The 72089-nt window shown below is 40.1% G+C and overlaps 1 protein-coding gene across 1 annotated transcript; it reads left to right on the top strand.

The window, feature by feature from the left end:
• Window positions 1-15391: 15391 nt before the first annotated feature.
• On the top strand, window positions 15392-59080 carry ASB7 (ankyrin repeat and SOCS box containing 7; the record flags this gene model as incomplete). The annotated part of the gene is made up of 3 exons (XM_079701393.1): window positions 15392-15602; window positions 43549-44154; window positions 58941-59080. The coding sequence occupies 3 exons, from the start codon at window positions 15392-15394 to the stop codon at window positions 59078-59080; spliced, it is 957 nt and encodes a 318-aa protein (XP_079557519.1).
• Between the last annotated feature and the right edge of the window lie 13009 nt (window positions 59081-72089).

Raw genomic sequence — 72089 nt, 5'->3', positions numbered from 1 at the left:
TTATTGAATATGTTCATGGCTGAATATTCTGCTTCAGTCAAGTTCTCAGGGATTTATTAACTTCATTCATTTAGTGTCCATGAGTAGTGTGTATATCCAAAACAATCCTAAAATCAGTTTCAAAGTTCATTTTAGTACTGTTTTGATCTCAAAAAAATTTTTAACTGCTGTATAATTTTTAACTTATGAATTTTAAAATACAATAAAAATTTCATGTCAAAAAATTATAAATGCAGTACTATCTATAGCAGGGCTTGAGTTGTGAGCTCATTCAGTCTTTACTGTGTTACACACCTAACAATGTGCTCGAGCTGCACACACTGAAGTCACAATAAAGTGCAAATTAAAACTACCCTTGAGGGAAAAAAATCCCTTAAATTAGCAGAATCAGGGCTACAAGAAGCTCAAGAGCCAGTAGTTAGCATCCTTTCTTTCAGCATTTTTTTGCTGGGACCGTGAGGTCAAAATGGAATTTCTCTATCCATCCCCATCCTCCTTTCCTGCCAGGTACTGCTGAACAAAGTTAGGCTAAAAGGCAGATGATGTGACTGCGTGTCTGGTGGCCCTATTTACAACACACAGGTCCCGATCTCCCTGCAGTCCCAAGAATGGTGTCTGCTGTCATCAGGGCATAACCTGCTTACTCTCTCCACCAACACTGCGTGCTTTAAGACACAGCCTTCTGGGCAGTAATTCTTGACTTCAGTCACACACTGAACTCTCTGGGGCACTAGGAAAAATGCCTGAGCCCTAGGCACCAACTGAATCAGAGTTGCCGCAGTGGGGTTTGAGCATTTTTCCAACAATCAAGTCCGCTTCCATGCAGGGTATAAACTTAATTCAGGTTGAGTCAGGGTTTTATGAACTAAAACATCATAAGCGTTGATCCTGAATTATCTCATTTATATGTTGTAAAATTAGTGTTTCCATTTGTGTGAATTTGATATCACCTAACTGAATGGAAAATGAAGTATGTCTGGTGAAATCTAATCAATTTTCACTTGTTAAAAAATATTATGCAATCTAAACTTTTAAATCAATGAAAAGTTATAATTTAAGAATTACCAAATTTGAGAGCACCAATACAGTAAAGCAACTTAGAATTATCTAGAAGCACATTCTGTGAAAGTGTGGTAATACCATGTTCCCTGGTTGTGATATAATTGTACCTGTTAGTAATCTTAAAAATTATTGCAACCTGAACAAAGGATTTCAAGTGAAAAATAAATGACCAGAGAAGTGGAAAAGCTAGGAAAAATTAGGACTCAACTCAGATACCAGCTTCTGTTAAGAAGCTCACAGACCTTCATGTCTTGGTTGAAGCGGCATTTTGCAAACACACTATCCAAATTGCGTGGGTGCTGAGGATGCTGTAAGACTGAATGTGTTCTCCATAACTATTCACATATTTATTCATTCTTTCATTCCTTTTGGAATTCAAAACTGCCTGATTCTATAATCAGTAAACATTGTAAAACTGAACTTATAACTTACATTCATACTAGTAAAATACCACTTTTAATAGACTTTTTTACAATGGAGTCCCACTGCTACGAAAATTTGAAAATCCCTGGACCAGAAGATTCCTAAAGCCTCTACACAATTCAAGAAACCAAGAGTACTAGGGATGTCAGGTGGCAATCCAGGTTGCCAAGAAGGAAGCAGTAATTATTTAGGCAGAATGCACAGATAAAGTCTAGAAATTCATGGCATGAGGTTTATTTTTTTTTTTTGGCCACGCCATGTGGCTTGTGGAATTTTAGTTTCTCAACCAGGGATCGAACCTGGGCCCTCAGCAGTGACAGTGTGGGAGTCCCAACCAATGGACTGCCAGGGAATTCCCCATAGCACAAGTACTGTTGGAACTGTGTGAAATGTCTGAAGACAAAAAGAGTATGCAAAAATACAGTTGGGGGCTTCCCTGGTGGCGCAGTGGTTGAGAGTCCGCCTGCCGATGCAGGGGACACGGGTTCGTGCCCCGGTCCAGGAAGACCCCATATGCCGCGGAGCGGCTGGGCCCGTGAGCCATGGCCGCTGAGCCTGCGCGTCCGGAGCCTGTGCTCCGCAACGGGAGAGGCCACAACAGTGAGAGGCCCACATACCGCAAAAAAAAAAAAAAAAAGAAAAAGAAAAAAAGAAAATGCAGTTGGTGGTGGTACTGAAGTTGAGGTATTGTAAGTTGGTTTCCAAACTTTTTGTGATGTTATTTTGTTTTTATAATAAACCAGTAAGAAATCATGGCAGAATTGAAAGGTCAGAAGTTGCTAATATGTAATATCATTTAACATGTCTGAATATAACTGGTTTCTAATTATAATTCAGCTACGTACTTCAAGGAGGAAGGGAAATTTAGAAATTCAAAGTTATGAAATATTGCTGAGAAGTATAAAGATATAAAAAATAGCTGATTTTTTAAAAATTGGGAATTATACATCCAAAAATATGTAGTAGCCTTCAATGTAGTTTTTTTATTTAGAGTTACCTCCAAATAGAGTACCTTTGTTCCAGGCTCTTGTTGAAACCCCTTTGGAAACTGCTTGCAGAGTTTTGCACTGTATATTCTTTTGAATATACAGTTAGATATGATACTTTCTGGGTGGATTTGGTTTAAAGAAACAGCCAGAAGTGATTAAAAACTTCTCTTGTATAATTTGCAGCCTGGCTTTTAATACACAACTTTAATTTTTTCTAATCTAAGCAAATGTTTAGCAAGAATGTTCTTTTAAGAATTTGTATTTTCTGAAAAGCCTTACACAGAACAAGGGAAAGAAGTCTTTAGGGCTCACCAGATGTGAATATTAATTTAATCATCAATCCATAGAATTTCAGTGCCTTCTCTTATCATGCATGAGGGTTCACACTTTATAATACATCTTTTCATTCCCCTCTCCCTGCAAGTCTTCAAGTTTTCTTCTTAAAAGGGGCTTCTGCTTACAATTTCATCAGTAGACTTGCTGGCCAAAGGGGTATATTCTTTAAAGGAAAAATGGGCACATGTTCACACAGATAATAATTGTGTAGCCCTTCCATTAAAAATATTTTTGCCTTTTTCTAAACACATACTAATCCTTGACAAGTCAATTTCTCTTGGAGTTCCTTCTTCCTCTCTGGAGATTCCTTCTCAGATAGGCTTGCTGGACCCCTTTCCTTCTACAGTCATTTCTGGGTATGAGATTGGTTCTGGACCCCTCGGGGATACCAAAATCAGTGGATGCTCAAGTCCCTTACATAAAATGGCGTTGTATTTGCATATAACCTATGCACATCCTCCCCTATACTTTAAATCATCTCTTACTTACAATACCTAATACAATGTAAATGGTATGTAAATAGTTGCTAAGCTGGTGGCAAGTTCACGTTTTGCTTTTTGGAACTTTCTGGAATGTTTTTCTTTTTATAAATATTTTTGAGCTGAGGTTGGTTGAATGTGTAACCTGTGAATACAGAGGGTTGACTGTAGTCCCTTAAATGTTTCATGGACTTTCAATGTCTTCAATTAATATCTACATGCTAACAACTCAGAACCCCCAGTTAGGTCTAGCTCTCTTCTGGGCTCCACACTCATGTATCTAAATGCCAGTGGAGAGCTGCACTTGGAGTTTCCACAGCACCTTCAATACAAACTCAACTCAGTCTATGGCCTCTCAAACTTGCCATCTCAGTGTACGGCACCTGTATCTCATAGTCACCCAAGTGAGAAACCTGGCTATGTTCCTGGACCCTTCCTAACCTCACTTCTCTCTATCCTCACTGCCACTGTTACAGTACACCACTCCTACCCTGGACAACCACAACAGAGTCCGTGCTAAGCGGCTGTTTCTTGGCCCACCCTACACCCACTTCCTTCTGAAAAACATCTCAACTTTCATTCAGATAAAGTCCAAATCCTTGAACATGGCTTAGCATGTCCTTTGAGATCTGGCTCTTGGGGTCTTCTCACCTCTGTACCCCACAAACTTAGCTCCAGGCTTTCTCTGAGGGCCTCAAAAACTCTGTGCACTTTAAAGATTCCCAAGCTTTGCTTGGCCCATTCTTTCTAAATCACACTCAACCCCATTTCCCTCCCACTCTCAACCTTCAACTAGGAAACCTCCAGTCTTGGGGAGCCCTCCACATATCCAAGTCAGGATTAGAGGGCCCTGCCAAGTGCTCCCTCAGCCTATACACAGTATTTCTCTCACTGAATTGTCCATAACTATTTTCTAGTTTGGTTCCCCTACGCTTGACTATGAGCTTCCCTGGGCAGGCCTGAACCCAGTTTGCCCACCTAAGCCAATAAGTAGCTCATGTAGAAGGCACCAAAACTAGTATTCTTGATAAATGAATGATAATGTACAATAATATACCAGGATATAAATTTAAAGTGTTTGCAGTGACCCCCATCTGCCACAAAACATCTTAAGATATTTTATTAAACAAAACAGCTGATATGTTGAAATGCATACTTCCTTTATACAGTTAGGCCTTTCTTTGAGGACATCGGTGGTAGTCAAACGTCTGGTGTACTGGGTGACTTAGTTTAAGATAATGTCTACTACTGCCTGGACTACTACAACAGTCTTTCACATTTGCCTTAACCTCACTCCCAGCTACAGTCTTCTCCACTGAGCAGCCAGTGATCTTTTCAAAACATAAACAGATACGATAACTTTCCGACCACCCGCTACAAGGTCTTGCAAGATCCGCAGCCTGTCGCACCCCCCTCCCCCACCCTCAACTTCATTACTAACCACGCTCCCTCTTACGCTGCTTGACTACCTGGCCTTCTTTCTTGCAGTTCCTGCCAACAGCAAAGATTATTCCAGAGTCAGAAGCTCTGCCCTTTTGATGTCTCTGCCTGAAAAATTCTTCCCTCAGATCTTGGCATGGCTGGCTCTTCCTCACTCAGATCGATACTCAAATGTCACTTCCTCAGAGACCTTTCCTGTCTAACATAGTCATCGCGCCCTAGCCAATCTCGATCCCATTATTCTGCTTTTCTTTACATAACCTATCCCTATCTGATAAGTAATTTTGTGTTTGTCGGTCTCTCTGTAAAAGTGACGAGGGCAAATGATTGCATCTATCCTATCTTGTTCAACGTTGTCTCCCTAACGGCTAGAACAGTGCCCGGAGGGTAAATACCGGCTAAACGAAAAAATGCACTTAATAAACACGTCCTCCTCCCATATTTTCCACTCTTTTCCCTTTCATTCACAGGAATTCGTGAGTCGCTGTTCTTGCAGGAAAGCCCTTGAAGCGTCACCGTCACCCCACAGAGATTCCTCTTTTCCACGCTAGGCGAGGCACGCCCAGCCTGGGAGCTAGCGGAGCCTCAGGGACCGAGAGAGGAGCCCAGGACCCGGCACTCGCGTCTAAAAAGCTCTGAGGAGAGCGGCGGGACAAGACGCCCCTCTCCTGGCTTCCTGGGGACTGACGCCTCCGCAATCCTAAGCCCTGGAACAGCCTCTTAGTCGGCCGCACACACGCCTCCCCCGCCGCCGAGGTTAGCGGCTGCGCCCAGTTACCTGCCAGGGAGCTGACTCAAGGGACTCTGCGTTCGCACCGCCATTCGAGGGAGCCCCGGCCCCTTCCGAGACACCGTAGTTCACGGAAAGTACAAGGCGTTTCCTCTTCCGCATGAGCAGAGGACCTGTTCGGCCTACAATGTTTCTTAGCAACCGCTTCGAGTCCCTCCGCCCCCTGGCGGAGGGGGAAGTGAGTGAGGCCAATCGGAGACGAGTCCTAACCTCGATCGGCACGCCTCCTCTTACTGTCGCGAATGCACAGGCGGCTTTACGGCAGGCAAGGGGTGGGTACTGCTGGGGTAAGGAGGAGGGAAGGAAGCAACCAACCAACCAAGTCGCCTCCAACCCCCACCCCCACCCACCCCGGACCTGGCTCAGGCTCCAGTGCGGCCGGTGATTGGCCGCTAAAGGCTTGGTCCCATCCCAGTGACCCCAAAGTGTTGGAGGGAGGGGGCGGGGGTGGATCAGTGCAAAGTGCATCCCGAAAGCCCCCTGCCTGGAGCCCCCGTGGCTGGCACTTCGGACCCTGAATGACCTGGGACCTCGCTGCCCCGAGACCTCCCGTGTCCCCTCGTAGCTGGGAGCCTCCGGCCCGGAGCGCGGCAGCCCCCTGCTCCGAGCCCTCAGACGGGGACTGCCCCCCCACCCGAGCCGGGACTTCCTCCCTGCACCCCTGCCCCGAGGCTGCCCGGCGGCCAGGACCGCCGCCTCCAGTCTGCTCGGCAGTCTGGATGCTCGCCGGGCTGGGGCCGTGAGGCATCGAAGGAGGATCAAGAACACCCGTGTCCGGCCCTGCCTGGGCTGTTTCTTCAATGGAGAAGTTGGTGAGTGTGGAGGAGGCTGAAAGAAAGAAGAGAAGCAGCAGCTGAGGAGACAGGTAAAGTCAGTTACCTCTCCTGAGGGGAAGGGGGCTGGCCTGGGAGGGAGGAGAATCACTGCTTCTTCCTGCTTGCCTTTTACCAGTCTCTTCCTCTGCTCCCCCTTCTTCAGAGCCCCCTCCTCCTCGCCCCCGGGGTACTGCATCACTCACAGGTTTCTGATTTCCAGGTTTGAGCTGGCTAGGGGAGGCGAGAGAGCAGGAACGGGGCTGCCCACCCACCAGAGAAGCAGCAGCGAGCCTCTGACCAGCATCCTCCATAAAGGTAATAAGCCAGCCCTCCCCTCCCCCACTGTTTATTCCTCGCCCCTACTCATTAAGCAGTGCTTTATTTTCAGGATGGTTACCTGGGAATGCAACCCTTTCCTGGCTCCAAGTTTCCCAGCAAAAACAAAAACACTGCCCATGCCCCAATCCTTAACATTTTAATAACTTCTCTTTCCCAGGAACATGTTTTTCCCCTTCCTCTCTGTACAGTGTGTTTCCGTGTTTTGCATTATCTTTTGGTGCACTGTACCATTTACCCAGCTCAGAGACTTTGAGACCTTTTTGTAGCTCCCCCTGCCCCTCTTACTCTCATAGGAATTCCTCAGTTCCTTGTTAATGGCTTGTTAGTTCTGAATGACTCTGCTTTTCAGTTAAACCACAATTTTCTGTTTTCCCCTGTTCTTTCCTATCATCTTTCCTCTACCTCCATCAGAAAATCTTTTGAGTTACCTAACTGACAGGGGTTTGGTAGAGGATGGTACAGTAATAGCTTGAAATTTGTGAGTTTCAGAAAATAATGTGACTTTTTTTTCTCTAGTAAAAAGTGAATCTGTGTACCTTAGTAGTATGAATGATATGAAAGCAATACTCCCTTCCGAAGCACTTATGTATAATTAACTCTTTGGGCTTTTGTGTGTTTCTGTGTGACAGATGTGGCTGGGCTCTGAAACTCTTATAAAAAGATAAATCGTATTTGTTATACCTCATTTTCTAATACTTATAAAACTTTACAGAATATCTTGTTAATCATTTGACAGTCAGGAATTTTAAAACAAAATAATGTTTTGGTGTGTTTAGAATCTAGGGTTTTATTTTGGCACTCTTCATAAGATTTCTCATTTCAAAACCCTTACAGAGAATTTGTTAAATTGAAATTTAAGCATCTAGTTCATGTGATCACATTTCTGCTGCTGTATTTCGTTGCTGCCTCTGAAAATGCACTAAAGGTAGGTTTAGGACATTCATGTAAGTCCTAAAGAGGGGATGTGAACAGAGAAATTATGTAAGAGTTAATTCAGAAATTAGCCAAATGAATAGCTTCTCTAACATCCAGTAGCAGGAGTATAAAGTGACTTGTTAATCTCAGAGTTATTTTAATATCTCAGATTGTTTAGGGAATTTTAGGTACAAAGAAGTACTTAAAATAGCAGAAGTTGTTAGGAAATCTTTTACTTACTCTGTTTTACTGGACTTTCTGCCTTCCAGAAAAGGAAATTAATGTCTTTCCTGATTCTTCTAATTGTCAAGGTGTAGCTAAAGAGACTTTTAAGGCGCTCTGAGGGTTTGCATATTCTTGAGATCTGGAACTGGACACCAAAATGAGAGTGTATGCTACTGAATGGGATTTAAAATCAGTATCTACCGATGACTATTACACAGTGAACATTTAGGGCACCCTTTGTATGTATATGTAGGGTCCACTTCATTTCAGTAAAAGCTAGGTAGAATGCGGTTTTCATTATTTAAATATGTGAATCACTAGAGAAATGCCTAATGATTCCTTTAGAACTTTGAAAAAAATGATAAAATACTTGAAATATGTTTTTAAGGTAAAAATGAATTATGTATTTTCTATTCAGGCCTTCTCAGTTAAATATATTTATACTTCAGATTGAACTCTAGCATGTTTTCATTTCTGAGGGATATTACCACCTGTGCTGAGTCAAGTATGTAAGGTAAAGAGAGAACACTGCTTTCCTCTGGTTTCCAGTCAGTTCATTCTCATTGCTTAAATAATGTTTCATTGATCCTCTCAGCTTTTAATGATTTTTCTAAGATTACAGAATATATATAAATTGTCAGCATCTTTTCCTAATATTAGCATGATTGAGAGTATTTGGTCTAGGTTATGCCAGTCATGTAAAATATTTAATTTAGTACTTCGTTACCAACATGGCCAGTTAGGTAGTTTATCTTTTTCAGTCTGGTAGTTAACTTTGTGTTAATTCTGTTGTCATTCGCATGGTTTTGAAAGGGAAAAAAAATTTAAAACACCCAATTTTTTTGGTAATCAAGTAAGATTTATGATCACATAGGAAGAATCACTGATTTTAATTGAAGTGTTGCATTTTGAGTATGCTATAGCCAGTACTTATTTTCTTCATACCTAAAGTGATGCCATTCACAATTATGACACATACAATATCTCTTTATTTGATAAAACAGAAGTACATACTGTTCCTAAAAAGTCTGAAGTCAGGTAGTTTCTATAAGCATATCTAATACGTGACTTTCAGCCTTTCATTTCATTCTCAACAGAAGGCATGCCTTATGTGGAGTGCTTGTCTCATTTCTTACAAACTTAGGTACCGACATGAGGTTGCTAAGGTGGTAATGCCAGACATGGGTTAATGAGATAAGACTGACAAGACTTCATCACTTACAGTGCTTGTGATTTATGCTTTGAATTGGGTCTGGGGAAGTGAATTACGAAATTTCCTCTGTTACCTTGTCCACATTTCATGAAATTTCTTGGTCTTTCTGTTAGAACTTAGGAGACTTATAGATAAGTCTTGCATGATAATAAATCCTTATGTTATATGGAGGCCCAGTAATTTGAAGGGAATAGGAATACCCTCACTTGTTTTGGAACATAAACACTATGGTGCTTTGTTGAGTGATACTAAAATAACACTTCTACTTCATTTTGGGTTCCAGGCTCTTAGTTATACGAGTAGACCTCGTTAACATCCATCTCACCCATGTTGCACACTTCGGGCATTGTAGTGTTTCTGCATCCATCTTCCTTCTTAGGACTTGTAAACTATTGGTTTTTTTTGTTTTTTGTTTTTTTTTCTCTCCTCAGAGCCAGTATCCTTGGAGTTGCTGATTTTATTTCCTTTCCAGCCTGTATCTCTGTTTACTCTGCAAAGAAATGCTTATTTCTTTTTTTGCGTAGCAAGCTGTTATCTTGTTTCTAGTTCGTGTGAAATCTGAAAGCACAGTTCTAATGTGTGTCACTTAACCAAAAAAATGTGTGGCCTTTTAGTGAAAATAATATGTAAAAAGCCATTAATGACTAATCATTTATGCCAAAGGAAACTGGGGACATGTGGGCAAATTTGGTGGAAGTTATATAATTTTAGACAGATCTTAAATATATTTTGTTTTATAGCTATTCTTTATTTTGTGAATATAGGTTTCTTTTAATTATATGAAGCAAGAAACTTTGGTTTTAACTTAATGAGGTTCACTTGGCATCTATATAGAAATTAGATGGCAACATTTTAATTCCTAAATTTATAGTTTCTAATATTGTCAACAGTATAAAAGCTTGGATGCCTAGATTGTTTTCTTTTGTAAGAAAAGTGTAGAGTAGAAAAGATAAATTCATACAATTTAAACACACCATTAACATTGGGCAGTAAAATCTTATATAAAAGTGATATACATTGGGAAGCAGCTCATTTTGATATATAATTCTGAAGTCTTCCTTGTTAGTATGTTTTTTTTTCTTTTTCTGACTGTGAAACCTAGAATGGGATTTCTAAAGATTGCACCCTTAGAGTTTTAGTCATTCTGAGTCAACTTACATTGTACATATGTTTATTAGAAAATTGCCTCCGCCATATTTTTTAATTTTATAGGTCACTACCATGAGCTATCAGACTTTCAAACTTGCACTTTTTGAGGGGGAATAGACTTTTTTCCATTCTCATCTCTGGGCTTCCTTTTTAGTTTTTAATAGGTAACTTTACCACTGGATATTATATTTACTAAGTTCAATAGTCTTTTTCTCCTGTACTTATACATACATGGATGGCTCTACTCTAGTAAATGCAAACTCTCATAAAATTACACCAGGATGAAATTAACTCATCTGATGCTTTGAACTATTAGGATATTTTGGTAATAAGTCATTGGCCTTCATAATTTAACATATGCAGTTGACAGGGGTCATGTGTGCATGTTATGTGTGTCTATGTTGTTTTTTCCCATAAAGACTGAAGCGCTTTTTTGGTTTAAACCCATGGTTATTATTTATAGAGCTTGGTATTGTCAGAAAAGAGAAAAAGGATCTTAACCATTCTAGGTGTATTTGATTCATTTGAAGTATGCAAAACTCTCTATTAAAGTTCTACCCAGGGATGATACGAGTGGCCAAAGCCTAGTAGTATGCCAGGCATGTGTCAGGCACTCAGTAGACTTTAATTTGTCTAATTGAAGCAGACCACGTGGGATTATCACAAGTTACTATTGTTTGTGCGTCTTTTCTTATAAGAGAGAAATAGTTGAGTCACTTTGACTTTTAACAAAGCCTTTCTTGATATTATTAATAAATTAATACCATTTCATATTCTCCTCAACCCCCACCTCACATGTCCTCCCCACCACTCCGCTGCATTCATGGAAGTGGTGACGGCTATATGGAAAGCAACAACAACAAGAACAAGGACTCTTAAAGGCTCAAGAACATAGAGGGTCATCTCCACTTTTCTTGGGAGGCAGGGAGTACTGAGGACACACTTAGAAGTAAGGCATTCAGTGGTGTTCATTCTTGCACTGTAGGTGTAGCTCACATGTGAAGTAATCACATGTTCCTTTGTGGAAATGCTGCAGGCTCATCATTGGAGACATTGGTTTGCATTTTTTATTTTAGTACAGTTCTAGATTTATGGAAAAATAGCGAAGGTAATACAGAATTCCCATATACTGCACACTCACCTTCCCCTAATTAACATCTTATATTAATAGATACGTTTGCCACAATTAATATACCAGTAATGAACATTCTTATTAACTAAAACCCATACTGTATTGAGATTTCTTTAGCTTTTACCTAATATCTTTTTTCTGTTCTAGGATCCCATCTAGGATATCACATTCCATTTAGTCGTCTGTCTAGGCTCCTCTTGGCTATGACTGTTTCTCAGACTTCTTTGTTTCCTTGCTTTTGATGACCTTGACATTTTGAAGAGTACTGGTCAGGTATTTTGTAGAATGCCCCTCAATTGGAATTAGTCTGATATTTTCCTCATGATTAGGCTAGGTCTGTGGGTTTTGGGGAGAAAGAGCACAGAGGTAAATTGCCATTCTCATCATATCATACTAACAACATGACTTGGCACTCTTGATTTTGACCATGATCACCTGGCTGAGGCAGTGTTTTTCAGGTTTCCCACTGTAAAGTTTCTTCCCCCCTCCCCCATACTATCCTCTTTGAAAGGAAGTCACACTTAAGGAGAGAGGAGTTGTGCTCCACCTCCTTGAGGGGAGAGAATTTACACAAGTTATTTGGAATTTTGCACAGGAGATTTATTTCTTCTCCCCCTTTTAAAATTTAATTAGTTATTTATATCAATACAGACTTATTGATATTTATTCTGTACTTTGGGTTAGACTCTAATAGTACTTTGATTATCTTCTTGTTCGAATTGTTCCATCTTGGCTATTGAGACCTCTTTTGGTTGGCTCCTGTGTCCCTTTGACATACCCCCATCATTGCATTTTTCTTGGAGCACTTCCTTGCTTTTTGGCACTGTGAGATGCTCTAGGCTCATCTTCTATATTTCTTGCCCAGTCTTAGAATCAGCCATTTCTGTAAGGATAACTGCATTTTTTTACAGCTTGCCATGTAGGAGTTGTTCTGATCATGCCTAGTTCAGTTAGAAGTGTTAAACAGAGTTTTAAACCAAATATTATTTATTTCCAAGTGCATGTTTGCAAAGTCTTTGGCCTTCCTTGAAGAAGTTTGACAAGAAAAAATAAAGTGTGAAAAGAGGAAAGGTTCAAAGTAGACCATACTAATTTGGATTGGTTGAAAATCCTGGTCTTTAGCCACCACCACCTATGACTGTCACTTTTCTCCATAGCTCATCAGGTTGCCAGGCAGCTTGACCATTCCTTGTTTAAGTGATGGAGGGCTTATTAGCACACCCACCCCACTGATATGGGGCGGCAGTTCTCCCAGTGAGTAATTCCCAGAGGGATTCTGGTGTAATGCATGGACGTCACTTTGCCTGTGTTCTTAACCTTAATGGAATTCACAGATCTAGGATTTATTTGACGTGGAGAAAGATCCCTATTCTTTTAGTTGTAGAGAATTTTTTCAGAATCCATATGGAGAAGCTGGCAAGACTGTTAATCTTTTACCTAGTTTGGTGTATGCATAAAGGAATAAAAGTTTCAAAATTATTAACGTGATGCCTTTTGTGTGTACGAAGAACCAGCATTTAAAGAAAATCTCCTTTTAGTTGTCATAGATTCCATTTTGACCCTAGCCACCTATTGTATTGAATGCAGATATATTCTCATTTTAATTGTTTAGAAAGAGTAAGAAACTTGCGATGCCAATTAAAAAGTAATTCAGTACTGAAAATATATTTTGAATAGAGCAAAAAGAAGAATTTGTGTTTGCATCCAAATTCCAAGTGTGTGATTTATTATTTTCCTTATTCATTAAAAAAAAAACACACCTGCCTTTCTAGAAAAAAAAAATTCCTGAAAATAAGTCATATCCTATACCACCTTGCAGGTTAATGTAGATTTGAGATAATTTTTTCTAAGAATTGATTTAAGTTCTTTCTTTGCTCTGTAAGTTTGTTGTAAAGTGCTAAAATATAAGCTCATCAAAAGGTAGGCTACTCAGGCAGCTATGTTTCTTTATTTTTTTTTTAGAAAATTTCCTGTGATTGTTATTTCATTCATTTTTAGGTTAAAAAAGAGCTCATTGACACCGGAATCTGGACACACTCTGAGCCCCCTACTCACGATGCTGTATGTGCACAATGGTTATTAGGCAATCCACGTATCAGGAAAAGGGGCATTCTTCCCGTAAGGTAAGTGACTGAGGGTCATAAGTCATCTGTGCTGTTCTGGGGTAAAATCCATTTAGCTTTTATTTCTCCTTCAGATCACCTAATTCATACTAAACACAGCACTTGCTAAAAGAAAATTCAGGTTTCTTTTGATATTGTTTGAATCTTTTTCCTTGCATAGTATGCCTTAAGTGCCAAGGTGATCATCCCAATTAAAAAAGAAAAATCTGTTAAAGATGATTGTTTTGAGTATATGGTAGTAGTTTCTATTAACTCCTTCTAACGGTCTTCATCTTTCCTTATAATGCTAAAAATAAGCAAAAACCTATTACAAAAGGATTCTTGGTTTTAAAATTTCTAAGACAAGAGACTTAATTTTAGTGTCAGTTGAAAAAGTAATTAAGTGAAGAGATGGGGGAAATCACGTTTATTAAGAAAACAAATTGTCAGGAAATTTCTCATTTCCCAATTTTCCTTGAGGAGATAGCCTGATATTTTTAAATTACATTACTTAGTAGTGATACTTAGGAGTTTTGTAATAACCATTTTCTATGTATGGAACCAGGTAGGATATGTGATTATACTATTAAGCTGTGATAATATGACCTAAGTTATGACCTAAGTTAGGCTTAAGTTGACCTTTGTACAGTCTATAAGGAGAAGTTTTACAAGGTAAACTATTATTGGTAACAAGATTATCCCAAGATGTCTAACCTCCATATGAGACCAGAATGTCTTTAAAGGACTTTCACATAATTTTTTTATTTTTAGAAATGGAAGCTACTAATTAGGAGGTGAGTTTAATCTATACCCTAAAGTTAGCCCAGATGGAATGGCTTCCTAGAATTATGTAGTTTAAGTTTCTGTATGTGTTTAAAAGCTAAAAAATGCACTAAAAAAGTTTTTATATACACACATATAAGATGTAACTTTTCACCAATTCAGTTTGGACTTTCCTGTTTGCATGAAGGAGATCTCATTTTACATTGGGTTTGAGTACACACCTCTTTTGTGACCTATTAGAGAGTGTTGGAATTCTATATACTGCTTTTACTTTTTTCATGTGGTTAATCAACAGATTGTTTAGATTCCTTTAGTTTTTAAATATTTTGTATGATCTTGCTACTTTGAGTATTTGTAGAATAAAACTTCTGGAAAATGGAAATTAGAAAAGTGCAAAAGAAATGTGGCAGAAAAAGAGGAGTAGTAATTCGTGCCTCAGAGGACATAAAGTGGGGAGGATAGAAAGAGAGACAGAAACAAAAGGAAAGTAAATATAATCTACACATTTCCCTCTAATTTACTTAAACCCCGCCCACTGCCCCTTCCCCCCAACTTTCCACTCTTTGGGGCTAAAAATAAAATATTGTTGAAATACTTTAGGGGACCAGCCTAAAGGTGTTTGCTTTTTTTAAATTTTAAACTACTTCTCATAGCTGGAAGTCTTTAGTCCCAGTCTATGAATTGTCCATTTGATACTCGATATGTACTCGCTGATCTGTGATAGAATCCTTGAATGGTTTATAACTTAAATTTTCCATGTGCATCAGGTAAATGCAAACTCCTAAGACAAGTACTCATTTGCTTCCTCTGTTGTCTCCATCTTCAGCTGCCCAGCATCACTTTCCTTTTTACCTAAAATAAACGTGTTCATTGATATTTGCTTTGAGTTTACAAAAGGCTGCAGAGGAAATTTCCTGTTTTGGCATCTTAGGGCTTTATGCCTCACTTTCTTTTTGAAATCTTTTATAATCTCAGGGAAATAACTGAAAGTTTTGGTCAAAACTGATACATGTTAATTTGTTGTAGTAGTATGAACTGTCATCACTAAAGTTTACATGATTTAGCAATGGAAACTTCTGTGCTATTTAATGAACACACTGTCAGGTGTCAAGTATTCTAAATTTTATGTATTCTACCTACCCTTCAAGGTTGATCCCTGTGACCTAATGAATCCTTTGTAAAAAGTGGACTCAGCTAGGATGTTACACCACCATTGTCGAAGGAACCCTGAACTCCAGGAAGAGTTGCAGATTCAAGCTGCAGTAGCTGCCGGGGATGTTCACACGGTACGAAAGATGTTAGAACAAGGCTATTCTCCAAATGGCCGGGATGCTAATGGCTGGACCCTGCTTCATTTCTCTGCAGCAAGAGGAAAGGAAAGATGTGTTCGCGTATTTCTAGAACATGGAGGTGAGTTTATTAGGAGCAAACCCTTTTTTCCCAAGGAGAAACTTAAAATGAAATTCTATTTAGTTTAAAATATGTGAGTGCTTGTGTATATAATTTCTAATGCTTCTTTTTGCTAATACTAGACTTCTTATTGTCTCCTTTGTGAAGATGTGTTAAAATTATGCTGAGTCTTGTTTACAACCAGATTGTCTAAAAAATCAGTTTGTTGAATGTGCTTTTTTTCCCCTGGTAACTCTAGTTTCTATATAGCCAGATTTCCCCAGATTATTTCAACTAAAAGCAGCCCTTCCTCAGGTTTTCCAGTTGCTTTGTTTCAGAAGCAGAAGTGGCTGTGGTCCCAACAACTGAGAGTTGCTCAAGCTCCCCCTTTTGAGACTTGCTCAAGCTAACTGAGCTAGCACAGGCCCCCTGTCAATACCATGGCCTTCAGGATACCCTATCTTTTGAATTTGCCTCTTCATAAAAAAATTTTAGTTGCTTTTATGACTGTTTTAGAGCACTTGCCTTTTCTAGAATTGTACATAGTTTCTAGGTATCCTACAAGATTGGTTAGCTGAGGTCTAATTTTGTGTAAACATATGCAGTTGGAAACTACATTTGACATTTAATGTTCTTGCTTGAAAAACTGTCCATTCCTGTAATTAATAGTAACTAATAATTGTCTTAAAGTCATTTACTTTTTTCTCCCATTAGATTTTCACTTAATTTATTTTCCTAAAGATGAACAAGTGTATTTTGTCATTTGTACCCATATTATTTTTGTAAATTATGGTGTAAAATAGCTTGGTTGGGACTCAGGATCCATTATGTACCATTCTAGGGCCTGGATTGCTTATTAACAGTCATTTAGTTCCATTTCTATGGTGTACTTTGTTACAAGACTAGTCAAACTTACTTGCAAACTAATTTGAAGTACAGAAAATGTTAAGACTGTCACACAGCTCTCATTAGGGTCTTGTGAATTATGTGAAGCTAGGAATACAAAGGCTATGAGCGTGGACTTACTGCAAAGTCCTGCTAAACCTGAGACTAGGAATCATCACACATCCGAGTGGCCCTGAAATAAGAATTATATCCCTGAAATAGTTGACTGTTGACAGGACACCACCATTTGCTAACCTGTGCCTCCTTTGTAGCCATCCTCCATCCCTCCCTGCTGCCCTTGCTCATATCTCATTTCACCTTGGAACTTGAAAACCTCAGCTCTGAAGGCAACGAAGGAGAAATGTGAGAGGAATGCCAGGAGAAAGATCTGAAAAAACTAAGAAGTGGGTGTAGGATCAGAATACTTAAAATTCTGGCAGTGCTTAGTAAAGTTAAGACCAAGATCAGAACTCACATTTTTAAACTCTACCTAGTCCTGTTACTTTTCTGTTTCTGCCAGCCTTGCTTTTAAAATATTTAAAATATTAATTAGAAAGAAAGTTCAATTACTCAGGTAATATATGAACTTGTCTCCTTAAAACAAATAAAATACATTTTCAAATAAATTACAAATAAAGCCAAAGTCCCCTTTGGCCAACTCCCAATCCTTAACCTGCCTACCCCTGCCTAGAAGTAACTCATGGGTATGAGTTTGGTTTGGTCCTTACCTTTCTAGATCATTTCCTAAATGTACTTATAGAAAATATGTCTTATTGTGTTGTGTGTGGTTTTTAGAACGTAAATGATATCATACTGACTGTATTATTCTGCAACTGTTATTTTTTGCTCAGCTGTATATAACTTAAGACTTTTTAAATATTGGGTTGGCAAACTTTTTCTGTAAAAGGCTAGATGGTAAAGATTTGGGGCTTTGCGAGCCCTCCTGTCTCTGTTGTTAACTACTCAACTCTGCCTTTGTAGCATGAAAGCAGCCATAGACAATATGTGAATGAATGAGTGTGGCCATGTGCTGATAAAACTATAAAAACCAGTGGTGTGCCGGATTCGGCCTCTGGTCCCAGTTTGCTGAATCCTGTTTCCTCACCATCCCCCTCTCTCTTTTTGTGTATGTATGTGTATGTAGATATTTTTAACAGCTTTTATTGAGATAGAATTCACATACCTTACAATTCACCCTTTTAAAGTGTACAATTCAGTGGTTTTTAGTGTATTCATAGAGTTGGGCATCCATTACCACAGCCAATTTTAAAACATTTTCATTACCCCAAAAAGGAACCTTGTACCTATTCAGTATTAATGCATATAGGTTTACTCTGTTCAACTGCTAGATATAGTATTTATTACTGTGGATATACTATCGTTTGTTTAAACCATTCTTTTTTATTTTTTGAGTGGCTGAAATTTTCTCAGTAGGACATTTTATTAAGAAGGTAACACATACATATAAATACATGGTTAAAAACAAAACGAAAGGTGATACGGACTGTTCAATGAGGGGGAAATGTCTGCTCTTCAGCACTGGCCCCTCCTCTCCTTCCCAGAGGCAGTCACTCTTACTGGATTCTTCTGTGTCCTTGCAGAGATAGTCTGTGCATATAAGTATGCATATTTTCCACCCTCCATCTTCTAGCCTGCTTCTCTTTTGTTAATCGTCTGTTCTGCATCTTGATTTTTTTCACAAAACAGTTTCTCTAAGTGATAGTTCCTTTTCATTGATTCCATTGTATGGATGTAATTTATTTAAACTTACTCCCCATTGTTGAACATTCTAATTTTTCATTTTTCTGCTTCTAGAAACAGTATTACAGAGAATGTCCTTGACTAATCTTTTTACATATGTGAATTTATCTCTTGGATAATTCCAAGAAGTATAATTGCCACATCGAAGGGTTGTTAGATTTTTGTTGTTGTTGTTGTTGTTGTTTTGATGGATATTGACAAATTGTCCTCCAAAGAAGGTTGTTAATGGCTGTGCCCTTAACCAGGTGGGAGGGTGCCCAGCCCCCTGCCTTTGCCAGGAGTGTGTCACTAAGTGGTTTGCTCTTCCTCTGTGTGATTTGCTTGCCTCCTTTTTTCCCGAAAATGACATATGAGTAACAAAGCATTGCAAGACTGGGCTGCTTGCTTGTCTTTTTCTTATGACTTGTAGGAGTTGTTTATGTATTCTCTGCTGTTAGTTATATGTTGCAACAATCTTCTCCCAGCTTGTGGCTTTTCCACGTTGTTGTTTTGCTTGTTTTTTGCGGGCAGAAGTTTGCATTTTAAGTAGGTAAACTGTGTTTCTCCTTTGGCTTATAGTTTGTGCTTTTTGTGTCTTGTACATCATACCACAGGGTCATTATTTGCCTATATTTTTTTCTAAAATGTGTCATGGCATTTAGGTCTTTAATCTATCCAGAATTGATTTTGGTGTATAACATGAGGTGGTCAGGTACAATTTCATACATAAAGGTAGCCTAAATCATCCTTTCTTTCCTCATTGTTATGTCTTGCCAACTCAGGTATAAAGTTTTTATATACACATGGTTCCATTAGTTCTATTGTCTGTTGTTATATCCCTGGGTCAGTATAATATTGTTGTAAATTATTATTATTCTCTAATAAGTTTTAATATCTGGGGGAGCAAATCTCCTCTCCTTGTTCTTTAAGGATGTCTTGGCTATTCTTAGCACTTTACATTTCCATATAAAATTTTAAAACAACAAAATTACATATTTTGCAGAAGCCCCTCACTTATTCTTGTATAGCACCTTTTACTTCCTCCTTTTACCCTAGTACAGTAAGAGATTTAGGGAGTAGTTTTTAATAGCACATTGTGTATCGATTTGGAAACACAAATAGGAGAGGAGACTTCCTCCTCCTTGCTCCCCTTGGCCACATGTGATGCTTAGACTTGCTCTGTATTTAGTCTAGGCCTGGCTTCTGATTTCTAGACCAGTGTACCCAGCTGCCTGTTCAGCTTCTCCACACTTGTGGCTCACAGCACAGCGCAGCACGAGCTGCTGCTTTGACCGTGTTCTTTTGCAGTAGATGGCACTACAGCCTATGACTGCTGTGCCAGAAATCTAGAAACCATCCTCCTAAATAGTTGTCAGATCTTTTCACTTCCTTTCATTGGAGGCACTGCCCCACCTTTGGGCAAGGAAACCTTGTTCCTCACCAGGACGGTTATGATGTCTCTTTCATTCCTGCTTCCAGTACTGCCCCCTTCCAACCAGTCTCTAAATGGAGTGATCTGTTAAAAATGACAATTAAAATATTTCCTTTTAAAATCCGTCAGTGGTTTCCCACTTCTCTTGGGACAATATTGAGTCCTTAATGTGACCTACACAGCCCTGCAGCCTCTGCTCCTCTGCGATATCTTTCCAGCTTGTCTTTGAGCCACAGCCCATCTGCGTTCTTTCAGACTCACTGAGCTCAGAGGCGTGTGCCCAGGACCTGCTGGGGTCCCTCTGCTCCCTGCACTGCTGCCACCTTCGCCTGGCTCCTGCCTGCATCTCCCTCACCTCTCCCCACACTTTCTCAGGGAAGCCTTCCCTTACCATCCGGACTTGGTCAGATCCCTCTATCATGTGATACTATCGGGCTCTGTACCTTGTTATTGTAGTTCCTATCACAAGCATAATAAATTATTTTTGTAGTATTCTATTTAAGTCTATTCTTGTTAGTCTGAGGCTTCATGAGGACAGAACCCATATCTGTATTGTTCTCAATGAGAGAGAGAAAGAGGAAGCAAACACCAGTTATCTAAAATAATTGTTCCCCAGCCTTACAGAGACAAGGCTGATCCTTTTCTTTTTATTAAAAAATATTGATTGAAAATGGGCCAGGTGGGATTAGAAAAGTCTCTGAATTCATCATACCTGCTCTTTTCCTTAAACCACAGTTTCTTTAAGAGCTTATAAACTTCCAGTTAGATTGGTCCCCTCCTGTTAATACGTTTATTTTGTGATGGACATTAAGGTGAAATGCAGTCAAAGATTCAAATATGGGAAAGTGAGCAAAGAAATGCACAAGAAACAAGGGTTCGCCTTCCTCTTTCCCTCCCTCTCCCCTCCCCCACCTCTGTGCCTGAGATAGAATTCATATAGATAGTTAGATGAGGATGAGGTGGCCAGTTGGTCACTTATTCTTATATTTATTCAGCAAATATTTATTGAGCACGTAACGTATGCCAGGCTCTGGCCAGGCCCTGAGATATGTACGTAATCATTGTGCTCGCCTTCTGGCACTTCATAGTCTAGTGGGTGGATGGATTTGTAGCCAACATTTGTTGAGCATTTAGTATCAGCCTAATTCTTCACAACTATTCTGTGAGGGTAAGTAGTAATTTTTCCACTGAGAAAACTGAGCCACAGGATGGTAAGTAATTTGCTCAGTCATTCACTTTATAAATTGTAGAGTCAGGATTCAAACCCATTGTCTTAACCGTGATTCTATATGACCTATAAGAAAACAATGCAGTCCCAGCAGAGTGAGCTAAGTGCCGTGTATAAAGGACCACCCCAGTTGCTGGGGTAAAGGTGGTGGGAGTGGCATGGAAGGCTTACTAGAGAAGACATGGTTTGCATCAAGGTCTTGAAAGGTGAGGCTGCATGGGGTGCTGGAAGGGTGGAGGTGTGGGGTTCTTTCAAACACAGAAGACACTGAGTAAAGGGCTGAAGAAGAAAGGGAGCATGTTTGGTTTTAGGAACTGAAAAAAATTCAGTATGATTGGAGCATATCTGGTCATTTATTTTGGGGACAGTGGTGAGCCATTTGACAGAGAGGAGTGGGAGAAACAGCTGTGTGTTGTAGAAAGCTCACTGGTTGTAGTATTGGGAGCTTAGTGAAAGGGCCCAAGACCTCAGGCACTGCTGCCTGGTCAGGACTGCAGCCTCATTTCCCTGCACCCCACACGTATTTATTGAGCACTGCTATGTGCCAGGCACTGTTCTGAGGGCTGGGAATACAGTAACAAAATAAAGTCCCTGTTGTCATGGCACTTACATTTCAGTAGTTGACAGTAAATATATGATATCAAGTCATGAAGAAAAAGGAAGCAGAGAAGGGATAAAGAGGTACAGGCTTCTGTTTTAAATTAGGTATTCAGGGAAGGCCTCTAATATGACATGTTAGCTGAGGCCTGAAAGAAACGAAGACCAAACCATGTGTGTATCTGGGAGAAAAGCGTTAAAGGAAAAGTGTTAAAGTAAAAACTCTAGGCTGAGAATATGCTTAGCACTTTCAAGAAAAAGCCAGGAAGGCGGTGGCTGGAGCAGAATAATGGGAGGCGGGGCAAACAGGGCTAAAGAGAGTCGGCTGACATGTTCTGTAGCTCCTAGAAGGCATGGAAAAGACTTTGGACTTTGTTCTGAGTGAGAATGGGGGTGCCATTGAATACTTCTCAACTGAGGAACAATATGAACTTACTTAAGGGCTCACTCTGGCTGCTCTGAGGAAGATAGATTGTGGAGGAGCAGAGGAGAAATAGGAAAACCTGTCTGGACGCTTTGGAATAGTTCAGGTGAGAGATGTTCGAGGCTTGGGCTACATGATAGCAGTGGATGTGTTGAGAAGTGGTCGGATTCTGGATATATTTTGAAAATGGAGGCAACAGTATGTGCTGATAGATTGGCTATGAGGTGAGAGGGAAAGAAATTAAGAATAACTGAGGTTTGGGGGCTGAGGATCAGGAAGAAAAGAGTTGTCATTTACTGAATGAGCAGGGGAAAGATAGCCAAAGCAATTGAAAAGAAGAAAGGATATAGATGTTTAATATCAGCCGTTTACCCTACCAGAAATTTTTAATCTCACGTACATTAAAGGAGCAGATCTTATAATTCAATGTGTACACCTGCACCATGAAACCACCAATGAGTGATCACACAGAGCTATCAAAACTCAGAGCTAAGAGGTTGCCTGTCTCTGTGCTGTGGTGACAGCCATGTGACCACAGAGGGAAGCCTGGTTGTGGAGCAGGTATGTGAAGTTCGCTTGCTGCTGCTTGGGAGAAATCCAGTTGCACTGAGGAAATGAGCAAGTTTGACCTGAATTGCTAATACTGTCTATATTCCAAAAGGAAAAAAAAAAAGTGAGGCTCTTTAGTTTAATCTAAACCTGTGCTGTCTATAGCAAGTGTGGCAGCAGGTATACCTCAGAGATACTGAAGGTTGGTTCCAGACCACCCCAATAAAGCGAATATTGCAACAGAGGGAGTCACATGAATTTTTTGGTTTCCCAGTGTCTAAAGAAACAATGTACATATCTTAGTTAAAAAGTACTTTATTGCTAAAAAATTGCTAACCATCATCTGAGCCTTCAGTGAGTCATAATCTTTTTGCTGGTGGAGGATCTTCCCTCACGTTGTTGGCTACTGAGTGACCAGGGTGGTGGTCGCTGAAGGCTGGAGTGGCAATTTCTTAAAATGTGACAAAAATGAAGTTTGCCACCATTGATTAACTCTTCCTTTCACGAATGATTTCTCTGTAGCATGCAGTGTGTTTGATAGCATTTTATCCACAGCAGAACTGCTTCCAAGATTGGAGTCAATTTTGTTAAACCCTACTGCTACTTTCTCAACTAAGTTTATGTCGTATTCTAAATCCTTTCTTGTGATTTCAACAACCTCCACAGCATCTTCACTGAGAGTAAATTCCATCTCAAGAAATCACTTCCTTTGCTCATCCCTGAGAAGCAGCTCCTAACCTGTTAAAATTTTATCATGAGATTGCAGCAATTCAGTCATATCTTCAGGCTCCACTTCTAATTCTAGTTCTCTTGCTAAGTAATCTGCAGTTACTTCCTGCACTGAAGTCTTGAACCCCTCAGAGGCATCCATGAGGGTTGGAATCAACTTCTTCCAAACTCTTGTTAATATTGATATTTTGTCCCCTTCCCATGAATCATGTATGTTCTTAATGGCATCTAGAATGGTGAATCCTTTCCAAAAAGTTTTCAATTTACTTTGCCCGAATCCATCAGAGGAATCACTAATTATGGCAGCTGTAGCCTTAGGAAATGTATTTCTTCAATAATAAAACTTCATAGTCAGAATTACTCCTTGATCCATGGACTGCAGAATGGATATTGTGTTAGGCATGAAAACAACATTAATCTCATTGTATATCTCTATCAGAGCTCTTGGATGTCTAGGTGCGTTGTCAACGAGCAGTAATATATATTTTTTTACATCTTTATTGGAGTATAATTGCTTTACAATGGTGTGTTAGTTTCTGCTTTATAACAAAGTGAATCAGTTATACATATACATATGTTCCCATATCTCCTTCCTCTTGCGTCTCCCTCCCTCCCACCCTCCCTATCCCACCCATCCAGGTGGTCACAAAGCACCGAGCTGATCTCCCTGTGCTATGCAGCTGCTTCCCACTAGCTATCTATTTTACGTTTGGTAGTGTATATATGTCCACGGCACTCTCTCACTTTGTCACAGCTTACCCTTCCGCCTCCCCATATCCTCAAGTCCATTCTCTAGTAGGTCTGTGTCTTTATTCCCGTATTACCCCTAGGTTCTTCATGACATTTTTTTTCTTAGATTCCATATAAATGTGTTAGCATATGGTATTTGTCTTTCTCTTTCTGACTTACTTCACTTTGTATGACAGACTCTAGATCCATCCACCTCACTACAAATCACTCAATTTCGTTTCTTTTTATGGCTGAGTAATATTCCATTGTATATATGTGCCACATCTTCTTTATCCATTCATCTGATGATGGACACTAAGGTTGTTTCCATCTCCTGGCTATTGTAAATAGAGCTGCAATGAACATTTTGGTACATGACTCTTTTTGAATTATGGTTTTCTCAGGGTATATGCCCAGTAGTGGGATTGCTGGGTCATATGGTAGTTCTATTTGTAGTTTTTTAAGGAACCTCCATACTGTTCTCCATAGTGGCTGTACCAATTCACATTCCCACCAGCAGTGCAAGAGTGTTCCCTTTTCTCCACACCCTCTCCAGCATTTATTGTTTCAAGATTTCTTGATGATGGCCATTCTGACTGGTGTGAGATGATATCTCATTGTAGTTTTGATTTGCATTTCTCTAATGATTAATTATGTTTTGCAATCTGTATATCTTCTTTGGAGAAATGTCTATTTAGGTCTTCTGCCCATCTTTGGATTGGATTCTTTGCTTTTTTGTTATTGAGCTGCATGTGCTGCTTGTAAATTTTGGAGATTAATCCTTTGTCAGTTGCTTCATATGCAAATATTTTCTCCCATTCTGAGGGTTGTCTTTTGGTCTTGTTTATGGTTTCCTTTGCTGTGCAAAAGCTTTTTAAGTTTCATTAGGTCCCATTTGTTTATTTTTGTTTTTATTTCCATTTCTCTAGGAGGTGGGTCCAAAAGGATCTTGCTGTAATTTATGTCATAGAGTGTTCTGCCTATGTTTTCCCCTAAGAGTTTGATAGTGTCTGGCCTTACATTTAGGTCTTTAATCCATTTTGAGCATATTTTTGTGTATGGCGTTAGGGACTGTTCTAATCTCATACTTTTACATGTACCTGTCCAGTTTTCCCAGCACCACTTATAGAAGAGGCTGTCCTTTCTCCACTGTACATTCCTGCCTCCTTTATCAAAGATAAGGTGACCATATGTGCATGGGTTTATCTCTGGGTTTTCCATCCTGTTCCATTGATCTATATTTCTGTTTTTGTGCCAGTACCATACTGTCTTGATTACTGTAGCTTTGTAGTATAGCCTGAAGTCAGGGAGCCTGATTCCTCCAGCTCCATTTTTAGTTCTCAAGATTGCTTTGGCTATTCGGGGTCTTTTGTGTTTCCATACAAATTGTGAAATTTTTTGTTGTAATTCTGTGAAAAATGCCAGTGGTAGTTTGATAGGGATTGCATTGAATCTGTAGATTGCTTTGGGTAGTAGAGTCATTTTCACAATGTTGATTCTTCTAATCCAAGAACATGGTATATCTCTCCATTTGTATCATCTTTAATTTCTTTCATCAGTGTCTTATAATTTTCTGCATACAGGTCTTTTGTCTCCTTAGGTAGGTTTATTCCTAGATATTTTATTCTTTTTGTTGCAACTGTAAATGGGAGTGTTTCCTTGATTTCACTTTCAGATTTTTCATCATTAGTGTATAGGAATGCCAGAGATTTCTGTGAATTAATTTTGTAACCTGCTACTTTACCAAATTCATTGATTAGCTCTAGTAGTTTTCCGGTAGCATCTTTAGGATTCTCTATGTATAGTATCATGTCATCTGCAAATAGTGACAGCTTTACTTCTTCTTTTCCGATTTGGATTCCTTTTATTTCCTTTTCTTCTCTGATTGCTGTGGCTAAAACTTCCAAAACTCTGTTGAGTAAGAGTGGTGAGAGTGGGCAACCTTGTCTTGTTCCTGATCTTAGTGGAAATGGTTTCAGTGTTTCACCATTGAGGACGATGTTGTCTGTGGGTTTGTCATATATGGCCTTTCTTATGTTGAGGAAAGTTCCCTCTATGCCTACTTTCTGCAGGGTTTTTATCATAAATGGGTGTTGAATTGTGTTGAATGCTTTCTCTGCATCTAATGAGATGATCATATGGTTTTTCTCCTTCAATTTGTTAATATGGTGTATCACTTTGATTGATTTGCGTATATTGAAGAATCCTTGCATTCCTGGAATAAACCCCACTTGATCATGGTGTATGATCCTTTTAATGTGCTGTTGGATTCTGTTTGCTAGTATTTTGTTGAGGATTTTTGCATCTATGTTCATCAATGATATTGGCCTGTAGTTTTCTTTCTTTGTGACATCCTTGTCTGGTTTTGGTATCAAGGTGATGGTGGCCTCGTAGAATGAGTCTGGGAGTGTTCCTCCCTCTGCTATATTTTGGAAGAGTTTGAGAAGGATGGGTGTTAGCTCTTCTCTAAATGTTTGATAGAATTCGCCTGTGAAGCCATCTGGTCCTGAGCTTTTGTTTGTTGGAAGATTTTTAATCAGAGTTTCAATTTCAGTGCTTGTGATTGGTCTGTTCATATTTTCTATTTCTTCCTGATTCAGTCTTTTCAGGTTTTGCTCTTCTAAGAATTTGTCCATTTCTTCCAGGTTGTCCATTTTATTGGCATGTAGTTGCTTGTAGTAATCTCTCATGATCTTTTGTATTTCTGCAGTGTCAGTTGTTACTTCTCCTTTTTCATTTCTAATTCTATTGATTTGAGTCTTCTCCCTTTTTTCTTGATGAGTCTGGCTAATGGTTTATCAATTTTGTTTATCTTCTCGAAGAGCCAGCTTTTAGTTTTATTGATCTTTGCTATTGTTTCCTTCATTTCTCTTTCATTTATTTCTGATCTGATCTTTATGATTTCTTTCCTTCTACTAACTTTGGGGTCTTTTTTTTCTTCTTCCTCTTATTGCTTTAGGTGCAAGTTTAGATTGTTTATTCGAGATGTTTCCTGTTTCTTAAGGTGGGATTGTATTGCTATAAACTTCCCTCTTAGAACTGCTTTTGCTGCATCCCATAGGTTTTGGGTTGTCGTGTCTCCATTGTCATTTGTTCCTAGGTATACTTTGATTTCTTCTTTGATTTCTTCAGTGATCACTTCGTTATTAAGTAGTGTATTGTTTAGCCTCCATGTGTTTGTATTTCTTACAGATCTTTTCCTGTAATTGATATCTAGTCTCATAGTGTTGTGGTCGGAAAAGATACTTGATACAATTTCAATTTTCTTAAATTTACCAAGCCTTTATTTGTGACCCAAGATATGATCTATTCTGGAGAATGTTCCATGAGCACTTGAGAAAAATGTGTATTCTGTTGTTTTTGGATGGAATGTCTTATAAATATCAATTAAGTCCATCTTGTTTAATGTATCATTTAAAGCTTGTGTTTCCTTATTTATTTTCATTTTGGATGATCTGTCCATTGGTGAAATTGGGATGTTAAAGTCCCCTACTATGATTGTGTTACTGTCGATTTCCCCTTTTATGGCTGTTAGTATTTGCCTTATGTATTGAGGTGCTCCTATGTTGGGTGCATAAATATTTACAATTGTTATATCTTCTTCTTGGACCGATCCCCTTATCATTATGTAGTGTCCTTCTTTGTCTCTTCTAATAGTCTTTATTTTAAAGTCTATTTTGTCTGATATGAGAATTGCTACTCCAGCTTTCTTTTGGTTTTCATTTGCATGGAATATCTTTTTCCATCTCCTTACTTTCAGTCTGTATGTGTCTCTAGGTCTGAAGTGGGTCTCTTGTAGATACCATATATATGGGTCTTGTTTTTGTATCCATTCAGCGAATCTGTGTCTTTTGGTGGGAGCATTTAATCCATTTACATTTAAGGTAATTATCGATATGTATGTTCCTATTCCCATTGTCTTAATTGTTTTGGGTTTGTTATTGTAGGTCTTTTCCTTCTGTTGTGTTTCTTGCCTAGAGAAGTTCCTTTAGCATTTGTTGTAAAGCTGGTTTGGTGGTGCTGAACTCTCTCAGCTTTTGCTTGTCTGTAAAGGTTTTAATTTCTCCATCAAATTTGAATGAGATCGTTGCTGGGTAGAGTAATCTTGGTTGTAGGTTTTTCTCCTTCATCACTTTAAATATGTCCTTCCAGTCCCTTCTGGCTTGCAGAGTTTCTGCTGAAAGATCAGCTGTTAACCTTATGGGGATTCCCTTGTGTGTTATTTGCTGTTTTTCCCTTGCTGCTTTTAATATGTTTTCTTCGTATTTAATTTTTGACAGTTTGATTAATATGTGTCTTGGTGTGTTTCTCCTTGGATTTATCCTGTATGGGAATCTCTGTGCTTCCTGGACTTGATTAACTATTTCCTTTCCCATATTAGGGAAGTTTTCAACTATAATCTCTTCAAATATTTTCTCAGTCCCTTTCTTTTTCTCTTCTTCTTCTGGTACCCCTATAATTCGAATGTTGGTGTGTTTAATGTTGTCACAGAGGTCTCTGAGACTGTCCTCAGTTCTTTTCATTCTTTTTCTTTATTCTGCTCTGCAGTAGTTATTTCCACTATTTTATCTTCCAGGTCACTTCTCTGTTCTTCTGCCTCAGTTATTCTGCTATTGATCCCATCTAGAGTATTTTTAATTTCATTTATTGTGTTGTTCATCATTGCTTGTTTCACCTTTAGTTCTTCTATGTCCTTGTTAAATGTTTCTTGCATTTTCTCTTTTCTATTTCCAAGATTTTGGATCATCTTTACTGTCATTATTCTGAATTCTTTTTCAGGTAGACTGCTTATTTCCTCTTCATTTGTTAGGCCTGGTGAGTTTTTATCTTGCTCCTTCATCTGCTGTGTGTTTTTCTGTCTTCTCATTTTGCTTATCTTACTGTGTTTGTGGTCTCCTTTTTGCAGGCTGCAGGTTCGTAGTTCCCGTTGTTTTTGGTGTCTATCCCCAGTGGCTAAAGTTGTTTCAGTGGGTTGTGTATGCTTCCTGGTGGAGGGGACTAGTGCCTGTGTTCTGGTGGATGAGGCTGGATCTTGTCTTTCTGGTGGGCAGGTCCACGTCTGGTGATGTGTTTTGGGGTGTCTGTGGACTTATTATGATTTTAGGCATCCTCTCTGCTAATGGGTGGGGTTGTGTTCCTTTCTCGCTAATTGTTTGGCATAGGGTGTCCAGCACTGTAGCTTGCTGGTCGTTGAGTGAAGCTGGGTGCTGGTATTGAGATGGAGATCTCTGGGAAATTTTTGCCATTTGATATTATGTGGAGCTGGGAGGTCTCTTGTGGACTAGTGCCCTGAAGTTGGTTCTCCCACCTCAGAGGCACAGCACTGACTCCTGGCTGCAGCACCAAGAGCCTTTCATCCACATGGCTCAGAATAAAAGGGAGAAAAAGTAGAAAAAAAGAGAGAAAGAAAGAGGATAAAAGAAAATAAAATAAAGTATGGTAAAATAAAAAAAGTTATTAAAATAAAAAAATAATTATTAAGAAAAAAAATTTTTAAGTAAAAAAAAAAAAAACGGACAGAGAGAACCCTAGGACAAATGGTGAAAGCAAAGCTATACAGACAAAATCTCACACAGAAGCATACACATACACACTGACAAAAAGAGGAAAAGGGGAAAAAATAATAAATCTTGCTCTCAAAGTCCACCTCCTCAATTTGGGATGATTCGTTGTCTATTCAGGTATTCCACAGATGCAGGGTACGTCAAGTTGATTTTGGAGATTTTATCTGCTGCTCCTGAGGCTGCTGGGAGAGATTTCCCTTTCTCTTCTTTGTTCGCACAGCTCCCAGGGCTCAGCTTTGGATTTGGCCCCGCCTCTGGGTGTAGGTCGCCGGAGGGTGTCTGTTCTTTGCTCAGACAGGACAGGGTTAAAGGAGCAGCTGACTCGGGGGCTCTGGCTCACTCAGACCGGGGGCAGGGAGGGGTGCAGATGTGGGGCAAGCCTGCGGCAGCAAAGGCCAGCGGGACATTGCACCAGCCTGAGGTGCGCCGTGCGTTCTCCTGGGGAAGTTGTCCCTGGATCCCGGGACCCTGGTAGTGGCGGGCTGCACAGACTCCCCAGAAGGGAGGTGTGGATAGTGACCTGTGCTCGCACACAGGCTTCTTGGTGGCGGCAGCAGCAGCCTTAGCGTCTCATGCCCGTCTCTGAGGTCCGTGCTGTTAGCTGCGGCTCGAGCCTGTCTCTGGAGCCCCTTTAAGCAGTGCTCTTAATCCCCTCTCCTCGTGCACCAGGATACAAAGAGGGAAGAAAAAGTCTCTTGCCTCTTCGGCAGGTGCAGACTTCTTCCCGGACTCCCTCCTGGCTAGCTGTGGTGCACTAGCCCCCTTCAGGCTGTGTTCACGCCGCCAACCCCAGTCCCCTCTCCCTGCGCTCCGACCGAAGCCTGAGCCTCAGCTCCCAGCCCCGCCCACCCCGGCGGGTGAGCAGACAAGCCTCTCGGGCTGTTGAGTGCCGGTCGGCACCGATCCTCTGTGCAGGAATCTCTCTGCTTTGCCCTCCGCACCCCTGTTGCTGTGCTCTCCTCCGCGGCTCCGAAGCTTCCCACCTCTGCCACCCGCAGTCTCCACCTGCGAAGGGCCTTCCTAGTGTGTGGAAACCTTTCCTCCTTCACAGCTCCCTCTCACTGGTGCAGGTCCTGTCCCTATTCTTTTGTCTCTGTTTATTCTTTTGCCCTACCTGGGTACGTAGGGAGTTTCTTGCCTTCTGGGAGGTCTGAGGTCTTCTGCCAGCATTCAGTAGGTGTTCTGTAGGAGTTGTTCCACGTGTAGATGTATTTCTGGTGTGTCTGTGGGGAGGAGGGTGATCTCCGCGTCTTACTCTTCCGCCATCTTCCTCCCTATATCAGCAGTAATATATATATGTATTTTTTGCGGTATGCGGGCCTTTCACTGCTGCGGCCCCTTCCGCCACGGAGCACAGGCTCCGGACACGCAGGCCCAGCAGCCATGGCTCACAGGCCAGCCGCTCTGCGGCATGCGGGATCCTCCCAGACCGGGGCACGAACCCACGTGCCCTGCATCGGCAGGCGGACCCCCAACCACTGTGCCACCAGGGAAGCCCCTCAGCAGTAATATTTTGAAAGGAGTCTTTATTTCTGAGCAGTAGATCTCGACGTCGAACTTTATATATTCAGTAAACCGTGTTGTACACAGATGTGCTGTCATCCAGGCTTTGTTGTTCCATTTATAGAGCACAGGCAGAGTAGATTTGGTAGAATTCTTAAGGGCACTAGGATTTTTGGAATGGTAAATGTGCACTGGCTTCAACTTAAAGTCACCAGCTACATTAGCTCCCAACATGAGAGTCAGCCTGTCCCTTGAAGCCGTGCTTTGACTTCTCTTCTCTAGCTATGAAAGTCCTAGGTAGCATCTTCTTCAGTATAACACTGTTTCATCCATATTGAAACACTGTTGTTTAGTGTAGCTACCTTCATTAATTATCTTTTGGATAATTTTGTTGCAGCTTCTACATCAGCACTTGCTGCTTCACCTTGCATTTTGATGTTATGGAGTTGGCTTCTTTCTTGGAACCTCATGAATTAACCTCTGCTAGCTTCAGACTGTTCTTTGGACGTTTCCTCACCCCTCTCAGCCTTCACATAATTGAAGAGAGTTAGGGCCTTGCTTTGAATTAGGCTTTGGCTAAATTAGGGAATGTCGTGGCTGGTTTGATCTTCTATTCAGCCCACTCAGATTTTCTCCTTATCAGCAAAAAGGCTGCTCTGCGTTCTTATTATTCCTGTGTTCACTGGATTAGCACTTTTAATTTCCTTCGAGAACATTTCCTTTGCATTCACAACTTGTCTACCTGTTTTGCACAAGAAGCCTAGCTTTTGGCCTATCTCAGTTTTCAACATGCCTTCCTCACTAAGCCTAATCATTTCTAGCTTTTGATTTAAAGTGAGAGACATGTGACTCTTCATTTGAGCAGTTAAAGGCCTGATTTCAATATTGTTGTGTCCCAGGGGACAGGGAGGCCTGAGGAGAGGGAGAGAGACTGGGGAACGGCTGGTTGGTGGAGCAGTCAGAACACATAACAGCATGTATTGATTAAGTTCGCTGTCTTATTATGGGTGTGATTCATGGCAACCCTAAATAATTAAAATAGTCACATCTAAGATCACTGATCACCATAACAAGTATAATAATGATGAAAAAGTTTGAAGTATTTTGAGAATTATCCTAATGTGATACAGAGACAGAAAGTGAGCAAATGCTGTTGGAAAATGGCACCGATAGACTTGATCTAGGTGGGGTTGCCACAAACCTTCAATTTGTAAAAATTGCAGTCATTATCTCTGAAGTGCAATAAAGTGAAGCGCAATAAAATATGTGCCTGTATTTACATTTAAAGTAAACAAAAAATTCAGTTCTGCAGTCACGCTAGCCACGTTTCAAGTGCTCAGTAGCCACACGTGACTAGTAGACATATTAGACCTTGTAGATGTAAAATGTTGGCCTGTGCAGATAAGTGATATTTTACTGCTTTACTTTCAGATATCCTGCTTCAAAATGATGAACACTTAGGGTTTTATAATGTCCAAAAATATTAGTGTTTCTAAACACAAATGTGATGCATACAATAGTACCTCTGTCCAAATCCTGGTAATCTTTCTGACCAGGTTAGTGTGCTGTTGGAATTATGGGGAAGAGTCTCTACTATAAGAGTGTGAATTTTAAGAAACCCACTATTATTATATTCATTTTCCCATTTTGAATCTTTCTAAAAATTCTAATACTACACTGGACATTTCAAGAGAGTAACATTAAGAGACCCTATATTAGCTAGTGTGTTTATTTATCTTCAGATTCAGTGTTTATGCAAACTGACCTGGAGGGCGGTCAGCTGAAGCTCTAGAAGTTAATTCCATAAAACACATCCCTGGAGGGACCTGAGATGAGACACCTGATAAGTGTCTCAGGTCTTCTCTTGGTACAGTAGGTAAAATCCTCTTGATGAAACACAAGAAAATAAATGAGAGATATAAGTGATTAGAAAAATCCATAGCAGAATGGTGAGAAATTATTTTTAGCATTTCAAAAATGAAAGATTTTACAAATGGTAATCCCAAATGTGATGAAACAGGGACATTGATGGTAGAAGTTTATTAAAGCACTTGTGGAAAGAAGTTTAGTAGTATGTTAGATCCTGAGAAATGGGAGATTTTTTTGCCAGTAAATCTACTTCTATTAATTTATTCCAAGGAAGCAGTCTTAAGGTACAGGAATTATTTTCTGTATGAAAATTTTACTCTTTGTTATATATAATTTTAAAAATGGAGGCATTTTCAGTGCCCAAATATAGAGGAAAATTAAGTAATTAGACTATGATTACAATTATGAGTAATTTTTAAAAATGTATAGAAGGAAAGCTGAAAGAAGTCTATCATAAGTGTTGACAGTAGGTATTAGAGAATGCTGTTTTTTGCTTTGCTGCTTTTCTAAATTTTTAGTTTTTCATTAACAAAAAAGTAATATTTCTTGGGGAAATTCTGTTTGGGAACATTATACCATCTGACTTTCTGGCTCTTTGTTCTGTGTTGAATTATTAGTCAAGTTTTAGGTTTTTGTCTAGATTTTTTTTTTTTCCTCCATTGTTGCTTTTTCTTCCTATAATAACATGGCACAATGCCTAACTGGTATTTAGAACTCCAAGCAGTGCCTATGCCTGTGTAACTTAGCTAATTGCATTTGGTGCTTTCTAAAACTTTTAAGAAGAGTAATCACATAAATAGTAAATTAGGGTACAATGCTTATACATATATTTTGTAAAATTCTGACTTTCCTGCTTTTAGGATTTTGTAATGTCCAAAAGTAGTTGAGCTTTAGACACAAATGGGAAGCATATAATAACCTCCATACAAATCCTGGTAATGTTTCTGAACAGTTTAGTTTATATATTCCAATCCTTAGAGTAACCAGTAAAAAAAAAAAAAAAAGATAATGCAAAGAAGTATAGCTAAACTGTCAATGGAGACATTAAAATGGAATGTTAAAAAATGTTCTGATAGTACAAAGAAAAAAAAGGTAGTAAAGGGAAGAAGAGGGACAATAGAGGAGACAGATGGAAAACAAATAATAAAATGGTAAATCTAAACTCAACTATATCAATAATTATATTAAACATTAATGGATTAAACACTCCAATTAAAAGTTAGAAATTATCAGAAAGGTAAATAGACAAAACTCAATTAATTACATGCTGACTACAAAGATAATACTTTAAATATAAAGGTACAGGTAGGTTGAAAGTAGATGAATGGATGGGATATATCAGGGAAATATGTCATGCAAATGGCAAGCATGTGAAGGCCCGAGTGGCTACATTAATATCATATAAAATAGACTACAAGACATAGACTATTACCAGAACTAGAGAGAGACATTTCACAGTGACAAATGGAGCACTTCATTAGGAGGAATAACAGTCATAAAATGTGCCTACACCTAGAAAGAGAATTTCAAAATACGTGAGGCAAAAAATTTGAAGGGAACTTCAAAATATGTGTTAAAGGGAGAAATGGCCAGTTTCACAATCCTGAATGTTGGAGATTTTTAACATCTCTCAGCAATTGATAGAACATCTAGATTTAAAAAATCAATAACTATAGAAAAATCTTAAAAAAATTATCAAACACATTGACCTAATATTTTTGAAAATTGCATCAGAATATACATTCTTTTATGTGCATGATGTGGACACTAGGATAAACCATATGCTGGCAATAAAATACGTGTCAGTAAACTTTAAAAGGCTGAAATCTTATGGGTATATTCACTAACTGCAATGGAATTCTGTTAGAAATCAACAACAATAACATGTCTAGGACATACTCAGACATTTAGAAATCAAACAAATTTTGAACTGAATGATAGTGAAAATACAATATATCAGAATTTGTGGGATGTACTAGAGCAGTGCTTAGAGAGGAATTTATAGCTATAAATGTTTGAATAGCAAAGAAGAACCATCTTAAATCAATTACTGAAGTTTTTACCTTAAGAAACTTGAAAAAGAAGAAATTGAGCCCAAAGTGGCTGTTGCCATTTACCCTCTTTGCTCCCCAACAATCTCTGTGTCACATTATCATGGAAGCTGGAATCCTCCTTGATGATGGAAGGGACTGACCTGATTTTGGAGCCCATGGAAATTCCCCATGCCTGGAGCATTGTTGAAAATAACTGTGGTCTTGATCTAGGTGGCAAACAAACTGGAAAGGCCAACAGCACAGCTGCTTGACTGAGGCTGTAACACCAGTTGGGGCAAGCAACAGAGCAGCCTCACATTTAACAGGAGACCTGGCAAATGAGACAGCCATGTGGGCTTTGATAAGCTGCTACATATTTCTGGGAATTGGGAAGGCTGATACATACTTAAGAAAGACCAGAGAGGACCCCAGTTATCTACTCACCCCTGGCTGAACATGAGGCCAGAAAACAGAAGCTGTAAATTGTAAATTGTCTGTTTATTGAATGTGTGTCTCAACCTATACACAGATCTCTTGGGCAAAGGGTGGAAGCCTTACTGGCTCAAATTGTTTAAGCACAACCTCTGACCAGCCCCTAGAAGCCAGACTTTAATAATAACAACTGAGCAGAGACGTAAGTGGCTGTATGCTACAAGGGAGACAGACTATGTAGAATTAGTCTAGGCAGTTCACTAAAACAAATAGCAACAGCAGCCCACCTGGAAGAGGTGAGGATCAAAATCCAGGGGTGCTATGATATAGTCTAAAATCTTCAATTTTCAGTAAAATTATGAGACATGCTAAGAAACAGGAATGTATTGCTCATACACAAGAAATGAAACTAGCTAATAGAAAGTGCTTATGAAGGGGCCCAGATGTTACACCTAGTTAACAAAACTTCAGAATAGCTATTATGAATGTATTCAAAGAACTAATAAGGAAACCATGTTCAAAGAATTAAATGAAAACATGTGACAGTGACACATCAAATAGAAATGATCAATAAAGAGATAGAATACATATAATTTTGTATATGTAAATGGGAATGTATGTATATACATATATATAAATAGAAATTCTAGAGTTGAAAGTACAGTAACTAAGATGAAGAATTCATTAGAGTGGTTAACAGCAGATTTGAGCTGGCAAAAGAAGGAATCAGTGACCTTGAAAATTTATCAATAGACATTATCTAGTCTGAGGAACATATAAAAAAAGAATTTTTAAAAATATCAACAACAATAAGATATGTAAGACATCTTATGGCCAAAATAACTTATGTTTGACCGGTAACTGGTCAGAGGTTGTGCTTAAGCAGTTTGAGCCGGTAAGGCTTCTACCCTTTGCCAGGGAGATCTGTGTATAGGCTGAGACACATTTAATAATCAGACAATTTACAGGTATGCCCCAGCTTCCATTTTCTGGCCTCATGTTCAGCCAGAAGTGAGTAGATAACTGGGGTCCTCTCTGGTCTTTCTTAAGCATGCATCTGCCTTCCCAATTCCCAGAAATATGTAGCAGCTTATCAAAGCCCACATGGCTGTCTCATTTGCCAGGTCTCCTGTTAAATGTGAGGCTGCTGTGTTGCTTGCTGCAAGCAGTATCACAGCCTCACTCAGGGCCCCATAGACCTGTGGAACATTATCAAGCATACCAATATATTCATGAGGCATAATGGGAGCCAGAAAAGAGAGGGGAAAGAGAGAAAGGGAAAGAAAAAAATATTTGAAGAAGAAATGACTGAAAACTTCCTATATTTGATGAAAAATGCTAAACTATACATCTGAGACACTCAGTGTCTCCAAGTAGGATATTCATCTAAGAGATGTAATAGTCAAACTGGGGAATGTTAAAAACAAAGAGAAAATCTTGAAAGCACCTAGAGAAGTGATGCAATATATACGAGGGATCCTCAATGATAAGATTAACAGCTGATTTCTCATAAGAAACAACAGTGGCCAGAAGGCAATGGGATGACATCTTGTAATTACTGAAAACAAATAACAGTCAACCAGCAATTTTAAATCCAGCCAAATTGTCCTTCAGAAATGAAGGTGATAGGGCTTTCCTGGTGCCGCAGTGGTTAAGAATCCGCCTGCCAACGAAGGGGACACGGGTTCAAGCCCTGGTCCAGGAAAATCCCACAGGCCGTGGAGCAACTAAGCCCGTGAGCCACAACTACTGAACCTGCACTCTAGAGCCCGTGAGCCACAACTTCTGAGCCCGCACGCCTAGAGCCCATGCTCCGCAACAAGAGAAGCCACCGCAGTGAGTAGCCCACACACCACAACGAAGAGTAGCCCCCACTTGCCGCAACTAGAGAAAGCCCACGTGCAGCAACAAAGACCCAACTCAGCCAAAAATAAATAAATAAATTAATTAATTTTAAAAAAGTAAAAGCCAATAAGAATATTTAAAAAAATTTTTTTAATGAAGGTGATATAAAGATGTTCCCAGATAAATGAAGGGAATTTGTTGCTCTCAGACCTGCCTTACGAGAAGTACTGAAAGAAGTCCTTCCAGCTGAAAGAAAAGGACTGTGTGTAATCCAAATTCACAGAGCAAATAAAGATCACTGGTAAAGGTAATTAGGCATGTAAAAAACAGTATATTTGTTTTCTATTGCTGTGTAACAAATTACACAAACATATGACTTAATACAAGATATACTTATTACCTCACAGTTTTAAGGTGTTGGCCAGACTGTTCTCATCTGTAGGCTTAAATGGAGAAGAATTTGCTTCCAAGCTCATTCAGGTTGTTAGCAGATGAATTCCCTTGGGTGTATAGACTGAGGGCCTCAGCTTCTTGCTGGCTACTGGTTGAAGGTTGCCAGTAGTACCCAGAGATAACCTGCAGAGTCTTGGCCTGTGGGCTTTCCCACCAAGGCTCCTTAGTTCATCAAGGCAGCAGTGAAAGTTGCTACAATGAGCCTGCTAGCAAGATGGAGTGTTGTGTATCATAACATAACCACAGTAGTGACATTCTGTCACCTTTGCCAGATTCTGTTGGTTAGAAGGAAGTCACAGTTCCTGCTCATACTCGAGGGGAGAGAATTGCACAAAGGCATGAGCATCAAGAGGCAGGAATTATGGGAGGGGCCCCCTTAAAATCGTGCTGCCAGAGACAATAGAAATATATTCCCCCCTTTTCATCTCTTAAAAGACAACAACATAAAACAATAATTATAAAACTGTTGTTGGGCTTATATAAAGATGTAATATATATGACATAATAGGACAAAGGAAGGGAGAGGAAAGGGGGCTATCTTGGAACAGTTTCTGTATACTGCTACAATTAAATTCAAAGTAAGAATAGGAATGAAATAACAGAAGAAAATAAACCAGTGGAATTGAAAATGGACAAATGATGGAGAAAATTTATGAAACCAAGAAAAAGCTGGTTCTTTGAAAAGATCAATAAAATTGATAAATCTCTAGCTAGACTGATGAAGAAAACAAAAGACACATACCAATATCAAGTATGGAAAAAACTGTTTTCACTACAGATCTTATAGATACTAAAAGGATAATAAGGAATATAATGAACACCCTTCTGCCATTTAGAAGAACAGATTCCTCGAAAGACACATATGGCCACAACTGACCCAAGGGAAAAATAGAACAATCTTAATAGTCCTACATCAAAGAAATTTAGTTCATAACTAAAACTTTACACTAAAAGTCTTTAGGTAGGCCCAGCTGCCTTTTCTGTTGAAATATTTCAAATATTAAAGGAATAAGCAATAACAGCACTACCCAAACAATTTGAGGAAGCACTTCCAAACTTATTGTATAAGGCATATAGTACCCTGAAACCAAATAAAGACATTGCAAGAAATGAAAACCACAGACCAATTTCCCTCATGACAAATTAGAAATAACCTTAACAAAATACTATCAAATCTCATCCATCATTATATAAAAAAGAATATTACATCACGACCAAGTAGTGTTTATCCCAAGAATGCAAGCTTTGTTTAACATCTGAAAATATGATGAGTGATTTACCCTAATAGAATAAAAGTAAATACCAAATGATCCTTTCAATAGATGCAGAAAATGCATGTGACAGTATAGTATACCCATTCATCATAAAGACTCTCAGCAAGCCAAAAGCAGAAGACAACTTCCAAACCCTAAGGAAAGGCACCTGTGAAAAACTACAACTTACATCATAGTAAATGGTGAACTGCTGAATTCTTTCCCTCTGAGATTAGGAGCAAGGCAAGGGTATATGCTTTTACTACAGTTCGTCAACATTTTATTGTTCAAATAAGGGTCCTGGGATTGGAAAGGAAGAAGTGAAGCTGTCTTTATTTGCAGAGAACATAATTGTATGTTTAGAAAATCGTAAGAAATCTCAAACATTCTAGAACTAAAAAGTGAATTTAGCTAGATTACAGAATACACAAGTTGGTATACAAAAATCAGTTTTATTTCTCTATACCAGTAATTAACATTTAGAAAATGAAATGTAAAAGCAATTCATTATGATAACAACAAAGTTTAGTAATAAATGTAATGAAAAATGTGCAGTACTTGTATGCTGAAAAGTACAAAACATTGCTGAGGGAAATTAAAGAAGACCTAAATAAATAGAGAGGTATTCTGTGCTCATGGTTTGGAAGAATAAACATTATTTAGATAATTTGGGGCAGATTTACATTTTTAGAGTCGGTAGAGTTCCAATCAGCATTGTAACAGGCTTGTTTGAAGAAATTGGTAGGTTGATTCTAAAATTTATTGCCCAAAACAGTTTAAAGAAGGTTTGAGAATGTTACCTGCTATCAAAATTTACTATAAAGCTGCAGTAATCAAGACAATCTGGTACTGGTATATGGATACACTTTTAGATCAGTGGAACAGAATAGAGTTCAGAAATAGATCCACAGTTGTATGGTAAATTGTTTTGTGGCAAAGGCACCAGGATAAATCATCGAGGAAAAGGTAGTTTTTTAAACAAATTGTACTGTATCAAATAGATATTTATATGGAGAATAATGAACCCTGATCTGATCTTACGCTGTACACAGAAATCAGCTAGCAATGGACCATTGCCCTAAGTATGAGTTAAAAGTATAAAACTTCTAGAAGAAAACAAAACCTATGTGACATTGTATTGGGCAAAGATTTCTTAAACAGGACACAAAAAGCACAAACCATAGAAGAAAACAAATGACAAATTTCATCAAAATTCAAAACTTTTTCTCTTCAAAAGACACAGTATAGAAAATGAAAAGGCAAGCCATAGACTAGGAGAAAATACAAAACATATCTGACAAAAGGGCTTGTTTCCAGAATATATACACAATTGAGTTTTAAACTCAATAATGAGAACAACTACACAATAAAAATGGGTAAATGATTTCAACAGACACTTCACAAAAGAAAGTATATGAATAAGCCCAGTATCAGAATAAGCCCAGTATCAGTAGTCATCAGGGTAATGTATATTAAAATCCCAGTAAGTTACCACTTTATACTCAGTAGAATTGATAAAATTAAAATTACTAATAATGCCAAGTATTAGTGAAGATGTAGAATATTAGGAGCTCTCATACATTGCTGGTGGGAGTGTAATATTGTATAGTCACTTAGAAAAACAGTTTGGCCCTTTTTTAGGAGGTTAAATGTACATTTAACATATGACCCAGCAATTCTCTTCTAGGTATTTACCCAAGTGAACTGAAAACGTATATCCACAAACAGACTTATATATGAATGTTCACAGTAGCCTTATTCATTATAGCCTAGGAATAACCCATTTATCCATTTGCTACTGACTATATAAATAAATAACTGTATATCCATATTATGGTATACTGTTTAGCAATACAAAGGGACGAACTTTTGATGAACAACAACATGTATGAATTTCAAAAACATTATGATAAGTGAAATAAGTCAAATACAAAAGCCTACTACTCTATGATTCCACTTATATCAAATTATAGAAAGGCAAAACATTAGTGGTTGCCTGGGATCCAGAGTCTGGGCAGGAAATTGTCTATAAAGAGGCAGGAAGGAACTTTTTGAGATGATGGGAATATTTTGATTGTAGTGGTAGTCACATGACTGTATACAATTCATCAGAGTTCATCAACCTGTATACTTAAAATGGTTCAGTTTTATTGCACCTCAGTAAAGCTGTTGGAAAGAAAGAAGCCATATTGGTAGGGAATGTTTGTCTGCTTTTATTTATATATACTTTCAAACTTTTCAAATGGGTTTCTTGAGACTGCTACAATTTGTATTAAATAGGTTGCACCTGGGGGGAGAAAGCTTGCTAAAGCGGACAAAGTTATGAGGTGATGGGGCTACCATGTTAGTGTTCAGGGAAGGCTTTTCTGTTGAAGGAACATTTGAACAGACACAGATGAAGTGAATTCAATTAAGTCAAAGAAGGTCTCTTCACATGTGCCCTTCACATTTCTTACAGAATTTATATCTAGGTGTTTTGTAGTTTCTGCTGTTACAAATAAAATCTTTTTCTTATCTTATTGCATTGGCTAATAATCCTTAAATTAATTTTTGTTTTCATCTTTGTCTTATATTTCCTATTTGTTAATTTCTTGAGGAAAGTAACTATACAGATTTTATACGTTGTTAACCTACAGTCTTCCTTCTGTGCTGTGTTTCCAGTGTGTGCTCAATTAATGGATTTTAGTGGTTTTTACTTAGACTAAGCAGATCATTGCTGTATTTGTTAATCTTTGTTTCTCCTAGCTCAGTATAGCACCAAGTTGTAAGTAGAATCTTAAAAAGACCTGAGGGGGAAAACTAAAGATGCAAGTGCAATTTTATGTAACATAATTTTAATTTTACTGTCAAACAAAGCGAGTATAGGATGCACATGAGACTGTTTGCTGGCAACTTTAAAGGCACCCATGGTAGATGAAAGGTGGGAGAAGTGAGAAAAGGTGTTCTTAAATTTCACTAACAGATTAAAAGAGAATGTCTGGAAGCAGTTGATTGGTCAGGTATAGATTAGGAATGGCCATCTTGGCAAGATTTATGGTTTTATTTGAATAGAAGGGGCTTTTTTATATTTCATGCCTGTCTTCACTTAGTCTACTTTAGGTAAGTGAGGTATCTGAAAACAGGTTTGAGGGCTCAGCATCATCTGTCAAAATGGAAACAGTAGCTCATGTTCATGCCTTACCAGTAGATGGCAGCAATGTGCATTGTTTAAATATTCTTGCTCCTTTTTTTTTTAATTAAGTAGTGAATAAGTACTGTATATCTTTCTTTTAGTGAAGACCAAGGCAGATATGATACCCTCATTTTCTTTAAACACATAAAAGTCATATTAGTGTTGTGTAATGTCAGTTTATATGAAATAATCTTAGAAATTCAACTGATATAGCTTACCTAAAAAGTGTTAACTTTTTATAGCTTTTGTTGTAACTATTTCTTAATTGAAATTTGTATTCTCCACAGTATCATTACTATTTTAGATACAGTTTTCTGCCTCATAGGTTTTTCTAAGAGACCAAGCTGTCATAAAATGTTTTAGAACTAACCAACATTTTACTAAACAAAACGTGACTGTTTAATCACATGACTGTGGAGGCTTTTTGTTTGTTTGTTTGAAGAACAGTTATGAATTTTTCTCTTTCATGAACAAGCTAAAAATTAATGGTGACTTTTATAAGAAGAAAGTATTTTAATCCTTGGTAGTTAGGTCCACCCAGTTATCTTCACACAGAATTGCTGGCCTCCAGGAAGTGACGTACCTATAGCATATGAGGGTTCTTACCCCTTTTCTGCCCTTGTCCAGGAAGGCTAGTGGGATGAGAGCTGTGTAGAACTGACCCTCAGCTTTAGGAAAGATTGGGGGCAGGTGACAAAAGTCTGTGACTTGAGGAGTCACACAGCAGATAAATCATTTTGGTTTCTTTTCTTCTCTTTTATTTCTTTTTTTTTTCTTCCAGAAATCTGTCGATTTAGGAGAGAGGTTTGGAACTGTTTTAGAAAATAATATTTATTCAGTGCTGAGGTTTCTCCCAATTTTTCTCACAATGTGTGCTGCTTAATTCTTAAAAACTCCAAAGTTCTTGTAAAAGGAAGAATTCAGAATAGAGTTTTATCTTATAAAAACACGATTTATCAAGATCACTTAACATATATCTTACATGTTTTGGAATTCTTACAGATCACAGAAAACCTTTTTTTTTTTTTTTAATTTTTACCTAATACACCCTAAAACAACACAGTCTGCCAGACCACAGTACATCCGTAATTTAGATCAGCAGATGTTGCTACACATGCTTCTTTTTAAGACCAAGAAGCAGCAGAAGAGAAAATAAAACAAAAAGTTCAAAACAGAAGAGAAACATGAAACAGTACAGAGATGAGGGAGTTGGGAAGCCAAGGGCAATTGGTGAAATTAGCAAAGAGAGGGGATGTGGTGATCTGGACTCTGTTTTTTGTATACAGCTTTTAAACGCTTTGTAAGTCATATACTCATCCTATTAATCGAGTTTTGATAACTTTCTACTAAATTTTTTCTCCATTAAAACGGTATTTCAATTAAGTTGAGGCAAGAAGGACTTAATATTCATTATAGTGTTTAATCATTTCACATTTCATATGAGAATTGGCTAAGATGTGCTGTGCCATGGCAGAGTTCGTTGCTTTGTCTCAGAGTCTGCTAATGTTTTCATTTTGGTTTTAACTCTAGCTGATCCCACAGTTAAGGACTTAATCGGAGGCTTCACTGCACTTCATTACGCAGCCATGCATGGCCGGGCTCGGATTGCACGCCTGATGTTAGAATCTGAATACAGGAGCGACATTATTAATGCAAAAAGCAATGATGGCTGGACTCCCCTTCATGTGGCTGCTCACTATGGTAGGGACTCATTTGTCCGACTCCTACTGGAGTTCAAGGCTGAGGTCGACCCGCTCAGTGATAAAGGTACAACGCCGCTTCAGCTCGCCATTATCCGAGAGAGGTCAAGCTGTGTGAAAATCCTCCTGGACCACAATGCCAACATTGACATTCAGAATGGTTTCCTGTTGCGATACGCTGTGATCAAAAGCAATCACTCTTATTGCCGAATGTTCCTTCAGAGAGGAGCAGACACAAACTTGGGTCGTTTAGAAGATGGACAAACTCCTTTACATTTGTCTGCCCTTAGGGATGACGTGCTTTGTGCACGGATGTTATATAATTATGGAGCGGACACGAACACAAGGAACTATGAAGGACAGACCCCACTGGCTGTTTCAATAAGCATTTCTGGAAGTAGTCGACCGTGTTTGGATTTCTTACAAGAAGTCACAAGTATGTAATTTAATTATTACTATTATTACATTTAAAAAATTTTTGCATCTTCTGAGGAGCTTAAGGCATTTTTACAACTTAAAATGACCAGACATTAATGATTCTTATTAGCCCTGCTCATTCCATTCATCTGAAATGAAAAGAAAGCTCTATATCACAGGATTTCATTAAAAATTCAGTTGTGTTACTAAAAGTAAATGGGGGTAGATAGGGTGTTAGAACACCCTCGATGTTAGATGTTAAGATTGATGCTAGAACAAGGCAGTTCCTACTGGTCATAAACATAGTCTTTCCAGGCTTTCCTGGACTTGAGATTGAGGAATTAGGAGAATTTTGGATCTTAGCATCCATAGCTATGGAAGTGTCCTAGAATTTGTGCTTTATTGCTAAGTTGTTGCTCATGTTTTATTGTTGCTTTTCTTCTTCTTTACAATGTGAACACACATGAAATGGAACAACAGTGTTATTTATCAGACATCTTAGTAATGCAGGTTAAGGATGATAGAAATCAGAAAGTGTTGTAAAGAAAAATTTGCTCCCAGTGGAAAATTTGGTGCCACTGTCTCTGGCCCACACAGGACTGTATAACTGACCTGTTTTTGTGTGGGCACTTCTTTTTAAAGCCAGGAAAAGTGTCTGACCCATTGTGTGTAGTGGTGCATGTGTTCCTGTTGTTTTTCGGATAGAGGTATTAGTTTGTGTGGAGTAGCCACCCTCTCCTGTCCGACTTCCTTGTAACCAGTCGAGTATGTGTCTCAGAGCTTAACATCACACATGAAGCCACATTCTATAAACAAAACATTTGTCTGCCACACTTTTTAATGAATTCCCCTTCCTCACCTAAGTTTTATGTTTCATTCATTGTTATGGAAGAAGAAACACATTCTGGGTACCAGGTACTGGAGGATGAGGAGTTCACTTGACCTGCTTATAAATAATCCACTGCCCCCCTGAGAGCTGAATTTGGGAGTAGAAAACTTATGAAGAAATGAAGTGTAATTTGTATTTTGTCTATTCATAAGAAGGGAAGGATGAAATTATTACCACTAAGTATATTCAGACTCAAGCATAAAAAGAAATCACACTCAGAGTCTAACTCATGCTGTCCAATAGAACTTTCTGTGATGATGGAAATGGTCTCTGTGCTGTCGACTGTGGTAGCCACTAGCCCCATGTGGCTGTTGAACACTTATTATGTGGCAAGTGCCACATAGGAACTGAATTTTTAATTTTATTTAATTGTATTAATTTAAATTTAAACATCCACAAGTGCCTAGTGGCTGTCGACTTGTACAGCACAGATAGGCCTGCCTTGGGAGAGGTGTTTTGGGCTATCTGGTAGGTGGTCTCTTGCCAAAAGCTTTTGAGGCACACTGATGTACCCAGAGACAGGAGATGTTGTGTGTGCTGATTCCTCCCCAGCTGACCCTTCAGATCCAGGCCACATTTTAGGAAAAGACTACAGCAAAAATTCAAATGCTGATTCTCTCAGCAAAAGTTCTAGCAGTTTTCATTTATATAGACCAGTAGGGGTGTTGGTGTAGTGAAAGATAAGATTACTCTTGAACTTGAGGTTAGAATTCTGTCGTGGTATGTAGCCTATAAAGTATATCTTATTCTTAATAAATTCTGAATGTATTTTTGTTGTTGCTGCTATTGTTGTTGTTTTAACTTGAACACTAGAGGCTCATGGTTAAATTACCTTGTCTGTCTTCAGGAAGGCATGTTACACACATAAATGCCGCAGCCTGTTTGTTAAATACCTTGCTCAGTGGTTAATGGTGTAGACTAGGGCTAGACTATGTTAGACCAGCCGTGACTCTACCACATATTAGCTGTAACTTTGGGTGGGTTAGCTAACTGCTCTGTGCCTCAGTGTCCTCATCTTAAAATTGGGGTAATTATATCTGTCTTACAGGCTTGTTGTGAGGATTGAATGAGTTAATATTCATAAAGCACTTAAAACAGTACCTGGCACATTTTAAGTGCTATATATATGTTTTTTTTAAATAAAATAATTAATTAAGTGAGGGTAGATGAACAGCAAGAGCTGGCTTGCTACCTACAGAGTGAATCCCTTAGATTCTTATTCTACCATAGCCTCTATTTTCAACTCTATAAACTGTTGTGTAGTCAGCATCTGGAGACAGGCAGCCAGGGGGATGGGTGGAGCTGCCCCTTCATCCCCCAGCCCTTGGAGCTGCTCAGTTCCACCATGGAGTGCTGCTGGAGAGCAAGAATGTTGAGTTAAAAAGAGATTCACACGTACCTTTAAAATTAGGGCAGATAGAAAAATCGACGGGACTGCCTCTTTGTGTTTGAGTTCTCCACTGCACCTAGAGCAGAGCCATACACCTAGTAGGTCCTCAGTAAGTGTGGGTTGGCTGATTGGCTGCATCTGTAAGGATGGTGGCTGAGCAAACTTGGGATGCTTTTCAGAAGTGAAGGACCATCTGTCCTTGGAAGGCTGCAGTTATCCTCTGTCTTCAGGTGATGCAACATAATTCATTACTTCTTGACTTTGCTGTCAGTGGTGTTTCCTGCCAAAAGCAAATTAAGTGTTTCTGCTTCACCTGTGCATTATTTATTAGATTTTCTTTTCCTAGTGAATAATTATGTCCTAGAAGGACCAACTGTAGCTGATGCCCTCTGGAGCTCTGTACTGGCTCTCTTGGAAACCAGAGTGAGGACTTCCCTGGTGGCGTAGTGGTTAAGGATCCACCTGCCAACACAGGGGACATGGGTTCAAGCCCTGGTCTGCGAAGATCCCACATGCCGCGGAGCAGCTAAGCCTGCGCGCCGCAACTACTGAGCCTGCACTCTAGAGTCCTCAAGCCACAACTACTGAGCCCATTGCCACAACTACTGAAGCCCACGCACCTAGAGCCCGTGCTCCATAACAAGAGAAGCCACTGCAATGAGAAGCCCGTGCGCTGCAACAAAGAGTAGCCCCCCGCTCGCCGCAACTAGAGAAAGCCCGCGTGCAGCAATGAAGACCGAATGCAGCCAAAAATAAATAAATAAATAAATAAATAAATAAATTTTAAAAAAAGAAAAGAAAACCAGAGTGAAAGATGGTTAGGTGGTTCAGGGAGCCATCAAGTCAAATCCCTGAGCTCCTTTCAGTCTTTACTGCTGCTGAGAGCTACCGCTCTCTAGGCCCCAAGTCCTTGGCCTCAAATCTGAAAACTCAAACTCCTGAGGTGTAAGGACAGCAGAAATGCCACTTGGTGGTCTTTATTCAGGGCCATTTTACTAAAGAGCAAGTTATTTAAATTGGAGGAACTCAAGACAATCATAGTCCTAGAATCTAAAAGCTACTGTGGCTTTTTAGAAAAATTGCCATAAAAACTCTGATACACACTCCATAAAAACAGAGCAGGTCAAGTGGCTTAGTTATAAGGTAGTATCTGTGGGTGCCTTGTTGGTCACAGTAGAGGGAGAAGCCACAAAGAGGTGTTGTTATTCTACAGACAGACTTCCAGAAACCTCTGCCTTCTAGAATGGCTGGAACTCAATGGGATCACCTCCAGAAAGCCAGTCAACTGAAGGAGCAGCTTTTTTGTGCCCTGGAACAGTAAATACAACTAAGAAGAGCCAAAGATCCTACCTGGAGAATGAAGATCACCTTGCTGAGGGAAAGATGTTTCCTGCTTAGAGAAACCAGTTTTTGGTCTTTTAGTTCTTTTACTAGAAAAAAAAAAAGAGTGGAGCAAATAAACTAAAGGGACAACAACAGAGAGAGCAATGAAAATGTGACCGATGGCAGGTAGAAATGGTGGTGATGACAGACAGCAGCAGATGTTCTGATGGAGGTCCATTGATGGAGGATGATGGAGATCCGTTGATGGAGGTCTATTGGAGACACTCATTCTGAGGGTCATGCAAAAGCATGCAGTTAATTAAAGTAGAATAATTTGTACGTAGTGTTTGCACAGACACCATCTGGAGCTAAGAGGATCATGGAAACTCTGGCATATAGGAATGGGCAAAAATTCTCTAGCTGAAGATAAAGAGCAGAGATTGTAGGAATGTTTGTCCAATTCAAAAGAAGAAATTAACATTTATGCACAAGAAAGGGCGAGCACAAGAAACTGTTGTTAAAAGAGGTGCAACGTTAAAACTTCAAGAAAGACTGTTTCATAAGGAAAGCTTACCCTGAGAAATGGTTAAATGATAATAGAACTCTCCTTGAGCAATGGGATTGTAATCTAGTGCTCTTTTCCCCTTATCATCTCCCTGCCCTACAATGTACACTTTCCGAGTCAAGGAGTTACTCAGAATATGAAAGTTTTTTAAGAAAGAGAGATTTCATGAGAAAGCAGTTTTGCCCTCTCCCCTGTTTCATGCCCTGCCCCCCACCCCCAAATACCCACACCTTGGTGAGCTAGGAGGACTGCAGTGGCTGGAGTCAGAGAAACGTTGATTCTCCAGGTGGGGTAAGACTCTGGTGAAGTCTCTTCCCTTGCAGAACAGACTTTGTTATGAAGTTTCTGAGTGTATGTCAGATAGTTATTCTCACCCTCCCCCTGGCAGAGCCATGAGGGGGTCTTTATTGTCTCTTCATGTGAGAACCTGATGGGGTTCTTGAAAGGAAAGCTCAGAACATCGGGGGTTTCCTAAGACTGTGGCTCTCCCTCTCAGGCTGGTCCATGCACGGCTCCTGGCAGTTTGTCAAAATGACCATTTAAGTGTTCCTACCAGTTTGTGGCTCCAGTAGCTACTGCTGCAGGTGCACAGATTTCAGCTGTGACTCTAGATCTGATTCTCTCTCCAGATTTTATGGTGGAGGTTTGCCCTGTGACATCAGTTTACCGATGGGTCCTAGATAAGTCATTAATTTCAGTTTGTTCAGCTTTTTCTTCTTGTAAGGACTGGAGTGAGGACTTCAGGTTCTTTATATGTTGGAGCTGAAACCAGAAGTCTATTCATTATTTTTATCATTTTTACTTACAATGTGAAAATCATCCTATCCATGGTCCCTTGGGCTGAGTAGAGTTTTGCCTACTTGTATTCAGAGGCACGTGTCTCCCTTATAGCGTCCTGAAGGTTTCTCAGCTGTGCCTGTGTCATGGGTGTGTTGAATCAGCTGAGTCTGGTGGTGGAGAGAGCAGCTAATGGGCTCTTGACCCAGTGTCTGACTTACCTAATAAACTTGGGCAAGCTGCTTAGCCTCCACCTGCCTTATGGGTCTGTTTCCTTCTCTGAAAAATGGGGGAATTAGACCATAGTCCGTGGAGTCCCTCCTTTTAAAAATTCTTGCCAATAAACACTCTTAAAGGGGATGATATCCTGCTGCATGTGGTTTTATTTTATTTTGTTTCTGGATTCATGTAGAACAGTGTGGACTCTTGGGGGTCCTCGAGACAGTTTTAGGTGCCCATGAGGCCAAAACTAATTTCATAACAATACTAAGATATTATTTGCCTTTTCTTTTTTTTTTTATTGGAGTAAAATTGCTTTACAATGTTGTGTTAGTTTCTGCTGTACAATGAAGTGAGTCAGCTATATCTATACCTATATCCCCTCCCTCTTGGACCTCCCTTCTCCCCCCCCTGCCCCCCGCCATCTAGGTCATCACAGAGCACAGAGCTGAGCTCCCTGTGCCATACAGCAGGTTCCCATGAGCTATCTGTTTTACACATAGTAGTGTATTCATGTCAGACCTAGTCTCCCAATTCATCCCACCCTCGCCTTCCCCCCCGTGCCCACATGTCCATTCACTACGTCTGTGTCTCTGCACTGACTTTTGCACTGATGGTGTAAGAGCTGTGGTGGGTAAAATGGCAGGTACCTCAGCATTAATCAAGGCAGTAGTCCCAGAGGGTACTAGTAGTTGTGTTCTTCACCACAAGGCAATCTCGGTAAAGAGTGTTCCAGTTCCATTTAGGAATCTCTTTGACTTAATTTTATTAAATCTTATCCCTTTCAGTATGTACCTTTTAATTATTCTGTGGGATGGAAATTGAAAGTATTCTTACTATGTAATGAAGTGCTGTGATTGAATTGAGGAAAAGTACATCTGTGATTTGTTTGAGCTGAACCAGCAGCATTTTTGGTGGAATACCATTTTTACCTGAAGGATGGACAGACAGCCAAACTATAGCTGTTTAGGCTTTGGTATTTGGTAGACATTTTCTTGAAAATGAATAAAGTGCATTTGTCACCTTAAGGAAAACAACCGACAGTATTTATGGGGAGTCATAAAATTTGAGCTTTCAAGTGAAAATTAGAATTTTGAAAAACTTGTATTTTTGTATTTGCCACTGGGACATTGACAGTTTCCCAACATGTAAAGACATTTTTGAGATTAGTAGAGATAATAACAAAAGTAATTTTTTTGTGTGTGTGTGATACGCGGGCCTCTCACTGTTGTGACCTCTCCCGTTGCGGAGCACAGGCTCCGGATGCGCAGGCTCAGCGGCCATGGCTCACAGGCCCAGCCGCTCCGTGGCATGTGGGATCTTCCCAGACCTGGGCACGAACCCGTGTCCCCTGCATCGGCAGGCGGACTCTCAACCACTGTGCCACCAGGGAAGCCCCAAAAGTAATTTTTTGATATCATGTAATAAATTGGGTCAACATATGGAAGATCTGCATAATAACCCAGGTAACCAGTATTTTCCAAATGACTAATGCATGATGTTACAAAATCATGCATAGGTAAAAGATCCGTTCAGAGGGCAAAACAGACCAATGGATTTTAATGTGAAAGAGTATAAAGAAGTTCATTGTTGTGGTTTCAGATTCCATATTGCATCTAACCTTTAAAAAAACACCCCTTGTTGAGTTTTGGTGAAGTATCAAAGAAGATCCATGATTATCTAAAAAGGCCATGAAAATGGTCTTCCTTTTCCAACTACCTATGTGAGTCTGGATTTTCTTCATCTACTTCAATCATAACAGCATATTACAATAGATGGTACGCAGAAGCAGATCTGTAAATGCAGCAGTCTTCTCTGAAGCCAGACCTAAGAGATATTTGCAGAGATGTAAAACAGTGCCACTCTTCTCATGAAATCTTTGTTTTGAAAAGCAGCTTTTTTTCCCATAAAAACTTATTTCAACTGATAATAAATTTATTACTAGTATTTTAAGTGAATCAATAAGTATTTTTAAAATTTCTGACGTTTATTTTCTAGATATGATGAATATAGATGGATATAACACACATAAACAAAAATTCTTTGAGGTCCTATAATTTTAAGAGTGCAAGTCAGTTTAGAAGACTAGTACCCTGGATTCTAGATCCCAGTTTCAGAGATTCACCGTGCACAGCACCATATCAGAGGTGCCAAGGAGTCCTTGAGTAAGTTAACCACTTAACTGTTTACTAAACACCTTTTTTTTTTCTTTTTTACATAGCATGGCAGGCTCTCGTATAAATTACTCTTAAGGCAGAGAATATGCCAGTTGGGTTTGTGTTTAATATCTAGAGGAGTCTAAGGTAATGCACTGATCTGTGTTTCTAGTAGATGCTGTTCAAATACTTGAAGAAGCTGCTCAGTATGCTTCAGTGGTAGGTAAAAGGTAGTGCTGGGTTGTATCAATATTTCAATTTGTATGTTTTAAGGAATTAAAGGAGTTAATAATAGGAATTAATTATTTAAATTAAATTTTAAATAATTTTAATGTATTTAATAAATAATTTTTAAATATATTATTTAAATAAAAACTTTTTAAATAAGTAAATTGACCAAAAGGAATTTGAAAAATAAAGGGCTCATACTTCTAAGAGAAAAAGATTAGGTAAATGGGAATGAGTTGGATAAACTGTTTTGCAGAGACTTAATCCATCAAGTACTTAAGATTGTTACTTTCTAGAACATCAGTTACGGGCATTTAAAAATACTATTCTATAAACACTACAGTAACCTGAAATCACGGGCATTTAAAAATACTATTTTAGGGCTTCCCTGGTGGCGCAGTGGTTGAGAGTCCGCCTGCCAATGCAGGGGACACGGGTTCGTGCCCCGGTCCGGGAGGATCCCACATGCCGTGGAGCAGCTGGGCCTGTGAGCCATGGCCGCTGAGCCTGCGCCTCTGGAGCCTGTGCTCCGCAACGGGAGAGGCCACTACAGTGAGAGGTCCACGTAACGCCGAAAAGATAATAATAAAAAAAATAAAATAAAGGAACAAGTCTTTATTAAAAAAAAATACTATTTTATAAACACTATGGTAACCTGAAACATGTCTTTATTTAAATTTTAGTCATAGTCAAGTAGTATGTTTTAGCTGCAAAGTTTCAAACTTTAAAAAAAGTAAGAATATAAATCATGACTTTAATTTTAAGAAAGTGAAATTTAGGCTGTGGCTTTCTCAGCTAAGTCCAGCACAGCAACAGGTAGGTATGTAAGCAGATGACCCCATACAACCCCTCAGCATCAGGTGCCCTTACTCCTCCTGTGTTCCTTTCAAATGCTTCTTTAATCAATTTCTTTGACTTTTTTTTTCTTTTTTTTTTTTTCAGTATGACTTACCAAAATAGTGTTACTTAGTATAACTCTTTGAGGAAATAATTTGTGTAACACATTTTAACTAAGGTTATTTTTGATTATTGATTTTTCTTCTCATTGGGGATGTTGCTACACATCTACATTGTAGTCTTATTAGGTTATTTAGTCCCAATTATTAAAATCACTTTTAGAAATAAATAAATAGTACACAGTTTTAAGTCAAATTACACCACATTTTAAGGTTCTTTGATATGGAAAGTATTACCTTATTCTGTACTATTTCTGTCATATTTGTATTACTTTCTATTTTTTATGTAGGCTTCTAGGGACTTCTGTTATTTGTTAGGAAGCAATATATGCTTTTGTTTGGCTTAGTGCAAATGAGAAAAATAGGTCAAAGCTCGTGTGCCTGTGAAGAAAAATGTAACAAGTGGACAAATGTCATCAAGGCTGACATTGTGTACTTTTGGATTCTATCTAAGAGTTAAATCAGAGTAGCCTTTTATTTTACAATACCATGATTTTTATTTTGAGGTGAGCTCGCAACTACCTTTGTCCTGTAAAATAAGATTTAACACATTTCATACTAAGTCCCTGTGAAGGGAATTCAGAGGCAAAAGCAAAGGAATAAAATGTGTTCATGGTAGGATCTTAAAATGGGAAACTGAAATAAAACAAAGAGGTATTGGGAGACCATTCCAGATGTTGACCTAAGATGGAGACTGCTAAATAAATAAGTTTAGCCTATTATAAATGCAGTGGTGGTCATGTCAAAAGGAGGTGCTTTAGAATATTTAATTTTCAAAATTATGCTGCTGCCCTGGTTTTGTAATTATACTAGACCAGACCCTTCAAAAGCTGATTTCCTATTTTATACCAGCCCAATTATTACTAATGATGGGCTTCTTTACCAAATGGAAAGACTAATAACCCTTTGAAGTATTATGTAATCCCATTGTAGTTCATTAGTATGAATAATAGTTTGTAGTGTTTCTGCATCCCCCATAGTGTTTATAATTCCTTAAATTATACTCTTTTTGTGAGATGTCCCCCAAGGTCTCCCCTGTCATCCCACGGACAAGGCAGTTGCTATTTAACAGGACAGGAGTAATTTTCTAAGACGCCTGGTAAGCAGCGTGCACGTGTGTTGGTTTTTTGCTTTTGTTCCCTTTATTCTCTTTCTCTGCCTTCTTTTCCTCTGCCACCACCTCCTTCTTTCTCTTGCCCCTTTAATCTCTGGGACAGTGCATTTTTAAGTACATAGTAGGTGCTCAGTAAATACTTTTGAGTGATATGTTGACAACAAAATAAATAATAGGCACATCTCAGAGATACTGCAGGTTCTGTTCCAGACCACTGCAATAAAGTGACTATTGCAATAAAGCAAGTCATTCAAATTGTTTGGTTTCCCAGCGCATGGAAAAGTTATGTTTAGACTATATTGTAGTATATCAAGTGTGCAATAGCATTATGTCTAAAAAAACAATGTGTACCTTAATTTAAAAAATACTTTATTGCTAGAAAATGCTAATCATCATCTGAGCCTTTTAGCCTAGTAGTAATTACTTCAAGAAAAGGATCACTGATCACAGATCACCATAATAATATAATAATAATGGCGATGTTTGAAATATTGCAAGAACTACCAAAATGTGACACAGAGACATGAAGTGAGCAAATGCTGCTGGAAAAATGGCGCTGATAGACTTCCTCAATTCAGGGTTGCCACAGACCTGCAATTTGTAAAAAATGCAGTATCTGCGAAACACAATAAAACGAGGTATGCCTGTACTTCTTTTTCAGTCATAATCTTCTATTCCTAAAATGATATTCCTGAAAAAAATGGGTCCTTAAATAGTCTTAGAAATAACAGTCATTACAATTAGTCTTTATTACTCTTTATTATGTAGCCCGCTTTTCACTCAGTGCTGCTATCTGGCAAGGTGAGGGAATATCTGTATATTTGTGGAGCAGTAGTATGACGACACACCTCACTTCATCACTGCACAGCTTTTTTATACAAAGTTCTCACATCTCTGCCAACTCCAGGTCATGTAGTGATTTCCAGAATATGATTTCCATCAATTTGCTCAGGACTGTTTCCCAGGACTAGATTACGAGTTGTTCTTTTACTGTTAAGTTGTCAGCTAGTTTTCTTACCGTCTTAACACCAGGAAGCTTCATCTTCCAAAAAGGAGCCCTCTACGTTTCTGAGAAGGGGAAGTAAAACATATCCTTACAAGTATTTAAAATTACTATTTTAACATTTATTTACCAAATACTCTATTAGCTCTTACTATATGCCTGTGTACTATTGTAAGCACTTTACCAAAACTAATTCTTTATATGCTTGTAAGGCCTATTATGTAGGTGGTGTTATCCTTAGTTCATAGATGCAGAAACCAAGGCAGGAGGCTAAGTAGCTCACCCAAGAGCTACTGGGGCCAGCAGTTGATGCTGGCTGCAGAGTTGCTGCTTTTAACCACTCTGGCCTTTACCATTCAAGGTCTTTCTGCAGACAGGAATTATACATGGTCAGGAAATCTTCAAAAGATCACATTCTCCCCAGACGTTAAAAGACTGCCACAACACACTGCTTAAGAAGAAGAAAATTCTGTAGCAAATTGAGTAAAACTTTCTGATATTTAGGCATAGAAAGTGCATTTTTCCCTGGGAAAGGCTAATGCACCAATAGCTTCTGAGGGTGGTAGTATTTCTGTAGCTTCCTCCTTTGAATTTATTAAACTATTAAAAGTCTCCCCTTTCCTCCAGCTTCTAGTAACATTTTAAAAACTTTCCCTTAAGCCCTGACCAACAGCCTCGTCAAAGCTTTTCCCCCCTGCCTGGTCCCAATGACAAAGCCATCTATTTTAGATTTTTTTTTTTAATGGCAACCCCCTACTTCCACATCCCAGAATCTCACTTGGTTATCTAATGCTGCAAATTTTAGTGGCTTAAAATAATAATAGTTGATTATTTTACTTCTCTACTCCAAGCAGTGTCATCTGGAGCCACTTGACTGGGGCCTTTCCACTGTCAAAAGGGCTCACTCTGATGGCTGGCTAGTTGTGCGGGCACTTGGCTGGGAGCTCAGCCTGGATGTTGGGCATTGACCTCAGTTCCTTTTTGTAGACTGTTGAGACTTCTTCATGGCGTGGTGATAGCTGTGTGCCAAGAGTGAATGTCCCAAGAGCCAGGTGAAAGCTATGATCTATGAGTTCCACCATAGTCATGAGCCCACCCAGTTTCAAGGAGAGGGAACCTAGATACCGTCTCTTAATGATGGGGTATCCAGTCACATTGTAAAAAAAAGAGCATGAGGCATAGGAGGTACTGTGGTCGTTTTTGGAGAGTATAATCTGCCACAAAACGATACCATCAGAAGATCCCCTATTTGGAACCTATTGTTTCCATCTTTTCTATCTTAGCTAAGCAAATTCCAATAATACAGGTTTTCCACATTGTTAGATGATATGTTTTCATTTAAGTACACATGTATATTTATATATGTCAATTCTATGTCATCTGTTTTTTGCCTGAATACATTGTGGTTGTTCTTTTCATTAATATTGTACTTGAAAAGAACCTGCCATCTATTAAGAAAATCAAATTCTTTAAAAAAAGAAGATTCAAATCTGATACATATTCTGGTTTGCATTTGCAGATCAAATACTATAAGCATTTATTGAAAAATGACAGTGATAATTTATTCTCTTCCTAAAGGTAGCCCATGAATGGTGATGAAAAATAATTCAAAACAGGTTAGAAAACGATTTGCCATTGACATGGGTGTGTTTTGCAATGAGCTGACTGTTTTATACTTTAAGGACAAGCCTATTAAGTGTTCATTTGTTCAACTAGTATTTGTTGAGTATTGTGTCAGGCATTGGACTTTTGCATTGGCAACCAGAAATCGTCTTACCCTCATGGAACATGTGAGGAAGATGGACATTAATGGGTAATCACCAAGTAAATGTAAAATCATAGCCTTGTTAAGTACTCTAGAGAAAAGGAGCTCGGAGAGAATCTGATGGGGAACCTGACCTCATCTCCCTTTCAGCAGTGCCCTTTTAGTAGAGATCTGGACGATGAGGGGGACATACCTCACCAAGACACTCATGAGTGAGTGCTACAGCCTCACAGGGATCCTTATGCAGACATCCACGGATACACGTGCCCCTAGCTTACAGCCATTTTTAGGAAAGCAGTAGCTTCAGCTGTGATTCTGTTAAGAGACCATGTATTAAGTACCTCTTGGAAAGCACATGTTCATACAGGTCTTACAGAGCAGAGGTCTAAGTTTTAAGGACCCTTTTTCGTTTATAAAGAATTACTTAATTTTGAATAATGGTGATCCCTGTAAACGAGTACAATTCAAGTAAGTACTAAGTACAGCAGTAGTACTCCATGTATGGCCTGGGGACCCCTGGAGTTAGCCAGACTCTTTCAGGATATCGAGGTCAGAGCAATTTTCATAATAATACTAAGACATTATTTGTCTTTTCCACATTCCTTCTTTTATGAGAGTAAGTGGACTTCCCCAGAGACTGGATGATGTGGTTTCATCACAACAGATTGAGTGTAGGAGCATATATGAGAGTTCAGCCATCATCTGTTAAGCCAGACCTTTAAAAGATTTGCAGAAATGTGAAAGAATGCCATTCTTCTCATTTATTTTTGAAAATATTGTTACCTTCATAACAGTGGTATTTATGTTAACTAACATATAATGGGGTTTATCTTTGTTATTTTTAAATGAATTAATAAGTATTTCTGAAATTTCTGTTTTAACCTCTAATATGGTAAAGTGTTTTGGGGGTTTTTTAAATTATTTATTTATTATTTATTTATGGCTGCGTTGGGTCCTCACTGCTGCGCGCGGGCCCCCTCCAGTTGCAGCGAGCGGGGGCCACTCTCCACTGCGGTGCGCGGGCCTCTCGTTGCGGTGCCCCCGCCCCATTGCGGAGCCGGGCTCCAGGTGCGCGGGCCCAGCAGTCATGGTCCACAGGCTCTAGATCGCAGGCTCAGTAGTTGTGGCTGGCGGCTCTAGAGCGCAGGCTCAGCAGTTGTGGCTCACAGGCTCTAGAGTGCAGGCTCAGCAGCCCTGGCGCACGGACTTAGCCACTCCGTGGCACGTGGGATCCTCCTGGACCAGGGATCGAACCTGTGTCCCTTGCATTGGCAGGCGGATTCCCATCCACTGGGCCACCAGGGAAGTCCCCGTAAAGAGGTTTTGAGGCCAAGAAGTTTGAGAATCGCTGAAGTATAGCATCCTGCTTGACTTTGAGCATGTTACTTAGAGATGCAAGCAGTCTCTAAAATGGGGATGATGATCAAAGTACTTCCCTTGTAAAAGGATTACACGAGTTAGTATATATCGGGAGCTTATAAGACTAGATGGCACAGAGTACACATTCAACATATGTTAGCTTGTATTATTATTACCATTTAATATGAAATTAGAATTTATGTGAATCCAAACACTTCTGAGGCTCTGTGGCAAAGAATTTTTGCTCGTGTTTGTGGTCATCTATATTGATTTGGTAAAACACAATATTCAGAAGTGAAAGAAATTGCATTTTGTAATTTTTCTTTTGAGTTGGGTTATAGCAGAGGTTTTTATTGGCAGATGGTCAGGGTGGCATGTTTGAAGAGATGGAGATTCAGAATAGCTTGGGGTGCTTTTTCCGCCCCCGCTGCCCTCCCAGTCCATGCCCTCCCCACAGCCAAGTTCTGCTGTGTCCAGAATCATGGTGAACACCAGGGCAGATGTCATTTGGGAGAGCTCCCCAGGATTGTGTTCTGTGCCCTGGACAGTGAGCTGACAGGAGGAGCCATGTTAGAAAGCATCTCTTTTAGTTTCCTCACTTTTCAGGTGGAGAAACTGAGGCCCAGAAGAGTGATTTGCCTCACACTGGTTCACCCAGCATATTAGAGGCCTACCTGGGACAAGAACTGACATTCCAGTTTGTACTGGTAGGCATACCAGGCTTAGAGTCAGAAGATCTGGTTTTAGCCTCTGTCTAAAAAGCTTTAATTGGTCGTCTGACATTGAGCAATTGACTAAAATCGCTGATCTTTAGTGTCCCTATTTGTAAAATGGAGGTGAAAATATCGACCATCCCAGGGATGTGAAAAGGATCCAATGAGACGCCATATGAAGGTACCCAGGACATGTCCTCCTAGCTAGAGTCTCTCTGATCCTTTGTATGTAAAGTCCACAGAGAGACACTTCCCAGTGAAATAAACTATTCTTTTCAGAACCTTAAAGCCCGCCTTAAATGTTGTGCTTTGCAGCTTTGTAACATTTTCTTTTTTCTGTCTTTATAGGACAGCCCAGAAACTTGCAGGACCTGTGCCGAATTAAAATTCGACAATGTATAGGCCTTCAAAACCTAAAGCTACTTGATGAACTACCAATTGCCAAGGTCATGAAAGACTACTTAAAACACAAATTTGATGATATCTGATATACACAGAACTGTGAGCAAGATAGGAGTTATATTCCAGATACTTAAAAGGCTTTTTGCCTTGCACAAAGTATATCCTATGCAATTTCTGATTTGCTGTGAAATCAGAAAGCAGGTATACACTTTTAGGTTTTTTTTGTTTGTTTGTTTGGTTTTCATTGTAGGGGAGGGATGTTTTTATATATATAAACGCACACACACACACACACACCCCACATGCTTGAAGGTCTTAATTTGGTTTCTTGGTCCAAGTTTACGAGGTTCAAGCTTTCTATACAATATTGCATTTAAAACAATTGTTTTTCCAAAATGACACAAGCAGGTTAGGAGTGGAGAATTTACCCTTTCCAAATGTATGGTTTCATTGACGTGCACAATATTATAAACCAGCAGAGCACTTGTTGCAGTTTGGAGGCACAGTTTTACCCAGGGCATCCTGGGTTCTACTGGAAAATGCCCTAAGAAAATTTTAAAGTAATGCTGTCACCTCAGTCATTTTTAATGAGTACAAATTGGCTGTTTCAAACTGTTCTTTTCCTAATTAATGTAGCTTTGGATGACATAAATCCATTACCTCTGCTTTCCTGTTGGTGTGCTCTTGTTTTTAACTTTTTTTTTTTTTAAACAACTGAAGTACACTACCCAGAGACGTTGCGTCTCAACTTCTGTCTCTAGTTGAGTTGTGCTTTTAAAAAAACTAATGGGAAAGAAAATAGCTTTATAAAGCCCGTGTATTCTGTTTTTAAAACAGTGCCTCCAGTGCAGTACTCTTTCTGGTGTATTTTATGCATTATTTCACTTGATGTTCCTCATTCCACAGCTGGCTTTGACATGCCTGTGAGAACAGGAACCACCACTAATTTTAATTGCAGAGCCATAGTATGTCAGTTGCAATTTCCATTTTAGCAATTTCCATTTTAAGCTTTGTCTTTTACCTCACTTTAAGCTGAAAATTTCATGTCCTGGTGGTAGAGTATTCCCTAAAAATAGCCCAAAATATTGTTAAACCATTTGGCTTTAATGGTTAAATAATTTGGGGTGGTTTCATGGTGTTTTTTTCTTCCCAGTTGAAATAAAATTTCTAAAGGGTAAAATTTCTAATGGGTGCACATTTGTAAATCTGGCTGATTCCTAATATGCTAATTAAGCATTTCCTATCTATTTTAAAGTTATGCACAGTGACGCTCTTCAGAACAGTTATTTTCTGGGTTGATTGGCATATGTTTTAGTGTAAACATAAATATGATAAAGTGTCAATAACAATGGTTCTAGAGGCATTAGGGATCTATGGTGATGCCCTTGGAAATGAGTTCTGTGCTTGATTTGTCATCATGTTAGTTTCAGAAGAAACTTTAAAAATATCCCAGTATTGTTCTTAGTGCTTTAGGAAATTTCAGAATAGTTACACACCAGTAATAAATTCATTATCAGAAGTTTACAAGATGAAGGGCTTCTCATGTCTGAATTTGTAGTTTTAAGTCATTAAGTATAAAGCTATTTCACCTACCTGAAAAGTATAACTAAGCAGAATTAGGAGTCTACTCTGGCTTTACCCTTTTCAGAGCCAGCAGTGTTATTTCCTCAAGCACAGAGTTTATTCTCTTGGATGCAGAGTAGCTGTGGCATCAGATGTCTGATCTGCTGGGCCTATGCTGGGTACAGGTTTCTGAAGAACGGGCAGCTTCAGGAAGAGGTTGCTGTGGGGGATCACAGATGGGCTACGTAGCCTCTTCTACAGGGAACCACTAAGAGTGTGGCCAGTTTTGTAACCATCCCAAAACTATAACTGGAACATGATGGATAGAAATGGGTGGTCTTTTTTTTTTTTTTTCATAAAAATATCTCCAAAAAGTTATCTTCTGAGAGAGAGGCCTTTATGAAGCTAGGAGCTGAGCTGTGTTCTCATTCTGGAAACCAATAGCCAGGTCAGAGCTAAGACACATTTGCAGCATCAGGGACCTGGCATGGCCAGAAATGAATTGTGTTACTTTTCCCTGAAACCCTGGGCCCAGGGAGACGAGGAGATGGGAGGGCTTGTGGGGTCCTGCACTCTGAGCAGTGATGCTAATGTTACATTTGCACAGGACTTATTTCCTCATGTGTCTATTAATTTATTCAGTTAGTTCAAAATGATTTTCTTTCCCCAGCCAGTCAAAGGTTTCCAAACTAAGTTAGCCACTGAGTTTGAGTCAGGGAATTCCAAGTAAAAAGGTCAGATGAAGGTAAATTCTTTGTTCTGTATTGCTGCTGCGACTTCAGAAAAAAGTTATGAATGCTCTTCCTGGAATCAAAATTTCTATTTAATGAAGAAGTGTATAATTCCATTATTTATTGTTTGAGGTTTCATTTTTCTGGAAGTTTAAAAAGAATGTTTTTTTTGTTGTTGTTAATAGAATCCCAATCACGTATCATATTTAACAATAACTAAAATGTCTCCAAGTTGGTAACTGGTGGAATATAGGGATGAACGTGCTGGTCTGCACTTGAATTTGATTAACAGAGAAGTTTTCTGTAGTAACATAATGAGAACACATATTTTCAGAAAATCAACTGATTGGTTTTTCCAGAATCTTGACTGAAATGTTCAGAATAGTATCAAATTTGTCACTGATCCTTCTATGTTTCTTTTGAAATTTATTATTTAAGCCTATTACTAAACCTTTTTAGAAATATATTTGGCAAGTACACCAAAGAAACCAGCTCATAAAAGATGATGATCATTAATGAACTGCAAACCTCATCTTTTAAAAACAGATTTTTTTGTGTGTAAATATTTGTGTTTATAAATGTACAGCAGAGTAAGTTTTTTAGATTATTTAATTCCCATATTTCTAAACTATTTACCACAGAATAATCCATGCTTGTTAGTTTGGAGGACTTGACTATTTTGTTTTTTTAATTCATTATCAGTCATGCTTGGAACAGCATTTCCGCTAGAGAATTCAGTGTTCTGGCAGTAGCAAGAGTACACATCTGGAGCGTGAGGGAGTCTAGCTTGATTTGTCAGATACACACCCTATGAGATGAGAATGTGTAGTTTAATTACCAGAGTGGACCATACAAAAACTGAGATTCTAACTTTCTTGCAGAATTGCTCATCAGCCCAGAATGTGATTGGGATGAGGCCCTTTGCCCACAAATTTAGCTTTCATGTAACTCCTAGTGTGTTATATCATAATGTATTTTGTTCTTCCTTTGTAATGTAAGTTTTGCTTTGGGTCGATTTGAATTAAAAAAAAGCAACTTAAATCTGGTTTAAAACATATTGGAATTGTGTTTTATTTCTAGTCTACCTTCACTTTTTAATACTTCCAGCTATTTGGTCAAAAGAAACAGAACTCTGTCTTTCATTCCTCAGCATTTTAGATAATTGGGAATTGTATAAGAATGTGATACAGAAAACAGCACCATTTTGGATCAGATAAGGAAGCCCCCCTCCCTTTTTTAAGGTATTCTGCAAATACCTACCAACAAAAGACTATCTATCCCATTCTTGAGTGTGTTGATCCAGCACTGAGCCTTTTGGGGCCGTATTCACCTCTCCCTCACCTTGACTGAGGACAGAGTTTGGACCACAGCATCTCTAAGAACAGAACAGTATATTCAGTTAAACAATGAATTTGAGGTAGTTTATTAGCTTACAAGAGATAGAAGGAAAATAACTTTGATTTCATATTTCCTCTGTATATAAGCACAGCTTGATTTAGGAGAGACCTCAGACTAATGTGAATGATGCTGTGCTAAGAAGAAGGGAGGACAGATGACTTAGCACCCCGTGCAGAAACGCAGTGTTTTGCTACCATAACCTTGTTACAGACTTGTCCAGGGTTTGGCACAAATGAAAGCCAAGAATGGGACATTTGAAACTGTTCCTAATGATCAGCAGGGGAGTTCAGATGTGAAAAAGAGCTGTGTTACTTGGAAATCTTGAGGTCATTCCTTTTCCAATATGATGTAAGTAGTGTATTGTTTTTTCAGCTGAAAGACAACTTACAAAAATGGCTTTCTAGCTATTGATAAAACAGATTATCTACTTGATAAAAAAATATTTCCACATCCCATGTAGTTGGGTTTCAAAGGTAAAAGAAAGTGGATTTTTGTATCATCTTTGTATTTATGTAACAATGTAGCTTTGTGTTCTCTTAACACGTCTGACAAACTTTGATGTTAGCATTTATATTAGCTTAAATACCAATAAAGATTTTAAATATCCACTGCCAGATACTGTTATTTAGATTGATGTAGACTCCTAAGATACAAAGGCAAATTTGTCTTTATTTTATCATTAGTTATTCTGTCATTACCTATAAAGTCTCTTAAGTCTTAGGTGAAAAGCAAAGGGTCAGCCAGCATATGGCTCTACTGGAGCCCATGACTCTTCTCGTATGCTGCTGATAAATAGTGTTCAAAATCTTGTACTACATTTCTCTAAGATCATGGTACATTTTATAGATACTTCTTTATCTTCCAGAAAAACTCTTGATTCCTGAGTGACAGTTAACATGCTCAATCCCATATGAAAAAAGACTGAGGTGCTTTGCACAGGGTCCTATGAGAGATCATCATTGTGTGAATAAAACCTGGCAATAGCGCTGTTGCTGCAGAGCATGGTCTCTTGTCCTGCAGGGGAGTGTCTTCCACCAAGTGTTGCTCTTTCCATTTCTCACTCACCTGTGCCCAGAGTGCCTCGTGCTGGGTTTCAGTTGTGCATCCACAAGCTAAATGCTTTATCAATTCTGAAGACCCATAAACCATTAGAAGTAAAGGATCAGATTAAAGCAAAATATTTCTCTTCTGTTGCAGATATGACCTTTAAGAAAAAAATCATGTAATCATTTGTAGTTATTGTAAATATATTTAAATTAAATCTTGGTTTGTTCCAGCATCTTAAAAATCACACTCAGAACCTTTTTTTATGTTTCCTTGTAATTAGGAAGTTGTTTTAAATGAATGCAAATGTAATTTATGTTACATTAGGTAGTAATTAAGTGACTCACTTTTCTGTGAAATACTATTTTATGAATCAGAAATGAGATGGCTTAATTTGGATGAGGGGATACAGTTGAAGCTGAGAAACTCGGTTATGTGCTGAGTAGACTGACCCTTTGTGACTGACACAGAGGTAATCCAGCTGCAGATATTTCCTATTTTATCTGGCAAACAGAGTCTTATTTTTCTTGCTGCTCAGTCTTGAGCTGATGTTGCTTTTCTTCCTCTGATAGTTTTGGGTCAGGTCACTGCTCAGTTTTCTTTTTCTTTACTGAAAAAAAAGAACACTTGTAGGGGTGGACTTACTGTACATGACCATTTTATATTTCTCTGGAGGTTTTCTAGATTTTTCCCTCTCTTCTGTCCACTTAACCCTTTTGTGAAGTACACACACGTGCACAAAGCATGGCCTCGCCAAGTTGCTTTTTTGATTTTTGAGTTCCCTGATTGCTTGTTTACCCTGCCTTACCTGGATGGAAATACAGCTTAATATCATTAGGAAATATAGCATAATATCATTTAAGAAGCCTAATAAATAAGTCTGGGCTACATCCATTTCCCATCTTGGGTAGCACCAGAGAGGAACAAATTGCATTTCTTCCTGGTTTATTACGTGTTCTTAAGAAATCATTTTCTGTGAGTCCATTGCCCAGTGGGCTCCTTGAGGATGGACCCTGGGTCTTATTTGCCCGAATCTCAAACAGTATTTGCTGAAAGAATCAGTTTTCCAGAGCCATAGGTACATGTGGCATTTGGTCCTCAGCCAGTAACTTTATTCCTTCAAGCTTCCAAGGAACCCAGGGCCGTGTGGATGACAGCATCAGCATTTCCCAGCTCCAAATCTCAGGTAAGTATCGTCCTCCTAATTCCTGCCAGTGTTGTCTTTTGCTGTTCCTTCCTCCCTTCTGCCCCCACCTCTCTGCCCTCCCCTCCATCATGGTCACTGAGCAGTGGACCCATGTGATCAATGGTGCGTGGACACTGGGGTGGCAGACTTCCGAAGAGATGCCACAGGGCTCTGGTCATGGGGAATTCTGCCTACTGGGAGTCTCCCTCCCTGCGCTCCCACAGTGTGTTGAGCCTCTGAAGGATCACACTTCTCCTGAGGACCCTCCATGCATGTCTAGCTCAGAGCTTCCCAGCAGTGACCCCAGCTCACTGATGTGTCTCTGTGGGTTACAGCTGTGCTCTCCTCACATCTCAGGGCAGCTAGGTGGGGACTGAGGTAGAGCCCCTGGTTCATCCCCCCCGGCTGTGCTCTTCCCTGCTTTCCCACGGGCAGCACGAATGACGTCATTGTTTACGTAGCAGGGGAGCACTGCATAGCTGCCTCCTGCGTCTAACCGTTGCTCCTCTCCATGGTGCCTGCCACACAGTGCCTTTCACATAGTGGGTGCTCAGTTGTTATTCTTCAAATGAATTAATCTAGTCCAAGCCCTTTCTTTTACAGGCAGGGAAGCCCTTTTTTATGGGTCGAGAATTGAGGTGACTCAGTAACTGTGGCCCTGCCTGTAGTGGCTGGCAGTGAAGGGCACAGCAGCCAGGACTCCTCAACCTCTGGTTCTTCAGCGATCCCAGCTTCGGGTGGCTTGGCCCTCACTTGCATCTGGTGTTTTCTGTGGAACAGAAACTGAACCCCTTGTTAACAGAGCAATGATGGAATGAGATACATTTTGGCAAGAGTTGGCAAGGCTCAGGACTCTATACGTATACTTCCTGGATTAAAGCCCACACATCCATAAAACTGCCTCTAATTTCCTACAAAATGCTTCCTGAGAGTTCCATCTTGGTCTCCAATGTGTCTTTTTGAAAAATCATGACTGGGGCTTCCCTGGTGGCGCAGTGGTTGAGAGTCCGCCTGCCCATGCAGGGGACACAGGTTCGTGCCCCGGTCCAGGAGGATCCCCCATGCCGCGGAGCGGCTGGGCCCGTGAGCCATGGCCGCTGAGCTTGCGCGTCCAGAGCCTGTGCCACGCAACGGGAGAGGCCACAACAGTGAGAGGCCCGCGTACTGCAAAAAAAAAAAAAAAAAAAAATCATGACTGAAAGGGCTTAGGTTCTGGGGGCGACCTTAGGAACGGCATCGCCAGCCTCCTGAGCGTGGGGCTAGGAATTCTCATTGTGCTGTGCTTTTGTTTTGCTTTGTGTTTACAAGGCGAGTTGAATAACTGCATATATGAGGCTGCTCAACAATGCCAGGGGCGTTTATACTCAGCATTTTTTCCCTTTAAGTTTTCATTACAGGCAGCTAAGAGATTGATCCACCACTGTCTTTTCATCATATTTTATGATCCCTCACATTCACAGTATGTATTTCCATTGAGAGTTAAAGACACTTGCAGAGGAGTAGAGAGAGGAACTTGGACATTTTGACTTAGAATTAAAGTTGAACTGAAACAAATTGTACAAATCCTTGTATCACATAACAACTGTAAGAAGCTGATTGATAAATTTTTCTGTCAGGTAATTATCTCTAACAAATAGAAAATAAGACTTGTCAGTTTAGATATGGTGGGCTGAGTGGAGCTGCCGACTTGGAGGATGTCACCTTATTAGTTTACCCTAATTCATCAGTCCTTGAGACTAAAGTTATAATGCTTTTATTCCAGAAAGTACTGTCGACTCAAATATACTATCCATAGAACATTTTGAGGTCCCATCGTTAAAATTACAGTGGACACGTCAGTAACAAGGTGGTCATTTCTTTTCCAACTTCCTGTTAAACCCAGTGAAAATCACCACCACCTCTCCACCCCTAGCAGGTGTTTCTAGGGCATGAGGTGTAGGGGGTTAGAGCCTCCACCTGCTGATGTAATATCAGTGGTGGAGAGATGGAAGTCCCTTGCCTCATGCCTCTCCTTGTGGGGAGAGTGGGCCCTGGGAGAAGAGGGCCAGGTACACAGCTACAGTCTGATGACAAACAAGGTGCACCAGGAACCTAGATCTGAGCCAGGCAGAACTGGTAGCAGTAACAGCCTTGCCTTGGCTCCTTAAAGAATGAGGGACACTGCCTTGCCTGGACCTGCACAGCGTTGCCACTGCATCCTACACCCAGTAGGGCCTAGGAAGCAGCAACCTTGCTTCAGCCTGTTCAGAACACTTGTCTTTAGTCCTGATTCCTATTAAATCTGTCCTTAGGCATATCTGCTCTGTAATGTGTAAGTGACAAATGTGTGTTGTCATCCACCCCTGGAGGGATGTGTTTGTATGTGTGTGTGTCTTAGAAAGAAAGCTTTAGAAGACAAGGATGAGGTTCTGATTAAAGAAATGTGTTGGGGAGGAGAGTGTCACTCTCTCCTCCCCAGGGAGGGGGGCGGGCCTGTGGCGCCTCTGCAGAGAGGTCAGCTGTGGTTGTGTGTTGTGAGCAGGGCTTCTGCGTTGAGAGCCGCCCTGTGGACTTACAGTAACGGGCTGGTCAAGTCTGGAAGGGGATGGGAAACTAAGGAGGTGATGGAGGGGGCTGGTACTCAGGTGTGAGTACCTGGTAGCTGGTAGTCCTGTGGCTGGAGAGAGCAAGGGAGGGGTCCCATCCTGCTGGGCTGGTAGTCGGGCTGCCCTTGCGACTGCTTCCCCAAGGCATTCCTGTCCCAGCCCTGAGGATGCCCTTCCCTCCCAGCCTCCCGCCCCTTGGCCCTTACCCTTCCTGTAGGAAGTCCTAGTTGGGGGCTTTGCCTTGCAGTCCCTCATTCTAGGGAAGAAAGTGGTCTGCATGTTTGTGTCCACCTGCCATGCCAGAAGCCTCTGGAGGGCAGGGATCTGGCCTTAGGCTTTGCGGCCCAACAGCAAGACCAGCACCTGCGAGTAGACAGTCAGTTGCCTCCCAGATGTTTGGGGAGTGAGGAGGTGGGTGTGACAGCCCCTTCAAAGCCCTGGTAGCAGGTAAGAAAGCCGGAAGGGAACCAACACTAGATTCACTGTGTGGCCTCTAAGCTGTGTGGACTTATACTTATTCTAACTTACTTCTCACCCCCATACTGCCAGGTAGCTGTTTTGGTCATCTTCACAATGAAGAGGCTGAGGTTGAGTCCTCCCCACTCCGGTTTTCCTGTCTGGCTCTGCCCGGCCCTGGCCCAGCCTTTCATGCCTCCTCACCAGGGGTGCTTCCCTAAGCCTCCCACCTGGGCTTACTCCCCCTTCCCCAGGCTCCCCAAAGTCTTTACTCCCTCTGTTATCACTGGTACCAGCCGCTCGCTGTCTTGTTCTCTGTGTACCTCTGCTCCTCAGGTTCTTAATACAGAGCTAGGAACCCCGCATAAGGCTGTGCGAATGTTGTGTGCATGCACACGTGGCTTTTCCCGGGAGGAGGGTCTGGGCTGTCAAGTCGTCAGAGGGGTCTGTAGCCCCCTAGTGTCAGAAACAGCGCATTGACCGACCCCTGAAGCAGTTCCCGAGCATCTGTCACCCTGCCAGCCCAATGCCAAGGGCAGCTCGCCCACCACCTTGGGGGCCCTGTCCGTGTCCTTTGCCCAAGTTCCACGCTGAGCCTGGTGAGAGGTGTAGCACACGCCTCCTGCCTCCTGGACATGGAGTCGCCATCTGGCCCTGACTGGGCTGGGGCTTGGGGTCTGCCCCCTTGGCCCTCTTCTCCCCGACCTTACCATTTCCTCGCTTAACTGTTTCCACATGGGTCCTGGACGTCTTTCTTCAGTGAGAAGGTTTTAGGGGATAGAGAGACTTGTTAAGCTGGAGGAGACCTGCGGGATCCCATGCCGCAGATCAGGGATAGGAGAGGCTGGTGGGCTTTGCCCGCGGCCTGGCAGCAGGTGATGCTGCTGGACCAGCCTCCAGGTCATCGCACCGTCAGTCTGTCCTCTGCAGGCTCCCGTGTTACCTTGAAAGGAAGGCTCGCAGAGCTGGGAGGGGGACAATAGCAACCTTGAGTGTCCTGGATGATGAGGCTTCATGTTACCTGCCTGAGGCCACCTGGAGGGTCACGATATCACCAGAGTAGGCCCTGCAGTGGCCCACTCTGAGTGGGCCAGGGCCAGTGGCTGGAAACTAGGTTCCCAGCCTTGAGCCAGGCTGGCTCTCCAAAGTATGTAACCCCTCGTTGCATCCTCTTCTGGACACTTTTGTGCATTAAGATGAAAGGGTGAGTATACAGGCTCCAGTATGGAACATCTAAACCCTATGTTATATGAGGATCCTGGCTATTCCTTTGAGAATTCTGTAGAAGTGCTTACTCATAAAGCCTTTAATTAATTGGCTAGCTTCATGGAAATGCTTGATGTTTAAGAAGTTATTAGGAGCTTCCAAAAACCTGACCTGAGATTAACTGATACCATTACTACCTTCTTCATTTAAAATTTTTATAAATTAAAAAGTGCTTGAATCACCTTCTGTTTTAATGGACAGAAATAAAAATCTTGCTTAGTAGAAGCTCATCATCACATGATAGACAAGTTGAGTTGTTCCTCCAGTCACACTGGACCCCTGGTAATGATAGTAAAGCTCCTGAGAGCAGTCCCTTGGTCTTCCTGATGCAGTAGAACCCCAGCTTAGTGTTTCTGGGAGGTTCCTGATACAACCTTCATAGATTCCACCCTTGTGTTGTTTACTGAGATGTTCACAAAATTGGGGAAAGTTTGGAAATGATCAGTTGAGGATTGGTTGTCCCTTCAATACATATTTTTGGAACACCTGTGCTGAGGAGCAAGCATCGTGCCAGCACTCATAGCCAGCAGTACCTGGGAGAGGAAAGAGGCAGGGCTGGTGTGGGGAGACCAAGTGTGTGGAGATCGGGTAGTGTTATGCTTGACCGAGGACTCCCATGTTCTAAATTCAAAATATGTACAATTCCCGAGTGTGGAATTATGGTGCTCCACTGTATACATTACCAGGCGAGGGTCTCAAACTTGAGAGGGCCTCAGAATCCCCTGGAGAGCTTGTTAAAATATTGCTGAGCCTCCCAGAGTTTCTGATGCAGCAGGGCTAGGGTGGAGCCTGAGAATCTGCATTTCTAATGCAGATGATGTGGACGGTGCTGGTCTGGAGACCGTCTTAGAACCACTGCATTTGGGTATTTAGGTTCTTCCATGGCAAATGGAGAGAGAGAAAAAGAGAAAAATCCAACAGTTACTATGAGATGTTTCAGAAACCACCTACCTACTTGTCCATGAGTTGTGCGTATAGTATTTCTAGTGATTCTCAGAAGCCACATGTGAAATGAGTCCCCTTATTCTAAGCGCAGCCTTGAATAGTTCTGTATGTGTTATGTGAACAAAGACTACAAATCTGTCTTGCCATATTACAAGCTGACTCAACATCTGGGCCTTTATGTCTCCAATTATCTTTTGCAACTGCTTAATTTAAGTTGGGCACAGACAAAACTGGTAGCCTGTAGTTCTGTTATCCTGCTGTTATTATTCTTCAACCTAGTTTAGCAGCTCGTAAATAATATGTCTGCCCAACATTAATAATGACAGCCCTGGCCTGCTTGGGGGTGGAGGAGACAATGACTGGCTGCTCCAGCCAGCATGTGCCTTGGTGCTGCCGACAAGGCAGGCTGCCAATGGCGTGTCCTGAAGGTGGGAGGAGCATCAGCAGCCTTGCCCCCAGCGCTGATGGCAGATGGGAGACACCTTGCCAGGTCAGGCCGGGTGCAGCCTGAGCTCCCAGAGGGGCCCAAGGGAACCACAGCACCCACGAATCCTTACCCAGCCCATGGATGCAGGCTGGGTTTCTTGGGAGCTAAGCTGGTGTTACCTGCTTTAAGAAAGAAAAACTAATCAGCTAGGAGATGAGTGTAGATTTGCACCCAATGCCGCTGCTACCGGTCCAGGAGCCACTCTGAGAGCCACTGACATGGAGTCATCCCTGGATGGAATCTGCCTGCTAAAAGGAAGAATCAGTTACTTAAAAAAAAAAAAAAAAGTTTTATTGAGGTGTAATTATTATAGAAAAATTTGCACATTTTAATGTTTACAATGTGATGGGTTTGATTGTTCTCACTGGAAAGTGGTAAAACAGACAACTTGAAGGAAGGGGAAGGTCCCAAGTTCCTCCTCATGGTAGGATAGGCTACTGCACATAATCCAAGGTCTCAGACAGGTAACGAGTGGCACAAGTTTCTAGTCTCCAGGGGCAGGTGGCCTTGGGGTAGAGGGGTAGGTTGGAACTCATGTGACAAGGACAGTACATAGTGGTGTCCCAAATGTTCTGAGGGAACTCCCCGAGGGAGGCTCAGCCTACTCCTTGCTCCAAAGCCTGGCCTGGTGGGTCTTGGGAGGTGGCTGCAGGCAGCCCGCCCTGCCCCTGTCAGCCATGTGGCCTCCTTACAAGGGTACAGCTGGCTGAGGTGGAGGTACAGGGGGCCAGAAATCCTTTGTCAGGTAAACGTGCTTAATGAAATATTTAGGGTCTTTGGATTCTTGGAAGGATTTTAACAGTCCTATTCTCCAACACCTGTGTCTCCTAACTTACCTAATCGAGTATTTTTCTAAAGGGAAATGTAGCGGAATCCCCAGCCTAGAAGTCCAGGGTCATGAGCAATCCCTGGCCTGCTGTAATATTGGTTTTATTTGTTTGGATTTTGGCTTGGGGAGAGACCACGTGAATATGACAAAATTTATATGTCTGGGTTGTGAGTAAATGGGTGTTTGTACTATTATTCTCTGAGCCTTCATTTAATATTTTGCCCAAAAATGAAAAGAAAAATTTTCTTCTTGCCCACCTGACTGTAAGTTCTTTGCAGACTGGGTCTGTTTTTTCCTTTTTGGATTCCAGCACAGAGGCTGGCACATTGCAAACAACCACTCATTAGGTGGAAATTTTGGTCTATTTGAGTAGAGGAGAGTGATTCCTAAAATTCATTAGTTATTAGTATAGAGAGGCTTCTTTCTTTCAACACAGCTGTACCTAGTGCCTACAAACTGCTGCAGTTGGCCCTCCGGTAATCGAAGAGAGATGGGGTCGGGAACCTGCCTTCCAAATGTTTAGAGCTTTGGGAAGAAGAGGAGGTAAACAGAAGTTACTAATGCAGTGGGAAACCAGGGAGGGCCACAGAAGAGCAGCAGACAGA

The sequence above is a fragment of the Hyperoodon ampullatus genome, assembly GCF_949752795.1.
Source record: "Hyperoodon ampullatus genome assembly, chromosome: 3".
NCBI lineage: Eukaryota > Metazoa > Chordata > Mammalia > Artiodactyla > Ziphiidae > Hyperoodon > Hyperoodon ampullatus.
This window is presented reverse-complemented; position numbering and strand designations above follow the sequence as displayed.